Here is a 72089-nt window from a genome sequence, read left to right on the forward strand (position 1 = left end):
AGCTGAATTGCTGGGGCATATTCTAAACCTCAGGGCCAGGAAAATTAAGCTTATCTTCTTAGTTGTCTGAAGCTAGTGAGGGAGGTTTAAAAAAAAAAAAAAGAATGGTGGAGGCTTTCTGTGCTACCTGGAAGCTGACCGACAGCCACAACTTTGATGAATACATGAAGGCACTAGGTAAGTAAAACACAAGACTAAATCTTTTTGAAAACCACAGTATGTATGTGTGTGTGTGTGTGTGTGTGTGTGTGTGTGACTTTATGATTCTTTTTTCAACTGCTTGTGTAGATTAAAAAAAAAAAAAGCTTCAACTCCAGTATCCAATTATAAGATTGCTTTTTCCTGAAGATTAAAGGACCAAAATAATGTAAATACAGCCTTTATAATCTGCCCTCTTTCTTCTTAAATCTGGACTCTTCTGATTGGGTTTGATCTGTATTCCTTAAACTGCAACCATCTGAATCTAAAAAGAGCTTGAAGACATTTTGATTTTTCCTTTGTTTTCATCAGCATTCAGTTATTTTGGCAGATAAAATCATGTTACATGACTAAATATTTGATTGTGCCTTAGGATACCTTGATTTCCAATGTAAGGTTTGGGGTGGGAATGAGAGGAAATGGAAAAATAAGGAAAGGTTTTGAAAGTTGTCTGAAAGTTGCAAGCTCCATTGCAAGCCCAGTAGCTTTTAGATGGCTGAGAGTAACTTTTATCATTTCTCCCTGGTTCTTTAGGAGTGGGCTTTGCCACTAGGCAGGTGGGTAATGTGACTAAACCAACAGTGATAATCAGTCAAGAAGGGGACAAAGTGGTGATCAGGACTCAGAGCACCTTCAAGAACACAGAAATCAGCTTCCACTTGGGAGAAGAATTTGACGAAACAACTCCAGATGATAGAAACTGCAAAGTAAGTAATTTGACTTCTTTCCAGAAAGAGAAGAGCCAGGGCAAAGTTGTTAAAGAAGGGATTTTAAGCTTTAGGATATAGGGACAAAAGGAAAGCTATTCAAAAGTGGAATGGGCCACTTTGGAAGTGGGAGTTTCCCCATCATGCTTCCTAAAGAGGATGGATGACCACTAATCATTCATCTCTCTCTCTCTCTCTCTTCTCCTTCCCTCCCTGTCTCCCTCTCTTTCTCCCTCTCCCCCCTCCCTCTCTCTCTCTTTTTTTCCCTTCCTCTATCTCTCCCTCTTCTCCCTCCCTCCCCTCCCCCCTTTCCTCTCTTTCTGAAATTCTTTTTAAGGCAAGGGTAGAATTAAGTGACCACTGAACTCTCAACTTTGAAATTCTGTGTTTAAAGATTCTTCACGTATTTCTTTTCTGTGGGGGATTTCCTTCAGTTGTGAGGAGCCTAGGAAGGAATTATTTTTTACTGGGAAGACTTCCATCCCATTCATGGTTCTTGAGATACCAGATCAACTGTTCTGATTCGTGATCTATTTTGAGTTCCATCTCTAGTTCAAATTTTCCCATCCACAAGGTTTTATCCTATTATTTTCCCTCATTTTTCTATTTGAACTGTATTCCTTAAACTGCAACCTCTGAAATAAATTCTCAAAAGATGGTGGGAACATGCATTCCTCCTAAAGTCTTTGAGAAAATTAGATGAATAATATTATTTTTTTTTTCACTTCAAGGCTTCATTTAAATGCAAATGGTATAGAGATGAATGATTATTTGTTTTGGTAAGGAATTTTTAATTTCTGATACATAAAGGCATTGAATTTTGAACAAAGAAACACATTTTAATAAAAATGATTAATAATAGATTGCACAATTCATGTTTTAATGATATAATTATTATAGTTCATTGAAGTAATGCAATAGTGATTCCAGTCACAGATTGGCATCTTACCATCACACCAGTCAATTGTTCAATTTGTTTTCAAACAGTTCAAGTTCCTTCAAACAGAAGTTAAGAGCTATGTTGCTTAAATCTTAACCATTTCTATAGTTGTCTTAGTTCTCTTGTGTTTTTGTTCTTTGTAGTCTGTTGTGAGCTTGGATGGTGATAAGCTAGTTCATGTTCAAAAATGGGATGGCAAAGAGACAAACTTTGTAAGAGAAATTAAGGATGGCAAAATGGTCATGGTGAGTAAGAACAGTATATTCTGTTTAGAATTTATTTGGTGTATAATATGCAACATGAACAGCAAAAACTATATTAGTTTGTGTAAAAAGAATTCCCCTGCCCCCATAACTCTCCTGTTTGAAATACAGGAGATAAGTATACAAAAAATATCCTTTTTTTTACAACAGTAAATTTGCTCTACTTAATATACACTCTAGTTGTATATTAAGTAGAGCAAATTTACTCTTGTTGTTGGTAGTTATAGCATGTGAGAAAAAAGACTTTGGTAGAAAGAAATATCTAAATTTCAAGTGAAATAAAATTCTGCATATGAACAATAAAATATAAATAAAAATATGAAAATCAGTAATGTTTTATAATTAGAAAAATAATAAACTAGTTAAGTCTCAAAAAATTAAAGTTTACAAATCCAGTTGATGAGCAACAAGAAAGTGTTATCACTAACATATATATGTATATGTATGTATACATTTAAAATATTGATACAATTAAAATATTGATATTCAATATTTTAGTAATAAAAAAGATACAAATATATGCTAGCAAAATAAACAAAAACTAATTTTTGAATTTAATTTCCTCAACTAATTAAGTTGAACAGAAATGGCTTTATAAGTATAAAAAATATAATATTTTGACCTATATATTTTGGACAATTTAATGTATAATGTGAAGCAACGACATTTTGGTGATATATATATTTGGGGGAACTCATTCATTCTTCCAGTTTTTCTTACCTATTTTTAAAAAGAATCAGAACACACTCCTCATCCCCTATCATAGTAGCCTAGATTTATATGATGATATTTTTGCAAAGTAGAAAAAAATCTTACATACAATGGCAGGCAGTGAAATATTATCAGGCCTATTTCTTACAAGAGGAAATAAAAGTGGTTTTCTTTAATTGACTCTGTAACTTGCCCAATATGACTTGGGTAGTAAATGTTGCCTCTTTTGACTTTAATTCTAATGTATTTTCCCCACATGCCTATTTTAAATAAAAGTTCAACTGTGGTCAGTGAAGAATCATAAACGAAATTTCAATGCAAATTTCAATGCAATGTAATAATAATTACAGGAAAAAAAATTGATGGAAGACATCGACAAACTGCTCTCCTACAGATAATGTCACATGTATTTATATTTGTATATGGAATTACAAGTCCTTAAGGAAAATGAGTTTGGCAAAGCATATAAACATCAATTTTTTTAATTTAACATTTATATGCTAGAAAATAGAAGCCAATAATTTGGACTACTTTAATTATATTTGTAGCTCTGCTTCTGAATTCCACCATCAAAAACAAAGGATCACACATTCACGTGGTGAATTAGTGTCCAACTATTACAGAGACTACATCTTTGTCCAGATAATTTTTGATTGTTCAAAATCTGTCAAAAATTTAGTGATACCAAGCGTGGGAAGTTATGCTTTGCAAAACAAATCAAGAAAGTTCTATATTCAGATTCTTTTTCCTTTCTCTTTATGAAGACTGATTGTTGAACTTACCATTGCTTTCTTTGTAGACAACTGAAAAAATCATCTAGATACATCAGGTACAAAGTTTAGGTCACTTCAGTTTTCTCAATTAAGACATCATGTTAAAAGTGATATAGAAACTGAGTTGTCAACAGAGTGACCTAGTTTCAAATCTTGCTTCAGACACTTTCTTGTAAGTCAAAGAGGTAAATAGAATACCAGAAAAGTTAGATATGATAGATCTCTGGAGAAAATGTAATGGAGACAGAAAGGAATACACTTTCTTTTCAGCAGTTCATGGAACCTATACAAAAATTGACCATATATTAGGACATAAAAACCTCAAACTCAAATGCAGTAAGGCAGAAATAGCAAATGCATCCTTTTCAGACCATGATGCAATGAAAATTACATTCAACAAAAAATCAGGGGGAAGTAGACCAAAAAATAATTGGAAACTAAATAATCTCATACTAAAGAATGATTGGGTGAAACAGACACTTTCTTGTGATAATAGTCAATATTACTTTGATCATTTAAGGTATAATTAAGATACCTGATTTGACCTGGTCCCCTGCTAAGATTAATCAGTTTATTTTGTCCATAGAAACATACAATAGGTATATAAGTGAAATATTTAGAACTATCTATGATCCTTTAAAAAAAAAAGGCAGAAGAATCAATCCCTAAATGGGTCAGGGAAATTTTCAAGCATATGAGTTTTTAAGACTGCAGATAGTTTAAGCTATTTAAAATATAAGAAAATGCCTCCACTGATACCATTTTTCTTCAATTTAAAGTCTTATTTATATTTTAATATTCTAGACTCTCACCTTTGGAGATGTGGTGGCTGTTCGTCACTATGAGAAGGCATGAACAGCATCATGATGGTCCCCTGTCCAGATGAACACTTCAAGAGAAGTTTTTGGTTTTTTTCTGTCACTCTAATATGAGTACCATCGAACCATAATCCTACTGATGTGAATACCACTGATGTTGCTCTGGAAGGTGATGAGCCTTTTAAAAATGTTGCTCGAGTCAATTTTCCCACTTGGAAAACTTTGCGTGATCTTGGAACCACATTTTTTACAAAAGAAAAATAAATAATTTTTTTTATGATCTGGGGGGGAAATTCAAATCAAATAAAGATAAAATGTTAGAAATTTGTCTAGCTTTGTGAGTTAATGGAAGTTCTTTGGGAGGTAGGCATAAGGGCAGCTTATAACAAATTAGCCTTTTATAAAGACTTGTGGTTCTTAGAATCTTTTTGTGCAGAATGCCAAAAAAAAAGCATAACTACATACACTGAAACCTTGTTTTAATAATATTCTTAGAGTTGATGCCAAATTATAGATGAGAATATAATAAGGTACTTCTGAAAATTAGATCCACTTACATAGGGGCCAAGACACATCTACTCTCTTGGGTTGTTAAACTGGGCTTTAATACAGTCTAAGAAGCAGAATAGGATTGTCACATTTTATTCCTTAAAAAATAAACCAGAATAGTGGAGAAACTTTTCAGTTAAGATTTAAATTTAAAAAGTTTTTTTTTTTTCAGTTGTGTTCTTCTTTGGTTGTCTGGCAAAGCCTATTAATGTCTTCTCAGAATAATGTTTTTAAATGTATAAAATAAAATACATAGGGTTACAGAGGAAATCAATTCTATTTAAATAACATCTATCTATATCTATATCTATATATAAGAAATGCAAACACATATTAGTTCACAGACCCCAGGTTAAAAAGCTGTTTTAAAGTCAGCCCTTTAAAAGAATATTTTGTCTGACAATATCTAGAGCAAAAAATACAGATTTAATTTACTATTCTTTTGATTTCTTGGGAATCCTTTACTATGTGACCTGAAAAAAAAAAGGTAAACATTATTTTTCTGGGAAAAATATATTTCCATTGCAATGAACATAGATATTCTAACTCCACTTAAATTGTATATTTAGAAATATTTGAAAACCAAAATGTGGCTAATCTTCATAGGATGCTGAATTATATTATAGACAATGTCTAGTGGAATAATATTAAAATCCTGATAGGTATCTTGAATTAACATATGAATGAAAATAACTACATACAGTTTACTGGCTGGTGAGACAGAGACCTGTCTGGGTAAGGAATCCCTACAGCTCTTCAAATACTGTGTGAGGACTGTTACAAGGCCTGAAATGTGTCAGTGAGATGTTTGCCATACTATATCCTGACATCTGTGATTTCTAAACCCTGCCTGGAAAATAATCAACTCAGATCTGTCTTATTAATGTGCATATCTATAACATTTGTTTATGGCCTCCATTTCTATAAATGCAAATTCAGCACTTTAGTGTAATTTCCATGACAATGGACTTACTTTTGTCACGGAGTAAAGGATGAATTCTTTTCCCTGTTAGGGGCTTGCTAAATGGGATGGAAAGAAAAGCTTAACTAGAAAGGGTAGCATTGGTGACAGAATTTGAATATAAAATAGCTAATATTGGCAATCTTCCTGCCCTCTCTTCTGATGCATTCAAGCTAATTCTTAAGTATTTTCTTCCTCAAATCTTATCCTGTTGACATTGAAACAATAGCATACATTTTATATAGCCCTTAACAATTTACAAAGCACTTTCTCATAGCATCCCTGTGCATTCAATTGTGTGCATATTATCATTCCCAACAGCTGGAGTCCTGGAAACCCTTGTTTAGTTGGGCTGAGGGGCAGTGGAAGAGTTAGAGCAGCAATAGCAGTGACTGTCACATCAGATTTATCAGAAATGTTGCTCAAAACAAGATGACTCAGAGTGTTGTGTACAATCTTTGGGATTCTTCTTGGGTGGGAGGATTGGGGCCCTGATAGTGCAGGGAGGTCATTTCCTATGCTTTAGCTGTGCTCTAAGGCATTGCCTCAATTCAAGTACACCTTGGGAATAAGATAATAGAGAAAGTAGGGACTGCTAACTTTGGACCACTTTGGTCAGGGCTCCAAAATCCTTTTTTTTCCCCACTATAAAAACATAGAGAAACCTGTGCTTTTAAAACCCTATTAAACTTCTCATCAAGAAAAATAATTTAAATAATTTAAAGTTGGGAGATAATAAGGCTAAGTTAACCCACATACCTTTTTTATGTTATGGAGGGTAAGAATCAATTTGATTCACTTCATGTTATGCCCCCATTGTATGCAAAGCTATGAAAGTGTAAAGCAAAGTGGGTAGAGGACTGTTTAGGAATCAGTAAGACCTGCTTTAACTATTGTCTTTGATATGTATTGGCTGTGTATTCAAGGAAAATTTTTTTTAACTTTTTAGGGCTTCAAGTGTATTTATCAGGGTATAAATTAGAGGACATGCTAATTTAAATTGGTGAATTATCCATATCAATGCAATAATAGGTCAATACTGAAAAAATATATTCAAGGTCCTGTGTTTTGTTTTAATTCCATAGCAGTAAGCATATTCATTTTCTTAGGAATACTATAGTTTTCACCAGATGCTGAGTGTTTTATAACATATCACTAGCACATTATGATTTTCTTTCTGGCTATTGTTTTCCCAGTATTTTCCCCATCTCTTTTGTTCTTGGATCCCTTGCATGAAAGACTCTCTTAATAGGATTTATTCTTTTAAGATAAACATTTCTAGGATTCCCTGATTTTCTTGAAGCCTTTTTGAAGTTTTGTTTAGTCCAAGCCCTATGTTTTGTTCCTCTCCTAGATATTTGCCTTTTGGAAGCCCATCTTTTCTTTTCTTCCCCCTCAGATTGTCAATAATTGAATAATTGTCTTCTGAAAAGCTTCAATTTCTATTACCAAGACAAATTTAAAATTCCCTATTTCCATTAGATGGCTGATATTGCTAATGTTAGACTCAGTGCTGCCACCTGCAATCACTTTGGTTTACTTTTCTCTTGTTTTAGGTAGGTCTGTCTTTTGCCTAGGAATCTATTTTATTCAAAAATAATGGGTTTGTTTGTTTTTTTTTTTTAGTTCTTATTTTCTTTATACAACATATTTAAGAGCAGGATAAGCTATATATATTCCCTTTCCTCTAACAGAAGTCCTTGAGGCCAAAGGCACTCATTGCATCCCAGGCAATCACTAGTTATTTTGACTTTTATCTTGCCATTGGATTTTTCTGACTGGAAGAAAGAGTAAGGACTTTGGACAGCTCTGGCTTACTTAATTTAATTGCAAACCACGGCATAGCTCTTGTGATATCACTGATCCCTTTCAAGAATGAAGGATGAACAATAATATTACCTCCATTTTAAATATGAAAAAAAATATTCTCAGAAAATAGACTTACCTACAATCACAAAACCAATAAATGGAGCAGAGGTAAAGAAAGATTTTTATTCTAGTTGTTTCACCTTTACTGACTTTTCTACCATACCACATTGCCTCTAAGCATTGTCAAGAAGCTAATTCCTTTTTATGTCACTGAATGTAGGTATTTACTATAAGAATAGTAACGACAAACTCCAAAGTAAGAGCATTTTGGTATAGAAGTCATGTCTGATATAGCAAGTTCTAAAATGTAAAGGCTATACTAAAAAAATGTGAAGCAATACTCAGCTAGCATGACCCAATCACAGGCTACTGGAAGACAGGATATAGGATATCATCTCATATTTGTTTTCAGCATCAATATAGCCATTGTCGATCCAACTTTTCTTGGAAGAAATAGAGATCTACAATTAATAAATGTATATACCATAGGCACAATTAGATTAGATAGAGAAAAAGGTAATAAATTGGTGATTATGAGAGAAGTAGGAAAGAAGTCACAGAATATTTTATACTATTTAAAATATGCCTTTTATGGAAATATTTTATACTATTTAAAATGCCTTTTATGGATGGACATTCATTTTGTAATATATATTGTCTCACAGATTGTAGGCAATATTATATTGACTTGAATTTCAATTGTCAATCAATATGTACTCTCTTATTTTGCTATTCTGAAACCTGTTATTTCTTTCTTTCCTAGATTTTATTGCTCAGACATTTTCCTATACACACCTTTAATTCCAAAGCTCCTTTTTCTGAGATAAGTGTTTCCAACTGTTATTTTTGCCCTACAATGAGAAAGAAGTTTGATACTTTTTACAATTTTGAACGTTGTTTCAGCATGTCCCTGGCTGGACTTGAAACAGGACTGAGAAGCTTTGGTTTCCCTTTCAAAGCCCCATTCACAGTAACAACACCCATTAGATTACACCGGGAAAAAAAGAACCTTTTCTTTGATGAGAAATGAATGCACTTTGCCAAAGAAAAAAAAAAAGGAAGGCATTTTCTTTCCGAAAGCATTTCCTCATTCCGATAATTAAATGTAGGAGCTGGTGATCTTTAGGACTTTTCAGTCTCACCACAAAACAGTCACTAAACCGTAGGATTAAGAAATGGGAGATTCACACCCTTATTAGATTCAGTAACTAACTTGCCTCAAAGGGGTTTTAGGGAGAAAGAAAACCTAATACCCCCATTATAAACTTTTTTACGGCTCAACAGCAAAGATTCCATTCCAACCTTTTATTTAGCCAATTTGCAAAGGCCAGGAGGTGTTTTGCAAGGGTTTTTTTCTTTTAAGAAATTCAAACAATTCACAGAAGAGTTATTTGGCAGGATATATTTTTAGTAAATTTTTTTTTTTGCGCGTTGTCTCATATTGTGAACTCTATGAGAGCAAGAACTGTATTTCTCTTTCGTAGTACCCCCAGAATCTGACACAGAGCCCAGCATATAATAAAATCAAATGCTTGTGTGGTCAGAATATGATAATGAGTATTAAGAGATTCCTATGGTCCGAATTAGAAGCAGCAGCTGGGAATACTAGCTGAAGGAGAACTGGAGCTCGGAGCAAGAAAACCTGGAGTTAGCACCTATGAGGCAGGTAGCTCCCGGGTTAAAGCTGCCCCGAGTTCTCAGGTTGCACGTGACAGGCTCGCCCCGAGCCGCCAGCAAACTCCTCCTTTTCCCACCCCACCCCCAGGGCCCTGACCGGGAGCTTCCCGAGCCCAGCCTGCGAGAGCTTCCAGGGCAGCCTCCCGAGCGCCAGGCCCGGGCTATGGAGCTGAGAGGTGCCTTCTGGCGGGCATGCTGCCTGGTGAGCAGCTTGTATTTCGGCTTTGCCTTTGTTCTCCCGGTCGGGAACTCTGCCCCCGCGTCCCGAATGCAGGACCCTGCGGTGGGTAAGTGCTGTGCCATCCCTCCCTAATGACTGGCCGTGGAGAACTGCAGGGAATAAGGAGCGTGGGTGCTGTTGGAGTCTCCAGATAAATTATATATTTATTATTTTAAAAATGTTTTCTTCATTTCCTCGCCTTCATTTTAGCTGAAGAAGGTGGGGAGAAGGGGAAGCACTTTGGAGGGCAGAGAAAGAGAAGACAGGAAGGAAGGAAGGACTACAGGAGGGGAGGATTTAAAAGTATGTGGGGGGGAAGGTGGAGGGCGAAAGCATGTTCGAGGGAGGGGAAGGATGGAAGTGAGAAGAGAAAGGAAAGGAGGGTGCCCTTGTCTGCCAGCCTGCCTGCCCTAAAGGTCCGGAGGGAGATTGCCGAGCTACGTCTGTGTTGGGATCCTATCCCAACTGTCAGTCAAATGAAACTGCCTCTGGTAAGAGTGAACACCGAACACCCGAACAATCAACTCCAATTTTCCATTGTTTTTACACGTACAATCACCCTTTTACTATATTTGCTTGGAATCAGAGGTGGCCACGAACCTTTCCGGAAGTCGAAAACTAGAAAGCGCTCTCCTTACTCATCAAGTTCCCAGAGAAAGAGGAAAAATTGGTGAAAATACACACCTTCCTGTGACCTCATTTTGGGCTGGCGGGAGCGCAGGCCCGCCTTCTCTCAGTCCTGCTCTGGGTTGCGTGGAAGGCTGCGGTTTGCTTATCTTAATCTAGTTACTCCGGGACCGAGGTGTCCTGCATCCTCCCCCGCATCCCGGAGCCCTTCCAACAATCAAAGTCCCCCGGAAGGACTCGCCTTTTTCGTGGAAGTTGCTGTCCCTTAAGCAAAACACCTCCTGGCCTTTGCAAACCCTTAAGCTAACCCTTAAGTTAGCATGAAGAAAAACACTTCTATCTCTGACATGTATCTCTGAACAAGTGATTATTCTTCTGTAATGGTTTGGGGCCCCACACTTAGCCCTGTCTGCCAAGCTCCGGTGACTCAGCTCCTCCAACCAAAGCAAGTCGGTTTCTCAACTTAAGTGAATGACAGACTTAACAAGAAAGCGTCTCTGATGATGTCGCAGTTGTTAACAGCGCCTTTTGTTGCTCAAAGGTGTTATAAAAGTGTACAAGCACCTGTTGCATTCCAACCAGGTTCTAGATCTTGGGGGAGAGAACAGAGTCCAGATACCTGGGGGAGAGAACAGAATCCAGATACTTGGGGTTCCCACCTCTGAAGTTTCTGTTCTAGACTATTGAAGTAACACTCTTCTTTGAGATTTAAAGATGCAATTTGACAACATAAAAGAGCTAATCACTGATTTTAGGGATTTAGTTAACCCATGGCTCATAGTGAACCCTGCTTAAGGTGAACATTTCTTCTTTTGGGGAAAGGAAAGCTCAGTTCCACGCAGGTTTGCAGGAAGGATTAAAGAGGACAGCAAAGTGTTTGAAAGCCTAAGTGCTAATGCAGCAGTTGAGGATTCCTTTATTAATGTGTATGGTATTTACTCAAGGTGAACGTTTACAGGGGGGAAAAAAAAAAGACCAGTATTTCCTATGCTCAGTTTCATTTACTTACCCCTTTGCTCCTATTTTGTCAAGTATTGTTAGTAAATCTAGAGAAGTGCTGCCAGGTATTATGTAGGTGTGCATGTTATTGTCATATATTCAGCACCTGTATTATATATCAATCATATTATATATCAGTCACTCTTCTAGGTTAGGGGTATATAAAAACCCAACCTCTTGGAACATATTCTCCAAGAATTCATAGGTAAGTAAATTCAGGATATATGTAAAAAAAAATCCAGTGATTCAGGCTTACTGAAAAGTGGAGAAATCATGAATTTTTTTTGGAAGGAGTTGACAGTCCACTGAGCTTTAAAGGGAACCAGGAATCCCAAGTGAGGAGGGAGAATAGTGCAGGTGAGGAGGTATAGGGGACAACCTGTTCAAAGATATGGGAATGGGAGATGAACTCTCTCATTTAATGAAGAACAAGAAAACTAGTTTGGCTAGCAAGCTATCAGTTTATGAGGGGAAGCAACATGCAATAAAACCTGGAAAGGGAGGCTAGGACCAAACTTAGAAGAGTCAAGTTAGAGTTTATGTTTTAAATTAAATTAAAATTTAAATTTAAAAAAAAATTAAATTCAAAAGGTAATGAGCAATTAAAGTTTGATGAGCAAGGCTTAGATCTACGCTTATTAGTCAAAAAGTGTCAGAGCTAAGAGTCATAACTTCATAAGTTAGAATTGGAACTAATCTGAGAAGTCTTTCTATCAGAACTCCTTCATTTTATAGATGAGGAAATAGTGGTCCAGAGGTATGACTTGTTCAAGTTCACACAGGATTTGAACTTGAGTTCTCTGACTTGAAATCCAGTACTTTTTCTGTCACTAAAATTAAAGTTCAGAGCCAGAATTTGAACCCAGTTTTCTTTGCTCTCTAGGTAGTTAGGTAGCACAATGGATAAAGTGGGCCTAGAGTCAAGAATCATCTTTTTGAATTCAAATCCAACCTCTGACACTTATAATTGTGTGACCCTAAGCAAGTTACTTAACCTTTCTTCCTCATCTGTCAAATAAGATGGAGAAGGAAATGACAAACTATTTCTTTATCTTTACCAAGGAAACCCTAGTGGGGCTTTCAAAAAGTTAGACAGGATTGAACAACAATAATAACAATTCCTGACTCTAGATCATAGGGCTTCTGAATTTGAGAGCATTAGTAGGGAAATACTTGGATAGGATTGTCTCTCCCCTCAAAAATCTTTGCTGACCCACTTTTGCCTATTGAAATGGACGGGCCATCTCCATTCATCTTGATCTTGCCACTGGATCTAGATGGCTCTGGAGGGGAAAGTGAGACAGGTGACTTTGTTTAGACCTCCTTCACTTAAATCCAACTCACTTGCATATTATGGCATCTTCTCCCTGATTTCATGATCCTCTTCGAAAATGAAGGACAAATAACAGCCTCTGTGAGCAAAGCTAGGCTGAAATTAGTTATTTGGAAGACTCATTCTTTCCTTCTTTGCCTCCTTCCCTTTCTCTCTGTTGTGCCAAAGTTCCCTTTTAATGTTGTGACCCAGTTTCTCCAATTGTCTTATTTAGTTATTCTGCCTCAGGTTAAACTTTTCCCTCTTAATGTTTGATGAGATAAAGGTCTCCCTCAGTTGCTTTGCCCCCAAACCCCAGGCTATAATCATTCCCTCTTAAATGGTTCATGAGATGAAGGTTTTGTATCTTTAGGTTGTACACATTCCTTCTTGATGCTTGACGGGATAAAGGTTTATCCATTTTAGATGTCATTAAAATATCAGTAACCTCCCTCTATTGTGTCATCCTAGGGCCCCTCCCCCATTATGTCACTGTTCTTGTTATCCTATAAAAAAGCTTGCTGTCCCAATACTCGGGGCTGGACTCTTTGAGATGATAGTCTCCTCCAACCCTGGAACCAAGATCCATTTGGTCCCCGTATCTCTCTCCATTTAATAAACTATTGAATTGGTCTCTAACCTCTGTCTTGCTCAGTTTCTCCAGCATTACACTCTCCTTCCCTCCCTTCCCTTCTTTCTTCCCTCCCAATTTCCCTTCCTCTGTCCACATAAGGTATTATAACCTTACCTACAGATACTTTTAAAAGCATTTTTTTTTTTTTCCTCTTTTGCACCTCTGAAATCTTCCAAGATAGCTTGGAAGTTTACTGGCTTGATTTCTTAAGGACCTGACCTTAAACCAAAAGCAATCTGATTCTAATTGGTCACCTATAGGTCCTAAGCCAAGTCCAGTTAGGTCTTTGTTTGGGTCCTAATTGACTCAGATTGAATGTAAATAACAATCTTTTCTGTTTTGGCCAGAAACCCTGAGGGTCTTCCCTTCTTAGTTTCATTCTTTCATTCTTTCGTTTTTGTAGGATTAGATTTTTTGGGGGAGATTCTTTTCCTCAATTACTGCCTAATTTTAATCACTGAATAGGTACAGTCTCAGTCAAACTGGGTCCTGTTGAAGACCTTAGGTCAAAGTTTCCCATTTCATCCAGGGCCACTTCAGTCATTTTGATCTATATCTGGCCACTGGGCCCCTATGGCTCTGGAGTTAAAGGTGAGGCAGGTGAGCTTGCATAGCCCTCCCTCACTTAAATCCAATTCACTTGCATGTCATAGCATCACTTCCCTGATTTTGGTCCTCTTCAAAAATGAAGGACAAGCAACAGCTAAAGTAATCTTGATGCTACCTTGTCTTTTATATTAATCCTCTCCATACTCTTAAGGGATGTTAGAGTGAGTGTAGTAAATTGAGGCCTTGGGGCCAAGTAGACATGTATGCAAAACTTGGCTCGAATATGTTGACTGTACAAATAGTATTTAGCTTTGGGGAGGTGATGCTATAACATGTAAGTGATGGGTCTCCAGACTTTGTCCCCAGAATTTCTTCTTCCCAAAAGACAGAAAGTGGGGAGATTATGGGTAATAGTCCAAGATTTACTCAAAACTGCATAAATAGCTGATGAATGTGGAGAAATAAAAGCTACATACCTAGCTAAGGAATGTGGAGCAATTAAAACCTCTTATCTATTGCTCCTTATTTGTCTTCTGTGACATTCCCCATCCTAACTTATTTGTCTTTCTGTAAAAGCTGTTGTCCTTCCTTATCATTCTTTTATAGTCTTGTAGGCTTTTGACCTTACTTAGCCCCAACTTTTCGATATATAAACCCTTCCTGAACTATTTCTAATTTGCTAGACTTCTTTGGAGACTAGCCTGTCAACTATGATATAAAGAAACTCTTGTGACAAAGAGATTGTCTTTGATTATGAATTGTGACTCTCATATACTTCATAAATGAATTGGATTGTGGTGAGGGAACTGTGTGAGGTCACCTCCCTCACTTTCTCCTTCATAGGCATCTGGGTCCACTGATCAGATATAGATCTAGATAACTGGAGACTGTCATTCTTAAAAAATACTTGTTGACTCACTCAGGGCAAATCATTTTATGAATCAATACCCCTGGCCACACTTTTAAAACTCAGTTACAAAGTAGGCTTCTAATTTGAATCTATTGAATGTGTGAAGCCTATCCTTTTTACCTTCTTTTATGGCTCTCTTCTCTTCTCTCCCTGCTCTTCTTCCACTCTCCTCTCTTTTTTTTTTCTCCTCTTTCCCTTTCACATCTCTATTTTGTTATGTTACAATAAATCTTTTAAATCTAGATTAGACACCCTCCCTAATTCCTTTCTTATTTAATCTCCACAATCTGTAGTAATCATACCTCACTTTAGCTTTGCCATACTATTTTTCATGCTATCAAGTCTTATTTTATATTATTGAAGTAATGTAGTGTATTTCTATCAGGGTAAATTTGATGTTCAATCTAAACTTTGTATGTTCCCAAGAGTTTTCTTCCTCTTGACATTTTTCTCTGTTTTTGAATCCTTTGCATTTTTTTCTTATCACTAGGCCTACTTTGCCTAACTCTAGCCCTGAATTATCCCCATCAGTTACCACTATTCCACTACTAAAAAGTCCTGGAGGAAGTTACTTTGCTAAATAGATCCACTTCTAATTGATATTGTTTAATCTCAGTTGTGTGTACTCATTGCTGCCTGACAATCTTTTTTTCCCCCCTTCCCTAATGCAGATTCTATTTCATTCCTATAAAGAGATTGTTCCAAACCTTCTCTTCTCTCTTCTAACAACCCTCTTCCCACCTCCCTCTCAGCAGAGAATCTTTCATGTTTTGCTGAGAAAATAAGATCCTATTCTCTGTGAGTTCTCTCTTCTTTTTAGCAGTCTCTTTGGTTTCATTACTCATTCTCTCTTTTACACCAGTTCCTGATGCATTACTCACTAAGGCCAATCTTTCTGTTTATTCCTTGATCTCATTCCCTCCTCTGACAGATTATTCCTTCTGTGCTACCTACAAACATGCAAGATCTCTTTTCTTTTTAAAACAAAAAGAAGCAAAACCAAACAAAAAAACCTCACACTTGATTCTACCATCCACTCAAGCTATCTGTCATCTTTTATCTCTTCTTTTCACAAACTTCTATGAAAAGATGTTTACACTTCTTGCTTCTCAATTTATTATAGTCTGGCTTCCAGCTTTATTACTCAACTGAAACTGCTTTCTCCAAGTTTACTGATGGCTTCTTAATCGCTAATTCTAAAAATTTTTTTCCAGTCCATTTCCTCTGCTGCATTTGACACTGTTGATTACTCTCTTCATTGAATACTTTCACCTGTCTGAATGTTCATGTCACTGTTTTCTCTTGGTTTTTTCCTTATGTTTCTAGTCATTTTTCAGACACTTTTGCTGTATGCTATTCATATACTTATCTCATATGCTTCATGTTATTACCTCATATACTTGCCTCCAGTTGTGGGTATAACTCTCCTTATCCTTCTCTTCTCCCCCTTCTTTCTCTTAGAAACTTGAACTCTATGCATTTAGTTATTATCTCTTCAATAAGTGACTCAGATCTTAGTCTGCATGTCTCTCTTCAGCCTTAGTTTTGTCAAACCCAGAAAATAAATCAACAGAGTCACAAAGGTAATGCAACAGTTGTTAACTCTGAAAAATACTAAAGAGCTCACAGAGGTAATACTCCAACTGTTAACTTCAAAAGATAAAATAACATAAAAACAAATTTCTAACAGTAGCTACATGCAAAAAAAAGCATTCTTTATTCTGTTGGGAGTAAAAAGGGAGAATTAGATACATGCTCTATGACCCACACTATAGATGCTTAGCCTTGATAGAGTAGTGGCAAGACAAAGAAACAAGCAATGTTGTAGCCATGAATATGAAGGGATAACAGCAACAATGAAGGCACATTTGACTTAAAGCAGGATTTTAAGACTAAAATGTAGTTCTTATAAGTATTTGAGCTCAGGGGCTACCTGAGGCTGGTTTGAAACAATTCTGCAATTTTGCTGTAGCAGAGATCACTCAGAAGGTAAGAGCAAAGAACTGTTGTAATGGCAATCTTAGGACACAGCCTGTTTGCTGGGCCTTATCTCTGGAAAACAATGTCTTCTAATAGTAAAAAGAAAGCAATGAAAAGAGATATCCTAACAGTCTCTTTTCTTATTTCTCTCTAACTACATATCTGTCTGTTCCCTTCTCTTTTCTCTTACCCAATCACCACCCTAGTTCAGGCCCTCCTCATGTCTCTCTAGATTATTTTTCTTCCACTCTCTTCTTTCTACAAACTGTCTTCTATAAATAAAGCTGCCAAGTTGTTATTCTACAAGTGCAAACCTGACTTGACCATTCACTTGATGTAGAAGCTTCAGTTGCAATCTATTTCCTATGGAGTAAAACATGAAGTTTCTTTTAAGAAAATCAATATAATAGTATGAATTCATAACTTTTCAGAGTTTATACTTTGTATTTATTATTCCATTTGCTACTCTAGAAATGGCAAACACTGAATAATGTCACCACAAGTGAAATTAATTGTATTCTAACAGGCAGGCAGTCACAGTTTATGTGGGAATCATTTCAAAATCATTGACTTATTGGAAAAATTACAAAAATCAGTAGCAAATTAGAAGGTTAAAAATGAGAAAAGAGATAAGATGATGTGGAGTTGAAACAAGTACATTTTTATCCACTTAAGGTTTTACCTTGGGCTAATTTTGGGCAAATTACTTATCTTGCTTCTCCAGTTTTCTCATCTATAAAATATAAATGTTCATGCCTACACTCCTTTTCTTACAAGGTTGAAACCTCATTGCGTTTCAGTTATTTTTTGAATCTACATAGTTTTCTAGAAGTAGAATGTCATAGTCAATATATCATAGTCAATAATATAATTGCTTCCAATTATATTGGTCTTAGAAACCATCTAGTTTAACATGGTCATTTTGCAGAAAAGTAAAATAAAACTCAGAGAGCTGTCAGGTTCATACAGGGCTCTTTTATATGAAAGTGAATTTAAGTCTATACTAAAAATTCTTTCTTCCAGAAACATGGATAACAAATTAGTAACTTTATGTCAAAGTATATTATGTAATCATATATAGTAAGAATAGTAGGTATTTTATTCAGTAATGCAAAAGTAAAATGATTGAAAATTCAATTTAGTTAATGATTCCCTCTCCAACTTCTACTAACCTCTTATAAATTGTGATACCTAATATCCCAAAGATAAGCTGTCTTCAAGGTAGGTACTAAACTTTTTTCAAATTTCTGTGTGTTGGGGAATTTGTGTTAGTTTAAAAACAAGTTAACATGTAATAGTTTTGGAGTAGAGATCAATATTATGAATCAACATTCACAAAGTTGTACATAGGGAATTAACGAATTGACTAGTAAAGGTTTCTGGTGACTGTTGGTGGCCAGTCTTTGGCACTGTTATATGGTTCAACATGAAAAACTAAAAGCATTTTTGTAAAGTGGAAACATTAAAGAAGCAGGCAGGGATATCTGCTTTGGCACTGTACCCTAAGGACTATGGGAGATTTCCATCTAACTTGAAGTTGTCACCTCCATTAGAATGAGAGCTCTTTGGGAGCAGAGACTGTCCTACTTTTATAATTCTATCTCCTCAGACCTCAGAGCAGTGCTTTGCACCTAGTAAGTTCTAAATAAATATTTCATTCATTTATTCACTTTAGTTATAGATACCCCTTCTGTGCCATTTTCTTTGTAATGTTGTAAAAGGGCACTGCTTGAACTAGATTTGGTTAACTCCAATGTTGCTGTGAACTAGGCCTGTTTATATGGTTATATATCTTAGACTTTTTTTTTTCTTCCTCTGTAAAATTAGTGTGATTGCTAATATTTCATTCAACTCTAAAATTCTGTGGTTCTAGAAATAGCTAGCATTTGTTGAGTGCTTTAAACTTTTCAAAGCCCTTTTCAAATATTGTCTCATGATCACAACCCTAGCAGGTAGGTACTATTATTGACTTCCTTTTTAGATGGGGAAACTGAGGCTGAGAGAATTTAAGAGACTTGCCCATGGTTACATAGTTATTAAGTATCTGGGGCTGGATTTAAACTCTGATCTTTTTGACTTCAGATTAAGATCTCTATTCATTCTGCCAGCTACCTAAATAGGAATATGCCAGTGATAGTGATAGAGAAAAACCAAGAGCAAGAACTGACAGTGTTTAGAGTATGACATTTTGGTGTATCTCACTATATAGTCTCAGTAGGTATACACACATTATATACTTGAAACTCTTGTGTTTCATACAGTTGATTGTGGCTGGCCTGAGTGGAGTCTCTTACTATATTCCTAAATGTAATGGCTTTGACCCTTGGGATAATTCCCTGGCAGAGGATTTTGGTTAATGTGAGCATTCTGTAGCAGTTCTCAACTGCTTCATTGAAGCAGTATTGGACATTTCTCCCTTACAACTCTTTCCCTTGCTAAGTAAAATAATAGAAAAACCTAAATAATGGGCAGCTGCTAGGTAGCTTTCAAGAATCCTAAAGGGAAATTCTTACATTTAGGCTAAAAACTTCTGCTCTAAAAATTGCATTCAGTTTTTGGTAATCTTAAATATAACTCCAGATGAGAAATTAGGAGACAGAGTATATGGTCCAAGCTCTACTGTTAACTCAGTATATAATACTGGGCAAATCATATTACCTTTCCTTATAAAATTTTCTATCTGGAAAAATGCAAATAGTCATACCTAGAGAATAATTGTCAAATCATAAATCTTTCACGGAAACATGATATTAAGTTACAAAGTAGTATCTTGTTACAAGGGTGTCTCCATATATTTCATTATGCAAATCAAGTTCTTACATATTCATGATATTTCTGAACCCATCACTGTGGCCCAAGTTTATGAGTCACTAAGCCAAGTCATTTCTTCCAACTGTTCTGTTTCCTCATCTACTCATGTGGAAAGATTGCATTTAACTGTAGGGCACAGAAACATGTTGTTGACTCAGAAATTCCCCACCATTGTTTGGGGAACTGCTTTCAATTTCTTACAAAATTGTGTAAAATTGAGCTTAAAAGCAGAAGTTTCAACAATATTTCCTTTCAATCAATAGGACAGTTCTGGCATGTGACTGACTTACATCTAGACCCTACATACCACATCACGGAGGACCATACAAAAGTATGCTCATCATCCCACGGAGCAAATGCTTCCAACCCTGGTCCATTTGGAGATTTTCTCTGTGATTCTCCATACCAGCTCATTCTATCAGCATTTAATTTCATTAAGAATTCTGGACAGCAAGCATCTTTCATGATATGGACTGGGTAAGTGATCAAGCCAATAGCAGTTAGAATTTACATGGTGTCTACTTTATGAAAAGCCTCAACAGAATTAGCAAATGACTTATGAAGATGCTATATGAACTATATTTCCTTAAGTGCTTTACATATATTTGTTTCCATAACATTATATAAAATTAAGATTTTTCTTTTAGAAATGATAAGAAATATTAATAAAGCTACTCTATGTGTAAGATGAGTTAATTTACTATAGATTTTCATATTATAAAATGATATATTGTGAAATTCTAAAGATTTCTCAAAATCTTTGGAAAATACATCTTTTTGTATTAAATTCACCTTATCATTGTGTTGATAGTGCTTATAAGAAGCCATGGAATATGTTTTAAAATAATTTTCTTAGGGTCTTTCTATATCACTCCTGTCATGAATGTATGCTTAGGTGTCTTGTACCCAAAAAAAGTCAGAAATCAGGAATTTTCATGTTTTCACAATCCAAGGGTTTGAAAGGACCTTAGAAATTACCTAGACCAACCTGGACCCAATAGGGTTGTCTGCTACAATTATTCCCCACCCCCAATCCCAATTGCTTAAAGATCTTCAGTAAAGTATTCCATTGTCTATTAAGATGGTCCATTTCATTTTTGGAGAGCTCTGGTTTTTAGGAACTTTTTTTTTTTTTAAAATATTAAGTCCATTTTTTTTGGTCTGCCGTTTATTCTTTTTGATTGCTTTATTATACCCTTCAGAATTAATCAAAACAATTTCTCTTTTAGGTATTTTCTCCTCTTCAACTGATCCTTCTAAGTCCATAACCTTACAGCTTTTACCTTGTGTCTCTCCCCTATGTCTTTTGGTTTTTCTCATTTAGATGGTTTCCCTTGGTTTTTATTTCTCTGGTCCCTCTGGATTGACTTTGTTTTGAAAGAATCATTCATGACAGCTATTCATTTTTTGATCTGCTTTAAGATTAGCAAAGGACACCACATATATTATTTTATTTAATCCTTGCAAAAACCTTGTGAAATATATGTGATTGTTATTATTATTCCAATTTTACAGATGGGAAAACTCAGTATGTAAGAGAAAGAAGGGTAAAAAGAACTATTGATTGCACTAGTGAAGTAGTGAAAAATATGACTGGTACTGGTACATTTTTGGAATATTATTTGCAGCAGGTTTTCATGTTATGATTTGTAAACATTGTGTGTCTAAGGTGATTGAAAAACTTCTTTTAAAACTCCAAATTCCTTTAATTGCCATATATTTTATTAAGTAACAAACATTATCTTCTCTTCAGGGATAGCCCTCCTCATGTTCCAGTAAAGGAACTCTCTACGGATATAGTAATAAATGTCATTGGCAACATGACAACCACCATCCAAAGCCTCTTTCCCAATTTCCAGGTTTTCCCTGCTTTGGGCAATCATGACTACTGGCCTCAGGTAACTTTATCTTAAAACAATTATGATCTTGGGGGATAAAGATAGTTCTCTTAGGATTTATTTGACTATTTGATGGGAAAAGGTGTGGTGATGGGAGTAAACAAAAATAAATGAACTATTGCTTTTGTATAAAAATGTAGAGTCAGTTTCTTGATTCTTCAGAGACTGATTATTTATTTGGGAAATCACCACAGCCCCTTTTGTTACTTTTACTCTCATCTAATTTCTTTTGATTCATTTCATTTTTTTCTTTTTAAATTGCTTGTGCCTGGGGATGGGAAGGAAAGGAAAAGTGAGAAACCTGTCACTTTGTCATTATGGTTGGCACTCTTGCTCAAAGTTAGTTTTGAGAATTATCTAAGAATTCCAGTTATTCGAATATAGTTCCCAGGTATTACAAATTTAAATAAACATGACTGAATAGGCTGCTGCAGTATATGTTTAAAATTACTCTTAAATTCTAAAATGAAATTTAAGTGTCAGATGACTTGTAGATACTAAGATTTAATGCTGTGAAGGATGTTGGAGGAATTTTGGTTCAACAGAAGTAGACAATTAGCCATAGATAATGTCCAAAGACACATTTTATATCCATTGTATTTTTTTGTCTGTGCTTAAATGTGATATGGGCATTAAATAGTGTCAAAAGACACATTTTGGCCAATTTCATTGAAAATGTGTTCTTGTCTCTTCTGAATAGAATCAATCACTAACTTCACATTAATAATTCTAATTTCTGATAACATTTTGTTTGAAGTGGTAAATATTGCATGCTATTTAATAAGTCAACAAGGACTTATTAAGCACTTGAGAGTGCAAAGAAAGGCCTTCCCTTAAGAAGTTCACAGTCTAATGGAGGAAATAACATGCAAAATGACTGTGTACAAATAAGATAGAGAAAGAATTGTTTGGAGACAATCTCATAGGGAAGGCTTTAAGATTATGGAGCTCTGGGAAAAGTTTCTTGTAGTGAGACTTCAGCTAAGACTTGAAGGAAGCAAGGAGGAAGATGTGAGTTGGAAGAGTTCTTGACATGGGGCACAGACAGTGAATATGTATGTAGAGATATTCTAAAGACATCTGGATATGAATCTAAAACTCAGAAGAGAGATGAATGCTAGAGATAAAAATCTGATAGTCATAAGCATTGATTGAGGCAGTATCTGAAGCTCTAGGAATAAATAAATTTGCCAAGGGAGATCTTTGGACAAAACTTTAAGAAGCACACAGTGTGTACAATTGTACATGGGGCCATGGAAATAGACTGATACATTAACACTTAGTCAAGTAGGAAGAGAAGCAACTTGATACTGTGTCTGTGAAAGTCAAGGAGGAGAGAGGATTTTGAAACCTTCCAATATTCAGTAAAGCTTGGATAGACTAAATAGAACCTAAATCATTTAAACTTCATTTTCCTTATCATATAAAATTACATACCATATATTAACATCTATGTTGTATTGTATTTTAATTTATTTTGTTAAAACATTTTCTAATTATATTTTAATCTAGTTTCAGCAAGACACAAGAAGCCCACAAATTATGAGTTAGACATTTCTGATGCTCAGTATTCTATTAGAAATGAGTGGAGATCTTCTAGAGGCGAGCATTGTCAGCCATGGAACTGTGATGTGTAGCGATTATAAAAATAAGGCAGGATGTAGATTTATTAGACTCAAAGTGCCAGGACAAGAAAAGCTGGAAAACTTAAGAGGCATTAGTACCAAGGAGAATTTGAACATGTGGCAAATGCCAAAATGGTACTTATACCTTTCTGAATATACCTCTCTTCCCATATAACAGATAATTGGAAAGACAAGAAAAACAATAAAAATAATCAACATTTCATTTTGTTTGACAATATGTGCAATGGTCCATACTTATAAACTCACTTCCTCATTTGGTAATTTTATTAAAATGGTTTTTATCCTCCCATCATTATCAGAAATACAAATTGCATCATGAAAAGCACATATTCAACTTCTTCCCGAGTTGTCTATAAATAATTATAGCTGATAATTAGGCAATGATGCCTGAGAAAGATGCTACTGAATTAGAAGCATAATGTATATTGAAAGCATGCAGATGTTTCCCATAGATACAGAAACACATACACATATTCACATCTCCACCCATTACACAGAAGAGGTAGGTATTTGCTTGGCAACTTTTGAGATTCCTTTTTGCTCCCACCCAAGGCAGCCTGGCTCAGAGTCCTTAATTAGTTTTTAGATTTTTCCCACTCCCCTCTACTAGTAGTAATCCTGGGTGAGCCTAATGCTATTGCTTCTAAATTCCTTTATTCTTGGCTATAGATTTAACACACCTAGAAGGCTATATGGTGAACTAGATGAAACATGATACTAGAAGAGATCTTTAATTCTGGTTGCAGAAATCCTCTTGTAGTCATCTTGAGCAAATTTTTTTCTCATATTCATAAAATGAGGGGGTTGACTTACATGATGTCTGAGTTCCTGTAATTTTCTAAAAATTCTATAATGATAAGTGACCTAGCGTACTGTAATCTCCACTTAATTGCCATAAATAAGGTCTAAGAAAGTTTTAAGGTTCTTAAGTCATGGATTTTTAGTGAAGTTGTTTGATATGTCATTGTATAACATTCTGTTAAGTGACCCTGACCTCTGATACAGAACAAAACAAGGTAATTAATTTCAGTTAAAACAAGATGTTTGGTTATTACTTAACCTGACTATATGAGTTACCATCATGTATTTGGCAATTAGGAAAAATCATATTTAGCTAATGATTTGGGTCACATTGGGCAATGACTAGGATGCTGTATTGGTTCTGATATGTAGATCTATATCTTGGAAGAGTAATATAGTAATATTACATAATATATTACCATATATTACATCAGTAATATAGGGGTGGGCAGTCATGGTGAAAAAGCTTGTTTTTTTTTTTTAAGCTTAATGTCACAAAATATGAGTATATTACAATGATTACCTGATTCTGAAAGTGGCTATAGAGTTTTAATTTACATTTCCATTCTTTAAAATTAAGGTGTGGAAGCAGCTAGGTGGTGCAGTGTATAGAGCACCAGCCCTAAATTCAGGAGGATCTGAGTTCAAATCTTGTCTTAGACACTTAACACGTCTAGCTATGTGACCCTGGGCAAGTCACTTAACTCCAATTGCTTCAGCCTTCCACCCCCTTTCTCCCCTCCCCCACTCAATAAAATAAATAAATAAATAAAAATTAGGGTGGTATGTTTTAAAATTATTTATGCTATTGTGACAACTGTCTTTTCTCCATGAATATAAAAGTAATATCATGCATTTGTCAAGGATTCTTTTAGAAGCTCAAGCCATTTTGAAAGGTAAAATGAAAACAAATGTAAAGAGTCTTCAGATGAAGAGACAATATTGAAATAATAATAATAGCTAACATTTAGATAGTGCTTACGGTATGTCCCACATTGTGTTCAGTACTTTACATTTATTTCATTTGAGAAGATTGATTATCCCCATTTTATTTTTTCAACATAGAGAATTCCCATGTTTGTAACTTCTCTACCTGATATAGGTCCTTCATAATCTGTCTAAAACTTTGTAAAGTCTTAGAAAAATATATTCTAGAATATTCATTTATGATGGCAGTGTGACAGTAGAAGGAGCACCTTCTACTCAGCTCAACCTGATGCTTCCTATCTCAATGATATTGGACAGATCATTCAGTTTCCCTCGATCTCAATTTCCTCAACTGCAAAATGAGACATTTGGACTAGTCTTTGAAGTCCTTCCTAGCTCTAAATGTTTTGATTCTGAGACATATGAAAGAAATTGTGGTTTGCTCTGGATCATACAGTTTAATATGTGTTAACAAGTAACATTTGAATCCAGGTCTTCCTAATTTAAGTCCAACACCTCACTTGTTCCGTCCACATTGCCTTAGATAAAGAACATGCTAGAGTAAGTTGTGGAAGGGGATATGTTGTGGATAAATTACAGAAACAAAGGGAATCAAATTAGCATTGCTAATTAAATTATTAGAAGATTTTGTATGAGTTAGAGTTCTTATGGCCATAAGAATATGATCCTTATGTTTAGGTCATTCATTTTAAAAATAGTTCTACCATAATATTTTTCATCCATGTACCTTAATCGAAAATTTAATGATACCTTATGTTGTTATATTTGGTCAGGATCAACTACCTGTGTCTACCAGCAAAGTATATGAAGCTGTAGCAAACTTCTGGAAACCATGGTTAACGGAGGAAGCCATCAATACTTTGAGGAGAGGTAAATTTCAAGAACTTTAGATGCCTTTTTGCCATGCTTTGAAACCATGTGTTCATACTTGGTCCTTAATTAATTGCATTGGTTGGGTGTGTCATACCAGTCCCAGAGAGCTCCAGCACCTGTTTTACTGCAAGTCTATGAGTTGTTAACATTGCTTTAGTACAGTTGCTACAAACCAGTTTATCTTGTAGGTAATTCTGTCTCCTGCCTCCCTCTTCTCAATTTATGATTGTCTGGAGAAAAAAATGAGCTTGTGATACATGAAACAAAAGTTGACATATGGATTTGAATATGAATTAAAAATAGCTCTGAAACCAGTGCAGTAGCCAAATCAATTAAAAAGTGTAAACAAGTGCAAGTGTCAACTTTAACCAATCAGCTACAACTTTGCAAGAATAACAGCCATGTACAATTAATGGATTCGTGAGATGTTACACTTTTAAAAATGGACATGCAGGAAGTATTTTACTGTACCTGTAAGGATGAGTATACCATAGTATAGATATAGTATACCATAGTATACCATAATACCCATTCTGATAAATGCCCATCAATTTTATTTTTATGTTTGTGTGTGTGTGTGTGTGTGTATGCTTGTGTGTACATAGACTCATAGATATAAGTGTCTATTTTTACACACACACACACATATTCACACACATACATATGAAAAATAATACCATAATCTGCATTTTAGACTCAAGCCTGCTCAAAACAATATTTAATTTCTCATTAATCTTTAGGCAAGCCATTTCTAACTTGGAGGGATGTTCAACAGTAATAGTACTAGTAAAACAGTAATCATCTTTACTCTCCTCACCTTTACTTAATCTCAGCCACAACCAAAGATGGTAATATTCTTGATATTATTTTATTGTCACTACAAATGTATTACCTTCACAATCCTAAATTCAGGCTTCCTTGTGAGCATAACTGCATGTCTTTCCTATCTCTGCTTACTGCTGATCCAGTTGCTCCATGTTTTTCTAACCTATCAACCCATCAACCCATCTCATTTTTCTTTTTTGATCCCTTTCAACTTTATGTTGTTGTTTACCTCGCTTTATTATTTTTTTAAAGTTTATCCCTAAAATTTTCTACGCTTCCTCAAGTGATAGGAAACTCTGCTAATGGAAAGTGACAGAACCTTGCTGACTAGTTCTACTAAAAATTTATGTCACTAAATCTTAAAAGACCTTTACAACTGCATGACAGTTCCTTTTTTTGTTGTTTGTTTGATGTTTTTGATTGACCATTTTGTTTCCCGCATTGTGTTCCCAGTGGCTATTTTCTTTTCAAGTTACCTACACTTTCTTCTCCTTCTTTTCTTTCATCAGAAGACCATGATTCTTACTTCATTGAAACAATTGAGACTGTATTAATTTTTGATTTTCCGCAGTTTTAAATGATTTCACGATTATCTCATACTTTTTCTTCAGTATGGGAGGATGAAGTGGACCTTCTATAATTTCAATCTCTTTGTGCTCCTGCTCTCTCTTTGTCTCTTATCCTATGGCATCCCTTGGTCATTTCTCCATATTTTTACACTTTTTCTTCTGCCTTCATAAATGTCTGGTCTGTCATCATTAACATCATTATTAGCATCATTAACAGTCAATGGTTATAACTAGTTCAAGCAAAGATATTTATTAAGATGGCATAGTTAAAAATAGTAGCTCTAAAGCTCCTTTCACCCCATAAATATGAAGCATATGCTCCCACAAATACAGTTTCCATGAGAAAATTAGGCACAGACTTACCACACAGTAGTAACAAACCAAGTTTGTTGGGAACACATGACTAAGGCAACATAACCTCATGATCTTTTTCTCTCCTTATAGAGTCCTCAAGTAGCTCGTGCCTTGATTACCAGGGCTAGTTCTTTTTAAAATCCCATGTCTTATTTTCTTCTCTATTGCAAGATGTCATATTCTTTGAAACTACTTCTTTGTATTCGAATCTGCCTTTGCTCTCTTACCTATGCTTTAACTCTTATTGTCTATAGGGATTTATCTTCTGGGGAACATCAGGAATTAATACAGAGGTTTTTGGTTTGTTTGGTTTTAGTTCTGTGTGGCAATGGTAATAAGTATTTGCCCAGGGTCACATAGCTAGTAAGTTTCTGAAGTCAGATTTGAACTCAGATCGTCCTGACTCTAAGGATCTGTCCATTGTACTACCTTTGGAGAAGCTTGTTTTTTACTGGGCCAGAACTCTGCTGCTAGATTCCATGGCTAATGGCGGATGAGGAGGAGAGAAATAACCTTCCTTCTCATGCTGTAGGCACAAGGGTCTCTTTCCCAAAGCTGCTCCTGGGTTGGACTCTCCTTAAACTATCCAAAAGCATCACCAATTTTCACTGGGCCAGTGGGTGTTCCCCTTTCTGACTCTTTGGGGTTATTTTATTCAACATAAATCAAAGGATTTTTGTCCTTTTGTTAACATATAGTTAAAGCATTAGCTTTTTTTCCTGTGGCTTTATCAGATGAACTGTAGGAGGAAAACTAAACCAGCACTCTCTTATATTCTAATTAATTTTCCTACATTGGATTTTTCCCTGTCCAATCAATCCCTTACACAGTGGCCAAATTGATAATATTAAATGATGCGCTTGACTAGGTTGTTCTCTTGCTCAAGGAACTTTATTGCTTCCCTATTTATCAGGAGGATTAATAGGTGAGGTTTGCTTAGTCCATTTTAGGACCTCTAATCCCCTTTGGTGTTCACCTGATTCATCTAACTCTCATCCATGGCTCCAAGAAGCTGTAGCATGTGCAATGGCCCCCTAGTAAACTGTCTTGGCAGATGGCTAAACTAGTTTGGGGGTAACTATCAGGCCCCAAATCTTTAAGGGAAGAAGGAAGATATCCTCTTCCAAGCTTGTCAAGACTTCCTGGTGGCATGGATGGATGAGAACAATTTATTCCAACATAGCCATGAAAGCAGCTGAAGCAGATGCTGTGGAGTTCTGAGGGCTTGGCCATTCCTCAAAGGCACCAAGATCATCCACTGCATCCTGGACCATCACAAGTCATCTTGACTTTTTTTTTCCTGTCAACATGCCCCAAATAGAACTCCTTATCTCTTCCCTCAAATCAGCTCTATTTACATATTTTTTTGAGATTGTCATCATCTTTTTAATTATCCTAGTCTTATTTTAGCTTTATCTTGGATTTTTCAATTACCATCACTGACATATCCAGTCATTTGACAAATCTTGCTATTTTATCTTTATAACATCTTTCAATTATGATTGTCTGTCTTTGTTTATATAGCTATTATTTAGTTCAGGCCCTTATCACTTGTTATCTATATTAGTGGTGTCAAACTCAAATACAGTTTTAATAGTACTAAAATGTGGATTAAAATAATGTTCATGTCTCAGGGTTGTGAGGATAAAATGAGAAATTACTAATAAGGCATTTCATAAACCTTATAGTAGTACATAAATGTAAGCTAATTATTGTTAAACCCAAAGCCCAAACCAGAATTCAGTAGTTTCAAAACTTAGACTGGATCAATGATTTCATTGGCTTGGTGAACTCCAATGAGGAAACACCATCTATCCCAATGCAGGTCAGAATCTGATCTGCTCCCTGGAATCGTGAGAATTCTACTTGATTCATTTTAGAGATTTAAAAAAATTAGTCTCATTTGAAATACCATTATGGTATGTAAATATTCCTCTTTTATAGCCTTCTAATTGCAAACCATGGCTTTGTTTGATGGACAAATAGAAGGATCAAGACTCCCTTTCTAACTAGAACTGATGCGTCTCAGTTAAGGATTTGCTTGGGTATTTGTATGTGTGTATGGGTGCTTGTTAGGTGTATTTTCCTGTAATGTATGTTAAATTTATTTTCACAGGTGGCTTTTACTCACAAACTGTTCCATCCCATTTGAGCAGTCAATCCCTCAGAATCATCAGCCTAAACACAAACTTGTACTATGGCCCCAATGATGTCACTTTGAACAAGACTGATCCAGCAAATCAATTTGAGTGGCTGGAGAACACGCTAAAAAGCTCTCGGCAAAATAAAGAAAAGGTTGGAGACCATGCTTTCTTAAAGCCTCAGGAGTAATCAAGAGATTTTATTGGGTGATGAGTTAGGTAGAAAATAATTTAAAATTATTTTCATAAAGAACTTCCCTATAGACTGAGTGTTAGAGAAGGAACAACGTTGTCTCTAGAATCAAAAAGTCTCAGTTCCAGTCTTGCCTTTGACTCTTACTACCTTTGAAACAGTGAACAGGCTACTCTGTGCATAAATTTCCTCATGCCTAAAATGAATAGGATGCACCCAATTGCCTCTGAAGCTTCTTCTAGCTTTAGATTTGGGATTCTATGATTCTATGCTCCTGAGAAGAGTTCATAGTACAACCATTGCCAGACATCTATGTGATTTAAATGGGAAAACAGCTTACTCTAGTGCTTATATAATTTTTCAAGGATATGTTCAGAGGAATGGCTTATTATCACATTTCTCTCCTCTCCCTTCACCCCAAATGTTATTAGAATACCTGGGATTCAATACATTTTAAATAACTTTCTTATTAGTTATTTTACAATGAATGCAACTTATTTAATATGTCTCAAATACAAAATTCAATACTATTGGGTGGCAGTCTTAGCATGTAAGGTTGATGAGAGTTCTAGATTATCACTTAGAAATACGCTATTATGCTTTACTGTATTTAGTTTTCTTTTTTTTTTTTCCAGGTGTATGTGATAGGACATGTACCAGTGGGCTATCTACCAAATTCAAGAAATACAACTGCTATGAGAGAATGTTACAATGAGAAACTGATTGGTATTTTCCATAAATACAGCGATATTATTGTAGGACAATTTTATGGACACACTCACAGGGATAGTATTATGGTCCTTGCAGATAAAAAAGGTAATGTTGAATGAGATGTTTGCAAATTGATGCTTCAGCAGAGTGTCTGTCTGACCAGCTAACATGATACAGAAGATTACAATATTAAGCGGTTAAAAGTTATGTATACAGAAAAGTATGTGATTCATATCCCCAAATCCCACCTTTTTCTCTAACCTTTTGAGTTTTATCCTAGAAGCAGAAATTATTCTATCTACTCTAATAGGTTATGATAGTGTGATTTTTTTTTTAAGCTTGTACACAATATTTTCCCTAGTCTGTATCTGTTCAACATTACTTGATTGGCCTCAGCAAGAAAGCCTCTTAAGCTAATTTTGTTTTAGAATAAATATTATCCTTGATTTTAGAGGTAATCGTCTGATAGTTATTTCCATTGTTCTTAGTTTGATTTGATTTATTTTAAAGCTCAAGGAATCTAGAGGACAAAGCTTTTTTTTAATCAGTCGTTTAGAAATTTAAAAATTCAGCTTTTGATTATCAGTGGTTAATCTACAATGAATTTCTCATTCAAGTACTTCCTTATATTGTCACTTGCTCTGCTTATATCAAAACCTTTCCTGATACAAAATAAGATCTTGTTTAATTTACCGTAAGAGAAGCAGGAAACAAGGCACTCAAGGAAAGATGTGCTACACTCTGCAACTTAATTTTGAGAAATCAGCTTTGTACCCACCTGGGGCTTTTTATTAGTCCAAGGGATGATGCTGTTTTCCTTGGCAGTGGCATGAAGAGCTTGTAAAAGGGGCAGAAAAGGAAAATAATGGCAACTTTGTAGGACGTCTTGAGTCATATCATCAGACTGAAAAACCAATCATATGCCTAAGATATTGGTAATTCTTGGAATATCTAAAACATTCATATTATATATAAAAGAAAACATCTATTCTTAAGGCAATTGCAATGTAGATTCTCTACGTTTTGATTACATATTTACTCCTCTCTGTTTTGCAGATAAGTGAGAACTGAATCAACATTTGTACTAGTTTACAATTACAAAATAATTTGTTTTATATGTACACACACAGATATATACACAGAATTATGTAGCTGTATATGTATAGATATAATAATACACATATTAGCAGTCAACAAAAATAGCTAATGTATATGTTTTTTCCCCATAGAAATTTGGAAATATTTCTCTTGTAGGAATAAAAAAGTATCATTCTCTTTTCAACTAAATCTTTTTTTAAAATTTGTATTTTTTTTTCTGTTTTATTCTGATAATTAAGAAGCTTGAGAAAAATGGCTGTTTTCTCTAGGATATTATGATTTATTTTCCTTTTGAAAGAGATTCAGAATGATGAAAGGTGCTTACATGACATTTGAACAAAATTCTTAATGTTATCTATTAGAACAAATTAGGGAAGAAAGGCTAGATAAATCACATGTATTTTCAAACATTTGTTTAATATAGTTTGCATTTGTATGTGTATTTTAAATAGGAAATCCAGTCAGTTCCTTGTTTGTGGCTCCTGCTGTGACACCAGTGAAGAGTGTTCTTGAAAATCAAAGCAACAACCCTGGAGTCAGATTGTTTCAGTATGATCTTGATGATTACCGATTGCTGGTAAGTTGACATTATTCAATTAGAGACATTAATATATGTTTTGTTATGTTTTTAAAAATTACATAGGACTTAAAAAATTCTAAGCCTGTGATTTCATTGGAATAAGGAACTATTCTTGTTGAATCTTATTCAGCTACTATCTTTAGTTTATGTGATAGAGAATTGCCAAGGGTCACTGAGAGATTAAGTGATTTATCTAAAATCAGGTAACAACTATGAGTCAGAGGTAAGGTCTCAAATTATTGCTTCCTAATTCCAAGGTAGCTCCCTTACTAGCTCTATTATATTGTCTCTTTAACATATCCCTATAACACAAAATAATGTGGTGTAGATGTCCTGGAATTAAAGCATATCTCTATCTATCTATATAGATGTATCTATCTATAGTATTGTCTCCTATATTCTGTTTGTGTGTGTAACATTTATAATTTTTCACGGACATTTATTGTTTTTTCAATTTAGGAAACATTTATTAAACACTTCCTTAGGCAAGACCTTGTGTTATGCATTAGGAATTCACAGGCAAGTTAGAAAATAGTTCTTGTCCTCAAGAAACTTATATTCTATTGAGGGATATCATATCTAAAAAGATAAATAAGTTGAAGATAATTTGAAGAGGAAAAAAATACTAATAACCCAGAGTAAGCAGAAGCACCTGATCTGAGTTTTGAAGGAACTAAGGATTTTAGGAGATGGAAGAGGAAGTATTTTAAGCCTCAGCAAAGACATGGAGATGAGAAATGAGATGTTTACTCTAGGGAACAAACCTGTGCTTAAAGAAGCATATTTTGGCAGCTATTATTTTGAAGCATAGATTGGAGGATGAAGGGAATTAGGAGACAAATTAGGGACCCTAGATTTTGAACTGGAAAGTACCTTAGATGTCATTTAGTCCAGAGGTGTCAAACATTCCTGTGAGCTAGTTAAGGGATCCACAGCATTCCAGATGTTGAAACCTGTTTAAAATTTAATTAGCAAATGTTTAACAAAATGAATAAAAACACAATGCATCAGAGATAGTTAATTTGAAGTTTTCTAAATCAACATGCAAAGTTTATGTCTCTAAGCACTTGAATCAATAAAAAGCTAGATCAGTAATTTGTCCAAGCAAGTTTAAAAAATTGCCAATTTTCAGAGATCACTGGACATTGAGAACTACTGCTATAAACCCTAGGCAAATTCCAGTAGACTTGGGATGGAAAATGCCATCCACATCCAGAGAGAGAACTATGGAGACTAAATGTGGATCAAAGCACAGTACTGGTCTTTGCCTTTCTGTTGTTGTTTGCTTTGTTTTTTTTCCTTTCGCTCATGGTTCTTTTCCTTTTGATCTGAACTCACCTGTACAACATGACAAATATGGAAATGTCTGAAAGAATTACACATATTCAACCTACTTCATAATGCTTGCTGTTCTGGGGAGGAGGGAGGTAAGAGAGGGAGGGAAACATTCCTCTTCCTTAGCCTGAAATTGATAGGATTCTCCAGCAAGTTTTAGCCTCTGTCTATTCAGAGCTTCTTCCACCCAAAACAGAAAAGAATTTCATAGCCACATTACTAATTTATTCCAAGATTTTCTGAGTCACTTAGCTGGGTATCATCATTGACTTAATATTCACATTCATTCTTCTCTTTAAAGCTATTATAAACAAGTTTAGATACTTTTATTTTCTAAGGTAGCCTAATATTTTTTTAAAAGCTACAATTTACAAATTCTAAATTCATGCCCTAGAACGGTTAAAAACATATTTAAACAGAACTTTAAATAAGGATTTTGTACAGAGAACGTTTATTCTCAGTAGTATTTGAAAAATGATCTTGGGAGATATCCTAAGAAATAGTCACAGGATTCTGGATGCTATTTTTGGTAGCAATTTCATTCCCCACCCCCCTTATGATATTGAGAGTGCTGAAGGGCTTTATTTTGATATTTCTCTTGGTAAAACATTTTCATGCAAGAAGACCTGAAGTATGAGATTCTATCTGTATCTATCCCACCAAGTGAAGTGGAGAATTAAAATAACTAGTTAGTATTCTGGGCTAGTGTAACCTTTTTGGCCTCAATTATCTGGCTTTTTCTAATAGAAGTATTTTTTTGACCTGAATCATCCCATAAATTTTATCAGTCCAACAGTTCACTTTTCCCATACAGATTCAGTATCTGTGAATGGAAAACTAATAATGTGACTTCTCAGATTGAAATAAACCAATAACTAAGGAGGAAAATAGAGAATTTTTGGAATTATGCTACTTTATACTTTATAAATATAAATAAATATTTATAAATATGATATATCCTCCATTATAATAAGTTTTTGTAAGTAAGGATTTTGTTTCTTATCAATAAACTGACATATTTATTATACTTTGTTATACCTTAAAGTGCTACATAAATGTTAGTTGTTGTTATCTCTCTTTTTAATATACGTACCCCCAGCATCTCGCATAGTTCCTGGCATATGTTGGGTTCTAAGTAATGCTTTTTTATTCGTTGCTTGATGGTACTTAAACATTTGGTTGAAGAAAAGAAAAGAAAGGGTTTTTAATAGTGCATAAGTTCTTTCTGACATTCCCTTTCTTTGTTCAGATGTGAGCTACAAACTTCCAATTTGATTTTATAAACTAGCAATAACTTATACAACGCTTAATCGGTGTTCTCATTTTATAATAAGAGGCCATATTCAAGCAACATCTCATGGCTTACAAATTGCTTTTTTTTTCCCCCCAATTCCATAAAGTAAATATCCCATTTAAAAGATAAGGGAAATAGATATCTGAAAAGGTAAGTGTCTTGCCCATGATTATTTGGAGTTAACAGAGCAGGGTCTAAATCCAGGATTTCTGAAATTAAGTCGTTTTCTTTTCATTTTGTCATACTGTTCTCCTTCTAATCCATAATCAATGTTGAGATTTGTATACATATATTTTTTAAATTTTAGGACGCTTGGCAGTATTATTTAAACCTTACAGAAGCTAACATGAAAGAAGAACCTAGCTGGAAGTTGGAATACATCCTGACAAAGGCTTATGACATTGAAGATTTGCAGCCAAAAAATTTATATGGTTTGGCTAAGCAATTTGCCGCCTTAGATAGTAAACAGTTCTTAACATACTACAAGTATTTCTTTGTAAGTTATGATAGCAGTATAATTTGCGATAAAGAATGCAAGATTGATCAGATTTGTGCAATTATGAATCTTGACCAGGCAGCCTATATAGACTGCCTCAAACAATATGGCCTCTAGCACAGGCAATAGTTATTTCTTCATTACATTTTGTTTTAAGTGTTCTTTTTCTTATTGATTAATTTGTGGGAATTTATGTAAATTCTGTGAATTACTGTGTCACTTAAATGGAGGTCTTTCCCTCTTTAATCATGTCCAACTTTACATATTTGCTTAACATTTTGATTTTTCAATATTGTTGGAACAATATCTATATTGGCCATTATTCAATGACTTTTGGATATGAGTTTTTCATTTCCTTAGTTGTATAATTATTTCCAAAGTAGTGGAACTTGTCATTTACACAGCAAAGCAAATGACTACTTGAGCAAAGCAAATGAGCATTTGAGCGAAGCCACATTACCAATTTTATTGTCTTTTGATTCAATCATAAACAGTTTTATATGGAAAAAAAATAAACTATATAATATAGGTTTTGCTTTTGATAAAGTTGTATAAGCCAGATTCTAAACTAACTAGGTGAAAAATGGAAAAGTGAAATTTATTTTCATCTTTACAATTAGGTAAAGCCATTGAATCTATTTATGCCAGTTTCTGCTTTTGCAACTTTTCGTATAGTAATTGGGTATATAATCCAATTCACCTTATCCTCTATGGGAAATAGAGCCCTATATAGCATTTTTGTGGTTAGGGATTGAAGGAAAAGAATGTAATCCATACTTTTCCACCCCCATTGTATCCCTAGTACACTAACTCTATGCATGTGTTAGATTTTTGGGGAAAGAAAGGGTCTCAAAGTGATTGTGTTAGGAACATAAATGAGAAGAGAGGAAAAAAAGGTATTCTTATTGTAGGTAGGGATATATTTTACCATAAAAGTCTTTATTCTTTTAACTAGACTACAAGTTATTGCCTCATGTAATGTTTTCTTTTCCAAGGGAATGAGAATTGGAAAAACTGGATAATTTATTTGCAGTGCTATGAAGGCTATGTCAGTGTCTTTATTACAAACCAAAGAGAAGAATTATGTTTAAGCATTTTTAAAGTCTTAACTTCATGGAATAATAAGTTCAATAAACACAAGATGTTCTTAGAGTAAAATAAAGTTATCATGATTTCTATAGGACTGAGAAAAGAAAGAAAAGAAAATATCCTAAACTGGATAGAGTGAATATAGAAAATATTGCACTTGCTACTCATTAGGTAACATGTTTTTTGATGTGTTTTTTTAAAAGGTGAAATTTATTATGCTTTGAAATGAAAATGCTGAAAAAATATTTCATTTTAATAATTTGTATATATGCTATGGGTAAATCACTTTATACATACCTCCAACTGTAAAAAATGGCTGTAAGGTACTGTGCAATATTGTTTTTATTACTGGATGATAGTATTCTGATATTATGAATGTACCAACCACTTTATAAATTATTTTTATTTCTACTGAGAAAATTGGAACATGCAATTTAAATAAACTGGAAAATCTAGGACCATTTTGATAGGTACTTACATAATTTCTGCATTCTTCAGAAGCAGTAGGCAATTTTAATGTCTGTTTTTATTGTCCATTTCAGGTTGTGTCCAAATATACAATAAATTATAATATGTCTATAGTAATGACTCTGTCTTAACTTTTTCCTTTTCATTTACAGATCTTTGAGACTTTATTAGCTTAATTCCTTGTTTGAGTTTAAAGTCACAGTCAGCTTCAGACTTCAAATAATCAATTCAATTTAAAGCCAAATTTGAAAGAAACTTATTTTCACTGATTAACCATTTGCTTAAATTGACTTGTCTAGGTGGTTATAGAGATAAGCACACATGTCATACTATTTCTAGCTATAACTACATAAAGCTACTGTCATTATTCTAATTTTAAAAACCGATTAATACTATTCTGACATGTTGTAGATTTTAGTACCCAGTAACTACAGTTACTCATTTGCATAAATATCGAAGCCACTGGGGTACAATGGAGATTTAATTTTGTTAGCATTATTAATTACTCTTCTAAAATACTAGTGATGCTGTATTCTAGGATGGAGATGAATTCTAGGTTCTTGAAGACAAGGAGCAAAAGAACTGGCCAAGTTGAAAAAGCTTCAATTATAGAGCAAAGTAATTGTGTGTGTGTGTGTGTGTGTGTGTGTGTGTGTGTGTGTGTGTGTGTGTGTGTGTATGTATGTATGTATGTATGTATGTTGTCTGAAGACCAGCCTAAGTGTTTAAAATAAGTTATTTTTATTCTGAACTAAAATACAATGCAAAATGAACATTTTCATATTTATATAGTTGAATAGGAAAAGAGGATTATACATGGAAAATATAGATTCTTACCTACAGATTGCTTTTCTTTTTAAATGTAAAATAAGTTCAGCATAGAGCTTTCAGAGTTGTTCTTTTTGCACTTTTTTTCTGGTCTTCCTTGTGTTTTCTTCCATGCATTAAAAATGTCTGAAAAACTCTTTCTTTTCTTTCTTCTCTCCTTTCCTCTTTCCTTCTATCCACATGGGGAATCATACCCTTACCTATGAGTACCCTACTGATAGGCATATAAATTTTGTTTGCTGAAATCTCACAAGATATCTTGGAGTTTATATGGTAGATATTTTTCCTCTTCTTTACGTATTTATTTTATTATTAAACACACACACACACACACACACACACACACAGAAACCCAAACTGGGACAATTAACTGCTGCATGTAGATTCATTTATGATTTCTTGAAATACATCAGTGAAAAACTAGACTTTGATAAAACCCCTTTAGGATAAAGCTCCCTCAGGGAGCTTCTTGACCATTCCTTAAACCCCAATTCCTGGCTCTCACTGGTTGGATAACAATATTTGGATAATAATTGGATAATAGCCCAAGCCTTGTCATTGTTCCTATTTTGCTTTTGTTCTGGTCAAGAACCTTGAGATACTTTCCTTTCCAGATTGGTTTTTATTTTCAGTAAGTAAAAGAGGCCATTTTTTTTGCCTCATTTCCTACCTTTCATCATTGTTGAATGATGAACCCATCAGTGTTTCCTCAGACAAATGGAGACTTTAGTTTAAGATCAATTGTCCTGATCTATGACTTACCACTGGACTCAGATGGTTCGGGAAGAGAGAATGAGGTTAGTGACTTTGCACAGCTCTGTGCAATTCACTCGAAAATCCAATTCATTTGAAAGTCAAGAAATCATCTTCCTGATGTCATTGGGCCTTTTTGAGAATGAAGGACAACAACTTTCTTTCTCCCTCTTTCTCTCCTTCCATTTCTTCCTTCCTTTCCCCTAACACTGGAGAAAAGGAAAAAAAGCCCTCATAACAAATAAGAAATGTGTTGAATAAAGCAAAAAAAAATGTTCCACTGACTCTGTCTGAAAATCTATCTTAAATCCCTCACCTCTCTTAAGAGGTTAAGTAACATGTTTTATCATCAGCTTTCTAGAATTACAACGCTGATGATTATTGTATAAATTGCTCACCTGGTTCTGTTCACTTTTCTCTTCATCAGTTTATATAGATCATCCCACATTTCTCTGAATTTCTCGATTTTGCAATTACAGTGCAATAATATTCTATTACATTTATATAGCAAATTTGTTTAGTTATTCAGCAATAAATAGATAACTCCCTTAATTCCTAATTATTTGCCACAAAAAAGTTGCCATAAATATTTTTTGTATGTAGAGATTATTTTCTTTTTTTTGTAAAAAAAGTTTATCCTTTTAATAAATAATTTTGTTACTATTTTGTTTTTATACTACTTATTCCTCCCCTCAGTTGCTCCTCAAGAATTATTCTACATAGAAAATATTTTTAAAGAGAAAAATTTATCAAAAATGATGAGTGCATTAAAAAAAAAGAACCTGAAAATAAATGTTGCATGCCTATGGACCTCTCACTTCACTATCCTTTTGACACTTTGCTGACTTAAGAGGTATTGACTTCATAATAGTATATCTAAGTCAAAATGTACATGATTTAGTGATTGTTATTAGGACCTTGTCCCCAAATTGCTTTCCAGAATGGCTGGAATGGACCAGTTCATAGATACCTCCATTTATTATCTTCCTTTATTATTATTATTTTTGCCAATATCGTGGTGTTCTTTATTAGCATTTTCCTAATTATTAATGATAGAAATAAATTTTTTCTCCATAAGAATGTTGATAACTTTAGATTTCTTTGAAAACTACTCATATCCTTTAATGCTATCAATTTTAAATGTTTCTCATTCTTATAAATTTTGATCTATTTTTCATCAATAAACAAACGTTAAATACCTTCTATGAATCAGGCACTGTGGGGTTCTGAGTACACAAGTACAAATAATGAAACAATCTCTACTCTCAGTAGAGTAGACAAATATGTATAAAATATGAGGTATAAAATAAATTAAAATATATACAAAATAAATACAAGATAGTTTGGGGAGGGGAGGCTTTAGCAATTGGGGGATGGTGGTAGTAGTTATCAAGAAAGGCTTCTTGCATAAGATAATGCCTTATTTGCCTCTTAAAAGAAGATGCAGACTGAGGCAGAGGTAAGGAAAGGATATATTCCGGATGAAGGGAATGTATGACCAATGCAAAAGGAACAGACTGGAGATGGAGAGCTGTGAGAATAATAGAAGGCCACTTTTGAGATAGAGTTGGGGAAAAAGAGTAACATCCAATGAGATTAGAAAAATAGGCTGAGGTCAGTTTTGTAAGCTTTAAAAGCCAAATAGAGGGGTTTATAGTTTGTCATAGAGGGAGAAGGAAGAAATTAGATTGAAAGGAAGAGTCACAGGCTCAGATTTATACTTAAGAAAGACTTTTTCCCCCAAGTTTAAATTTATTTGTTTTTAATACACATTGTTTTATGAATCATGTTGAAAGAGAAAAGACAGAGCAAAAGGGAAAAACCATGAGAGAGAAAAACAAAAAAGAAGTTAGCAGAGCATGTGTTGATTTATAATCTCCATACTTTTTTTTCTGGATGCAGATGGCATTTTCTATCCAAAGTCAATTGGGATTGCTTTGGATCACTAAATCACTGAGAAGAACCAAGTCTTTCACAGTTGATCATTACACATTTTTGCTGTCGTTGTGAACAAAGTATTCCTGATTCTACTTATTTCACTCAACATCAGTTTGTGTAAATTTTTCCAGGCCTTTCTAAAATCAGCTTATTTATCATTTTTATAGAACAATAATATTCCATTATCTTCATATACCACAACTTATTCAACCATTCCCCAACTGATGAGCATCTACTCCTTTTCCAATTCTTTGCTACCACAAAAAGAGCTGCTACAAACATTTTTGCACATGTGGGTCCTTTTCCCTCCTTTATGATTTCCTTGGGATACAGATTCAGTAATGGCATTGCTGGATCAGAGTATGCATAGTTTTATTGCCCTTTGGACATAGTTCCAAATTGCTCTCCAGCATGGTTGGATCATTTCACAATTCCACCAACAATGCATTAGTGTTCCAATTTTCCCCACATTTTCTAGTTCTTTGGTCATGAATTCCTCCCTTCAAAAATCTGCTAGGTAAATTATCTCTTGCTCTCAATTTATTTATGCCTAAATTGTGTACCCATTTTGATCTTATTTCTATGCCAAGTTTCTGACATTTTTTCAGTTTTCCCAGAAATTTTTGTCAGATAGTGAGTTCTTATTCTAAAAGCTGGAGTTTGGCTGTAATGACCGTGTATTTAAAATCAGCCGGAGTCAGGAATTCAGGTTAAGGGAAAAATCTTCAATATTTATTGAAGTGAAGAGGTGAATAAAGATTGCGATAGCAAATATAGGCAAGAAAGATTGCGATAGCAATATGGGCAGTTGCGACAGGAAGCCAGCTAACAGAGAGAGATGTGAGCTGAGCCAACCGTGGCAATGGCAATCCCAAAAGTCTCTCTCTCCCCTTCCTTTTCCACTCCCCTTCCTCCACCCACCAGAATCATCATTTCCTATACAACACATCAGGACTTGCACAAAGAGTGGGCGGGGGCCATTCTTTCTCCAAGCTTATATATTAATAGAGTATGGTCCAATTACTATTTAGCATCATGTGCTTGGGACCTCAGTGCATCAACTCAAGCCTCAGCCCCTTACATTTGGCGGTTTATCAAATAGTAGATTACTACAGACCTTGGTTATTGTGTCATGTAAGAAAAACTACTTTTGTCAGCAATGTATTGGATGAACTGGATTGGGCAGAAAATAATCTAGGAGAGTCATGAAAGCATAAAAGTGGCATGAATGAAAGAAGATACAAGAGTGGTGAAAGTAGAAGTGGGAAGATATGCATAGATTATGAACTTAAGACATAAAGATAGTGGTCCCTTTGTCAGATATATGGAAGCTTGGAAAAAGAGGATTTATAGGAAAATCTATGGTTATCCCTTCCACATCATAGAGGTTAAGGGCATGGAGCTCCCATGGTCCAGAAAATCCACATATAATTTTTTGGGCCTTTGTACTAGAGAAGTCTGAATTATTAGGATATTAAAAGATAAAATATGTTGATATTATGCAATTCTTTGCATATATTTTATGTGTTTGTGAATTCCTAAACTTTTTCTGTGTCATCTGCAGGTCTTTAAATGTTTACAATTTCTACAAAATTCAAAAATTCCCATTTAATTTCTTATGTCAACACATAATATACCACAACCACAATGGGGAAAGTAGCAGTGTGGCAGAGAAAACTTTTATGAGTTCCATTTTAGACAGGTTGAATTTAAGATGTCTGTGGACTAACTAGTTTGTAATGTTTAAGAGGCAATTGGTAATCTGGGTTTGAAGCTTAATGGGATGGATATGTTGAACTGGGAATTATCTGCATAGAGGTTATAATTAAACCCAAAGTTGTCTATGAGGTTGCTAAGAGTGGAGAAGTAGAGAAGAGAATCTAGGACAAAACCTTAGGGACACGATAAACTGGAAGAAGAAACAGAAAAGTGGGAGGTAAGCCAGGAGAGAACAGTGTCAAAATCTAGAGGAAAATGTATACATGGATACTGAGGAAGAGGAGGAGGGAGAGAAGTCAACAAATTTAAAAGCTGAAAATCTGGGAGAGGGGAGTATTACAAGGTAGAGTAATAGTTATGGGGTGATCCAGGCATGAAATATGAAGGGTATGAATACTTGTTCAAATTGAAGTTCCCGGCAATGGACAAAGGTTGAGAAGTAGTCTTGGGTATCTTGAGCTGAGTCAGTTTTAAAAAGAACATACTTGTGAGGGTACTATATTGTAAGGCTAGGAGTGGAGGAGACAAAGAAGATGGCAATTCAGCTTCTGAAATCCTTAAGAAGGAAGGAAGAATAAACCGATAATAAGTTACCTTATTTTTGATAGTTTGAATTGTGTGGACTTCAAAGGAGGAAAGGGTACTGAATAAAGGAGATAGAGAAATTTAGAAGAGAACAAGTTGTATTATGACTCCTACTTGAGGACCAATGCATGAGAGTGTGAGAATGTGTCTGTGTATTCATGAGAGGGAGAGAGGAGGGAAAAAGAGAAGAAGAGAGGGAGGAGGGAGAAAGGAAAAAAGGAAGGGAAAATGGTTAATGCTGGAGATAATAGGTGTGCAGTGTCATCAGAGTTCATCCAGATTTTGTGAGGGTTATGGAAAGAATGTCAGAGAAAGTAGAGGTTCAGGATAAAGGGAATTTGTTCTCTATGCAAAAGGAATTCCAGTGAACACAGTGAAAAGGGTGGACAGGGTAGGATTGGGAAATGAGTGGGGTTGGGTTAAGAGGTATGGAGATGAAAGATATGAGGAGGAGAAAGGGGACAGTTTTCTTCTAAATGGCTGCTGATTTTTACAGAGCTAGGGAGACAAGAAGGAGAAACCATAGTGATCAGAGGGAGATCCTAATCTCATTGGGGTTTGTCTTCAGCCTCCACAACAGAAATAGTATATGGCATAAAAGGAGGGAAGTTCAAAATATTCAAATAGCACTGCAGAGAGAGCCAAGGTAGGTTTGGATTAGTTCTTTATGTGTATGTATATGTACATCTATATGCATTATTCATGTCATAAGGACTATGATAGTTAAATGAATAAAAGAATTACAACGTACCTGTGTGGAGATGAGGAGCCAGTCAGGACAATTGCAATTTCTTCTGCAGCCTTCAGATGCTTGAGAATACTTTTGAAGACAAATGGTAAATGTATTACCCATCTGGAAAAAAGCAGGCAGGAAAAGTGAGCCAACAAATTCAATAAAAATGGAAAGTGCCTTGCTAAATGATTGTAACATAAAGATTAAGGGCAGAGAGAAGTAAAAGGGCAAAGACATGGGAAAGGCAAAGATTGTGCTCAGAATCAGAAGTAGAATGATATTGCTGCAGTCTAAAGTGTGGCCAATCTATTTTTGGTTGAGATAGAGTAAAAGTCAGAAATTGTAGATGGTGATGAATTGGAAATCAGTCTATTAGAAGAGGTATCATTGTGAATACTCAAGTCACCAAAGATAATTATTTGGGTAGAAAGAAAGATTGTGAGTTATGTGCTGAAGTCATTAAGGAAGGTGAAAGAAATTTTGACAGTGTTAGGTTTTTCAAATGAATAATGAGGTCTTCTTGAGGTCTAGCAAGGTCACCCCTGAGAAGAAATAATAAAAATATAAAAAGGTTATACATATAGTATTGAATATCTATCTTTGTGTGTATGTATTATATATATATATGTGTACATATTCATATGGACATATGCATTTTTAAAAAAGGATAACTAAGGTGATACATTTAAAATATTGTGTATAAAACCTCCCTCCCTCCACACATACAATTCTGGGACAAGTACATCAAGTACATACATAATACCAGGGAAAGTGAGCACAAATTTAGAGAATAAGTATGGCCAAAAGGTAACTTGGCAGCTCCTAGGTACTAGAAGTATTTAACTCCCATTTGTGGAATACTAGATTCCCCTTAGATCTTCCTACCTACATTCTGAAGACAGAACACTTGTGGTCTAAATTTAGTAAAATATTTGTGCTTTGTTATAAATTAAGTACACGATAGGCAAGATTTTCAACAACACCATTTATTTTGCAATCTGATTTGGATATGGAAATCTATGACTTTATGACCAAAAACACTAAAAGGAGAGAGATAAATTACCCCACCTAGTGGATTCTCACGGAATTCTAAAAATGTTCAGATCAAACAGAATCTGTATTTGTGATATAATGAATTAGGAGGGTTAGTATATTTTAATCCTTATCCTTTTTGGATATATCTTCATTTGCTCTTTTGACCTTCTTTTGGGCTAAGGGTGGAAGGACTTGAATATCAGATATAAGACTGCATAGGGATATTGAAGGTGAAATGGATAGGGAGTAAGACTGATGGCTAAGACTTGCCTGTCCACTTGTACTGTCAGATTTGCCACAGATGTCACTACATTGGCTTTAGGTTACACAGAATTCTGTTTCAATAATAAGGTTGCAAGGGCAAACAGGCACAGGCAGCTTCTGAAATGAACTTATGAAACACCTTCCCTTATATTCCTGGGAAAGTAATTCTGTGTTATTGATCGTGCATGAATCTGTGACTATGAACATCTCCAGAGTTTCTTGGTGTTGTCTTATCTAGACTCTAAACTAAGTTAACTGCTTGTATTTAGCTTTCATTACAGAGTGAAGTAGAAAGTTTGTTATATGATACTGACTTCTAATTGTCCTGTAATTCAGACTTCAGCTGGGCTTGGGGGAGAGGTAAAAAATTATGAACGGTTGCAAAACTGGTGACTGGGGCTTTCTACTGCCTTTGGAGGATTGGATCTGAGATAAGTATGGAAAATTGAGCACTATAATATATAATCTGTAGCTTTGCATTTTATTAGTTTTACTTAATCTAATTAAACTGCTTGCTAAAATAATGGAAGTTTGCAGAGATTTGATTGAAGCATCATGCTGGGAAAGGAATAAAAAGGCACAGCAATAATATGAGGGCATGAACAATAGAATGAATCATACTCTGGGATAAAAGATTGGAGGTGGATAGCCATGTTTGGCAAGGTCTTGGTTTATTTACAGACATTTCTGTCCTTGGTCCTGACTGCTCATAGAGAACCACACATAATTTACCTTAGTATACTTATTACCTGTGGGAGCATTATCTGAGAAAGATTTCTTTGTGAGAGTTTTGTGATTTATTTTACAAACTATTTAAGTATTTTGCCTTACTTCTCACTGCATACAAACCAGCCCATGTCTTCTACATTTTTTTTGTTTTTTACATTCTTAAAGAAAACTTTCATTTGACCTTGGCATCTCTTCAAAGTATTATCTTTTCTCTCTGCTTCATTTCACTGCAGAACATTAATTAATTTTATATGCATTGTTATTCCTTTTTAAAATTAATTACAAAAAGAAATACAGGTGGCAGGTAGTCCAATATATGTTAAATATGTTAAAATGTATGTTAAATCCAATATATGTATACATGTTTATATCGTTATTTTGCTGCACAAGAAAAATCAGATCTAGAAAGAAAGAAAAAAACCTGAGAAGGAAAACAAAAATGCAAGCAAACAATAACAGAAAGAGTAAAAATGCTATGTTGTGGTCCACACTCATTTCTCATAGTCTTCTCTCTAGTTGTACATAACTCTCTTTATTACTGAACATTTGGAACTGGTTTGAATCATCTCATGGTTGAAGAGAGCCACATCCATCAAAATTGATCATCGTATAATCTTGTTGTTACCGGGTATAATGGTTTTCTGATTCTGCTTATTTCACTTAGCATCAATTCATGTAAGTCTCTCCAGGCCTTTCTAAAATCATCCTGCTGGTCATTTCTTACAGAACAATAATATTCCATAACATTCATATACCATAATTTATTCAGCCATTTTCCAATTGATGAGCATTCAGTTAACAGTTTCTAGCCACTACAAAAAGGGCTGCCACAAACATTTTTGCAATGTGGGTCCCTTTCCCTCCTTTAGGATCTTTTTGGGATATAAGCTCAGTAGTAACATGGCTGGGTCAAAGGATACGCACAGTTTGATAACTTTTTGATCATAGTTCCAAATTGTTCTCCAGAATGGTTGGATCTGTTCACAACTTCACTAATAAAGTATCAGTGTCCCAGTTTTTCCACATCCTCTCCAACATTTGTCATTATCTTTTTCTGTCATCTTAGCCAATCTGAGAGGTGTGTAGGGGTATCTTAGAGTTGTCTTAATTTGTATTTCTCTGATCAATAGTGATTTGGAGCACTTTTTCATATGACAAAAATTAGTTTCAATTTCTTCATCTGAAAATTGTCTGTTCATATCCTTTGATCATTTTTATCAATTGGAGAATGGCTTGATTTCTTATAAGTTTGAGTCAGTTCTCTATATATTTTGGAGATGAGGTATCAGAACCTTTGAATGTAAAAATGTTTTCCCAGTTGATTGCTTCTCCTCTAATCTTATCTGCATTAGTTTTGTTTATACAAAAACTTTTTAACTTAATATAATCAAAATTATCTATTTTGTGATCAATAATGATCTTTAGTTCTTCTTTGATCACAAATTTCATCCTCCTCCACAGAGGTAAACTCTCCTATGTTTTTCTAATTTATTTATAATGTAATTCTTCATGTCTAGGTCACATTCATTAATATTTCACTTAATTCACTACTCACATACTTCTCAGCATTTGCAATTTGGCTCCTGATTCTGCCATTCTACAGAAATTTACTTTTCAAAAGTTAACAATTATTTCTTAAAAACAATAACAACAGTGCCTTTATTTTACATTATCATCAGTTTCCAGTGATTCTCCCCGCCACCAATAAAACCTTCTTTTGTAATAAAGAAACACTGTTTTGCAAAAACAAACTTATTCTTTGTCACTACACATACATACAAAATGTTTTTTCCAAACAGTAACTTTTTTATTTTTTAAAAACAAAGTGCTATTGGTGGTGATGGTGGTGGTGGTGGAGTTATTGAGAAGTAACAACAATGCAAAATTATGGTCTTTTCCTTGAGATTATTGAATTTTTATTCCTCCAGATTAATTTTTCTATTTTGTCTTATTCTGTAGAGTTACTTCTATATAGTTTCTCGTAATTTCTTAATTGTTAAATCCAGTGACTCTTTCTCTGTCTTCTAACCATGCTCTCTTCCTCCAATCTGAGCTTCCTATTAGATACCCTGGCTTGTGCTCTGAAGTCTTGGGATTCTGATGGCTGAGAGTTTCTGCATCTAGCTTGATCCTCATTTGCATGCAATAATCTGACTATCTCCACTCTATACCAATTTATTCTGCACTTTCTACCATGCAGCACTCCATCTTCTACCCTGAAGTCCTATCCCTTCCTACTTTAATCCTAGCTATATAGTAATAAAATAAACCATATCATTCATGGAAAGGATCTGTCAATAAATTATCTATTGCTACACTTTTATTCTTATGACTTCCTAACCTAAAAGCAATCTACCTGGCCAGTACCTCTATGTGTCAACCTCTTTTCTCAGACTACAATTTCCTTGAAAACATCTTGCTTTTTATGTTTGTGTCCCCAGGATTTAGTACATAGTGAATACTTAAAATCGAATGCTCCTCAATCTCTCTGTAGCTTTTATATTATTCAGTAAACTACCCACCCTTCCAGATATTCTGTCCTTTTTTACACTACTTTCTCCTGTTTATACTACTAGTACAATCACTTCTCAATCTCCTTTGCTAGATCAAGTATGATTTTATCATTGAATCCCGAGTGTCAGGCAGAGGCAGGTATATGTTGGAAACTTAGTAACTTCATACTCATTGATTAAACTCTCACCTCTTAAGTGTAGGTATCTTTTAGTGGTAAAGCCAAGGTTATCCTTCTCTCCTTATACTCTGTTCAGTGGAAAACTTAACTACTCTCATGTATTATATAACCATTCTATGAAAATACCATATAAATCAGTTTTCTAGTCCAACTTTATATCCTGATCTTCTGTTTCATATTGTCAGGTGTCTGGTGGACATCTCTACTTTTAACAACTTCACTTTATCATTTATGTTGACTGTCCCTTCAGTTTCAAGAATTCAAACTTCCTACACTTAATGCTTTTCCTATTTCTATTGAGGCTGCCACTATGTTCCCCACTAGCCCATTATCACCAAGGATAACCACCTCAGAATCATCCTTGACTCTTCTCTCTTCATAATTTTGACACTTCCTACCCAACCAGTTCAAAAGTCCCATAGATTATATGTTAAAGACTTTTATCTTCACCTTATTTTTTTCATTCTTGTGACTGTAACTCCACTAGAGGACTTTATCTTCTTTGCTTCTCTTCTTCCACTTTCTCCTATCCAGTACACCTTCCACGTAGCTGACAAAATAATTGTAAGGCATGGAGATGACTATAACACTCTCTTTTTTGGGGCGGAGGGAAATTAGGATGAGCTACTCTAGATGCTGATACTTGAACTGAGTTTTAAGCTTAGAATAGGGATTCCAAGAGATGAAGAGGAGATAAGCATGGGACAGCCTAATCAAAGGGTAGGCAATAGGAAGACTTGAAGATTTGGGACAGGAAAGTAACATGGTATGACCTTGATTTTAGGAATATTAATTTGATGACTATGTGGAGTAATAAGTGACCTGAAAAGGGGAGAGTAGAAGATTATTTTTACAGTCCAGACAAGATATGATACAAGCTTGAATTAGGGTAGTAGTCATAGGAGAATGAAGAAATCAGGATGAGAGGGCTTGGAAAAATATATTCACATGACTTCATGGATATGAAATTTGAAGGAGAAAGAATAGTCAAGAATGAGTTTAAAAATTTGGGTTACTAGAAGATGACAATACTCTCAAATAAAGAGGTTTAGATAGAGGGGTGGATTTAGAGTAAAGATCATTACTTCAATTCAGTAGGTAATGACTTTGAAATCAAACAGGTGGGTATATCTAGCAGGTAGTTAACATGTGGGAAATAGGCTAGAGATACAAATTTAAGAAATATCTACCTAAAAGATAATAATTGAGCCTATGGGAATAGACAAAATCCCGTAGAAGGAAAATGTAGCTAGGAAAGAGAACCTAAATCAAAGTCTTGGGGGATACTCACATTTCAGAGTCTTAACATTTTTTCTTTTTAAAATTTAATTTTTGCTTTACCCAAAACCTATTTTCTTTTTCTTCCCCTCCTTTCATTAAAAACAACAACACAATACTGGCCAACCAAACACTCCACCCCCACCCTCCAAAAAAAAGAAAAGAAAAGTCTTTGTAACAAATTGACATAATCAAGACAAACAAATTTCCACATTGGCCATGATAAAAAAATATGTTTTAACCTGCACTCTGAGACCATCAATTATAAAGATATTTCATCATCGGTTCTCTGGAATTACTTTTGGTCATTATGATGATGACAGTATTAAGTCTTTCAAAGCTTTTAAAGATATAGAAATTATGTAACTTTCTTTTTCCTCTTCCTTCTTCTCAACTTACAGATGCTACCATTAGACAGAAGTCTACATCTCTTGTATCTGTGTATATGTAAAGTTCCCATGTCTTGCACCAATTAATATCAGCTAGATCAAACTGGTCTCCAACCTGTGAATGGCAGGGGCCAAACAGCAGGTTTGAGAAGTTTTGAAACATGTTCAACATATATCAGATTGCTTGTTGTCTTGGGGGAGGGAAGATAAAGGAGGGGAAAAAATTTGGAACAATCTTATAAAAAACAAATGTTGGTAGAATACCAGCCCTGAAGTCAGGAAGACCTAAGTTCAAATCTTGCCTCAGACACTTAACACTTTCTAGCTATGACATGGGCAAGTCACTTAACCCCACTTGCCTCAGAAAAAACAACAACAACAACAACAACAAAATACCCACCCTCAAAAAAAACAACAAAAACGAATGTTGAAAACTATATGTGTATTTGGAAAAATAAAATGATATTGAGAAAAAAAGAAAAAAAAAAGAAAATACCTGTTTATATGCTGTGCAGCCAGAAAATTGACTCATTTCTTTAAATTCAATTAAGTACAAATGATTGCCATGATTATTTTGTAATTCATTCAATAAAGGTTTATCTACTAAAAAGAAAAGAAAAAAAGTGTTCAGATAGCAAGAGAACTAGGAATTAACAGTATGATGGAAAAAAAAAAAGTAGTATCTGAAGGGAGAGAGCAGTCAGGAATGTCAAAAGCTTAAGTGAAGTTAAAGAGAATAAGAAATAAAAAAAAAAGATCTTTAGATCATCATTAAAAAAAATCAGTTGCAAGCTTTGAGAAAGCTATTTCAATCATTTCTAGGTTTAGAGATAAGATTTCAACAAGACAAAAACATTGAGTCTTTTAGTGTAGACAATTACTTAAAAGAATTTGTAGTATTGAATGATAACTTGAAGAAGTGGCAGGATCAAATGAAAAAGTTTAATTATGGAAAAATCAGACAATATTTGTAGTCAGTGGGGAAAGAACCAGTGATTAAAGAAAGATTGAAAATGAAAAAAGAGAGAAAATGATTAAGGTTCTGACTTCCTCGAGATTGCAAGGGGCATGCAATCAAGGGTACATAGATATATTTATCCTGGCAAAGAGAAAAATCAGTTCTTCAGCAAAGACTGAAGTAAAAGAGGAAAGGATAGAATATGATATAGAGGGATTTTGAGATAAGATAACATTCATGGTAGATGCCCTTTAAATTCTCAATAAAGTAGGAGTTAATGCCCTTTGCTAAAATAGACGTGTTATTTAGGGAGAGATGTGAAAGGTATACTGGCAAAAGAATAGACTAGAAGAAAAAAGACCGTTAGGGAATATTTACACAGATTATATGGAAAAGGGTCAGGAAATCTAGACTACAGTGGAGATGGAAAAAAGGGAACAGAAAATTATTGCTCAAGTAGAATCCCTGAGATTTAGGAATTAAGTGGATGTTTAGTCTGGGTGAATGAGTGGATGACTGACATCACATGAAAGAGAATTATGGAACTAATTTTTGAAGGGATTTCAGAGACCATCTGGTTCAACCTCCTGATTTTAAATATGAGAAAAATGAGATTCAGAGAGTTCAAGTGACTTCCATATAGTCACAGAGAAAGTAGAATACTTTGATTTGAATCAAGGTTTCATGACACTAAGTTCAACAATCTTTTCACTGTAAAATACTACTTTAAGCATGTATCACCTAGTATTCTCAGATGATCTGTAATCTAAAAATTAACTACATCTGACTCTGATAAACTTCTGAAGGCATATTACATCAGATTTGTAGAATAAATAGAAAGATCTTTTTTTGGAAGGGATGAAGGAAGAAGATGAGTTCTACATGACCTCTGAGATTCCCTTCTACTTAATTTCTTCAAGAAGGTGGAATGTTAGCATTTGTCCTAAAATATTTTCAGATTTTTATTTCTTATGTACTGAAAGCTATTTCCCATATAAAACATTCGGTATAAGTCACCAACTAGTAGCCTAGTTTTCCAGACAAAACTCTTATCTGGGAATCAGTGTTACTATCCTCTCTTTATCTTGAATTTCCATCACATTTATTTTAAGGAAATTTGAAGATAGCATATTTTATAAACAACAGCAGAGAACAATTAGTAAATATGGTCCTGAATAAACAAGTCTGTAGTTGATAGAACCATATTTTAAGTGAAAGTTCAAATTCTCAAGTATAAAATATTTATATATAAATGATGATTTGGTAACATCTATTTTTCTTTTAATTTTTTTTCTTTTTAGTTATCTTGATGGAAATTGTGTCTTCAATAGTTTCTTATTCTAATGTTTCATCATTCCATAGAGGTCACCCTGAATTCTTGAGGCCTATGCCAATGAAATGTAAGCTCTAGCTGTTTCTACTCTGTTGGAAAAAATTTTTTTCCTAGTATTTTTTCAACAAAAAAAGATGCACCTCCTTTCTTAGGAATAGTCTAGCTAAGAGAAAGTGATTACCAGTATAGTGGCAACGAGGTGATATATGATATGGCCTTGGCAATACATAAAACAGAAAAGTTTTTTTTTTTTTAAACCGGCGACCTGTGGCCGTCTTTTATTTCCACAATGGTCACAGAATGACATCTGGAAGGAACCATAGAGATCATTGAATCAAACGTTCTCATTTTATAAATGAGAAAACAGGTTAGAGAAAATAAACAATTGGTGTAAGGGTTACTCAGCTAGTATGTGCTGGAGGCAGTATATGAACTTCAATACAAAGGTGACCATGGAGAGAATTTTAAGAAAACTATTTTGGAAAATAAGTTTCAGGAATAAGAAAGACAAGAAATCAAAGACTGCCCAGAGATCTTTTGCCTATTTTATCTGTAATATTTTCTTCAAGAAGCAGCACTTGACATGGCAAATACTTATAAAATTTCATGAAAATAAAATTGATTATATCTTAGCAAATAGTAAAATGATCTTCAGTGATATGGAAGTAATTTCTGTATCAGTTTTATGTCTGCATAATCTGGCCATTAACCTGTTGAATCAAAGTTAAAATAAATATTAAATTCAAAAAATAAAGAATACAAATGAGCTGTATTATGTAACAAACAATTCCAACAGTCTCTTTAAACAAGTTATTTATGTTAAAAATCAGGTCAAATCAACAAGTATTTCATTAAGCATCTATTATGTGCCAAGCACTATTTTCTCCACTGCATGTGGAAAGGCAAAAAAAGAGTTCTTTCCCTCAGAGTTCATCGTCTAATGGGGAAGATATCCTGCAGCAACTATTTATGAACTAGACACATAAAAGATAAATTATCAGTACTGCATAAATTGGAGATCTTGGTGGGATGGCACTTAAGAGTAAGGATACTAAGGAGGAACAGAAAAGGCTTCTTACAGAAGGTGAAATTGTAGCTGAATATTAAAGGTAGCAACAGAAGCCAGAAGATGAACATGAGGGGGGGTATAGTTCCAGGCATAGAGATAGCCATTGAAAATATCTAGAATCAGGATAGACCGTGTATTGTGTGAGGATTAGCAAAGAAGCCAGTTTAAATGAATCACAGACTATGTTGGAAGCAGGATATAAAAGCTTTGGAAAGGTATAGGAAAAGATTATTTTGTGAAGTGCTTTAAAAGCTAAATGGAGGATGTTATCTTTGATCTAAAATATATTAGGGAGCCATGGGAGTCTAATGCATAGGAAAGGCAATATGGTCAAAGCTGTGCCCTTAGGAAGCACATTTAACAGGTAAGAAGAGAATCAATGAGAGGAGTGAGAAACTTGAAGAATGCATCTCCCCTCTCCCAGACAGCAAGTAATCCAATAAAAACTAAACATGTGAAATTCTTCTAAACATATATCCACGCTTATGTTGAGCAAGAAAAATTAGATCAAAAGGCAAAAAATGAGAAAGAAAAAAAAACCAAGCAAATAACAACAAAAAGGTGAAAATACCATGTTGTGATCCACATTCAGTCCTTATACTTTTTTCTCTGGATGCAGATGGCTCTATCACAAGTCTATTAGAATTGATCAGAATTAAAGTATTTGTTCTAAAGACATCCAAAAGAGGAAAGGATGTCAAAAAGTTGGATAAAAATAACAGACCTAATTATTGCAAAAAACAACAATAACAAACAAAGATTAAAAAATGTCAATAACCACCAACTGGCAAGTCTATTTTGCTATCTTTATAAATTATGAGAATAATACACACAATAATTCAGTGCATCATTGATGAAGGTATGAGCTAGGAATAATTAGACTTTCATAAATGCCTTTCTAAAGAAGACTTTATCTTTAATTACAAAACAATGTAAGATCCCACCATACTTATTGCTTGATGAGCATAAAAAATGATTAACTTAGATTTAATATATATACATATATATATAGATAGATAGATAGATAGATATACAAACTATGAAAGAATGAAGGATAATTAATGAAGAAGAATATAAAAGGCACATTATGATCTATAACACTAGTTTCAGGATTACTGAATATTCAAATCAACTAAGATTGTAAAGGAAATATAAAGACAACTTCAAAAAAGGGTTATTTGAGATATATTGTGAAAGGAGGAGTGAAGAAAGAAAGGAAAGGAAGGAAAAAAAAGAAGAAAGAAAAGAGGGAAGAAGGAGACAAGTATTTATCAAGTGTCTACTATATTTCAGGTACAAGTCTAAATATTTTATAAATGTTATCTGATTTGGTCCTTACAAAAACCCTGAGAGATAAATTCTAGAAGGAAGCTGAAGCTGGTAAAGTAATGGATAGAACTCTGTATCTGGAATCAGGAAAATTTGAGTTCCAAGTCCTACCTCAGACAATCATCTATAAATAGATACTCCATTAAATTTTTTCCTTTTAGACTACTATTGAGTCATTAACATTTGAGTTACAATCACTTACTTCAATTGAAACCTTGATCTCCCTGGAGGATTCCACATCTTGTTCCATTAGAGGCCACTCTTTCTTCGATTTCTCCTGTCTTTTAAGCCAAAAGGCATTGCATATCTGCTTTCCAATGCCAAGTCCAATCTGTACCACCATTTCACCATTATCCAATTAAATTTCATTCAACAAATTTTAAGGAGTTTATATGTGCAGAGCATATAATTTTTCAGTTTTCAAATTCTTGACATCTGTTATCCTTTTTCTTTTTCTTTTTTGTAATCTATTGACCTTCAGGTTATTCTTCTAAATTCTTAAATTACCAATACTTGGCTCATCATTTTTTCTTCCAACTATCTTCTGTCATACTTCATTATATTCATTTCATTGACCCCTCTAACAGTCTGACCACACATTTACAATTCCTCAGTCTTCTCAGTTTCCTTTTTCACTTCTATTTTAAATGGCATTTATTATCACTTGTATAGACCATTGGAATATATTCCTAATAGATCATCTTGCTTTTGTACTTTCTCCTTCCTTCAATGCATCTTTCATTTTAAGGCAAGTATAATCATCCTTATGCACATGATCATCCCTTTGCAGAAAAATTACCAGTGCTTATGTATTACAAAATTAGTAGATTTTAAATTTTTTTGCTTTTCATATAAAATCTTGCACAGACCAGTGCATTTTGGATCTTAATTTTTACTGTTCTGAATCAAAGCTCAAAGAAACTAGTGATTTTATCTGATTTAAGGTGAACAATGCCCACTGCACAAAGAAATAATTGAAATCTGGTCTCACATTATTTTTTATTGTTGTTCTTGTGTTACAGACATATACCACTGAGTCTTTAAAATCTATGGAGACAATAATGTTGAAAGGCTATTTGAGAGATTGAAATCTGGTAAAGCTTCATAGCTATGGAAACAGATACTATAGTTACATAAATTTGTCAAGGACCTGTGATTTCATCAATGTGGGAACTCCTTTTATCCACACATATTGTAACCTGTCTATGACTTTTGGTCTTAGAAAATAACACACTCAGAGAGGTAAGTGAATTGCCTATAGTTACAAAACTTAGTAAATACCAGATATAGGATTTAAACCTAGATCTTTTTATGATGGTGATAAAATCTAGGGCCTTATTCATTGCATAGTTCATTGATAACCATAAAAAATTTGAAGTATTTTTTTTGTCCTTAAAATCTTTTGTGTGTGTTAAATTCATTGAAAAAATTTATTCTAGACATGATTTTCCAAATTGTACCACAGTTGTTCTGGGAACAATCCTTAGTGTATCATGGAAGCTTTTTCTCTGGTATTCATTTGTCTTCTCTCTTGTTAATCTAGCAAATTGCTGTCAAGAAGTGTCAAAATGCCATAGCAACAGACCTATGCAGCTTCAGTTCAGCTGAGGCTCCATTAATCACCCTTTCCCTAGAAATCTAGCATGTTTCTTAGCCAAAATCTGCTGCTAAACATGTGTTCTCATTATATGCCTTTTTGTTTGGGAAGGTAGACACAATTGCCAACAGAACATATTACATATTAAAAATCTTTGAAGTCTTTGAAAGAAGGTTATGTTACAAATCAAGGCAATTATTATTATGCCACTTAGTTCTTTAGGAATTTATGGTTTATGCTTTTTTTTTCTCTTCACTGTAAATGAATGTTTTTGGAGATAGGAATCCCAATAAAAGACAACCTCTTTAGTAAAAGAATTCTTTTTTAAAAAAGTGGCATATGGTATCTTTTAAATTAATTTTGTTAAATCTTTCCAAATTGCACTTTAATTTGGTTTAGGTCATACTAGGGATCCATTTTGACACCTCTACTATAGCATATTATTAAGGATTATTTGCTTATAAGAATGATTATAATAGATATCCAGAATGTATATGATTAGAAATGAGTTTCACATTTATAAGTATACACAGAATAAACATAAAAATCACAATAGTTAAATGTAATGTAGTTTGAGAAGGAAGACACTAGCTGTTGGTAGTGATGAGGATCAAGGAACGTGTGTGTGTGTGTGTGTGTGTGTGTGTGTGTGTGTGTGTGTGTGTATCTTTCAAGCAGTCTGGAAAAACTTAAATTTAAGCTATTGTGGTTTGCTGCCTACTCCCATAAATGAAAGAAAAGCTAACTTTTAATTAGAAGTTAATAAAAATAAAGATGTATTTTTTCCTCCAGCCAACTTCAGAGACCTCTTGACAGCTATCCATAGACCACTGGTTCTCAACAGTTTTGATCTCAGAACCAATTTATATTTTTAAAAATTATCAAGGACCCCTCAAAGAGCTTTTGTTTATTCTGGATTATATCTATCAATATATTAGAATTTAAAATATCTTATGAAAATTATGTTGAATATTCAGTTTTTATTTAGGAGGGATATTTGTATCAACAAATTAGCAATTAAAATATATTATGAAAATGTTGCTAAAACTTTCATGAAAATAGTTTTGGCCTCAAGTTTCCTTAAAGGAGATTTTGGGGATTCTAAAATATTTCCCAGAACATACTTTAGAAGTGAAGTTCTAGATGTTTTGATTCTAGGAGTATTGGAGTAATTTGGAATACTGGGGAGAATTCAGGATTTGGGATCCAGGAGACTTGAGTGTAAATCCTATCCCCCATACTGATGTGGTTCGAACAACAAAAGTTGGGGTTAGTCATGTGAAGAATTTTCAATGGCCATTTTCTTTGCAAAAGGTAGATTTATTTAGGGGAATGGAGTATAGACAAAATGAAGGGATACATAGACACCAGAAGTGGTAAATATGAAACAGAGTTAGAAGAGCACATAAAAGACAACTTCCTCATGGAATTCCAGTTACCCAGTGAAAAGGGAACACCCCATGAGGTTGGGGCATGTTCTTAGCTAACTGGCTACATCCTGAAAGGGACTTAGTACCCTAAAAGAATTAATTAGCTGTAAGGAGGAGAAGTGGGGTTGGGAAGTATAGTAGAGTTAGAAGAGATACCACACAGCATGGGGGAACAGGAAGGGAAAGACACCACAAAGGTAGAGTGCTGTGGCAGGTTGACCCAAAGGAAGGCAGAAGCCATGGGATGGCCCATAAGAAGATTGTATAGGGAAAATTTAATGTTAAGGACATGCCTGGGATTTTTGACAGGACATGGCAAGGCAAGACTGCTTGAGACCCCTACAGAGGGTGGGTCTCTGGGGTTTGATATAACTTGGATTTCAGACTGGATGACCTCTCTAGCTAAAATGATCTCTATCAGAGCCTTCTTCCTGTCTGCCTCAGGGATTATCATTTCCTCTTCTAATCATACCTAACACTGAAGTCCTCATCAATACTAATAGAATGACTTTGGACAAGTCATTTAATCTCTCCAAGCTTCAATTTCTTCTTTATAAGATAGAAATAATACTTGTATTACCTAAAGTATGGGGTTATTGTGAGGAAAGTATTTTATAGACTTAAAGTATTAATAAAAATGTGAGCTATTATTTTCTTGATTTAACTATATTTATTTGTGTAGTCTTAAGACCCTCAGATCACATTGCTTAGTTGGAGAAGATCTGTCTCTCTCTCTCTCCCTTCCTCTTTTCTACCCCTCCCCCCCAATTTATTTTCCAAATACATGCAAAGATAATTTTCAACACTGACCTTTGCAAAACCATGTGTTGCAAATGCTTTTTCCTCCCTTCCTTATCTTCCCCCTCCCCAAGATAGGAAGCAATCTGATATAGGTTAAACACACACAATTTTTCTATATGTATTTTCATATTTGTCAGGCTGTACAAAAAAACCAGACCAAAAGGGAAAAAACACAAGAAAAGAAGGAAAAAATAATCAATCAAAGGACAAAAAGGTGAAAATACTATACTTCGAACTACATTCAATCTCCATAGTTCTCTCTCTGGCTGTTGATGGCATTTTCCATCACAAGTTTATTAGAGAATCACCTCACTGTTGAAGAAAGCCAAGTGACTATATTTCTTGAATCTCTGTGTTGGGAAAGGTATTCTTCTACTCTAGCAACTAAATCTAGTAGAAAATGTCCCTAAATTCAGTCCATTTTCATATTAATGAAACAAAGAAACAAAAAGGTGAACAGGACAATGAAAAATTCATTTTCAGATACATTAACACAAAGAGCTTTTTACTTTTTAACCTCCACATTGTTGTTGCTTGTTGTCCTTTGTTTACTAAGAGGACAATGACATCACAGTTCATGTCTTGTTTTTATGCAACTCTGCCTCATTTAAATCCAATAAATGAGCCCTAACATTAAACTTAGTTGCCAAATATTACCTTGTTTTTGCTTAAGCTTGGAGTAATTTGTCAGCCACTCTCACCTTTGTACCTTTACCTATGCTGTCCCTATCATATTACTTCCTCATCTCTGCTTTTCTTTTAGTCTTAATTCAAGTGTCATTTCCTAGAAAAAACTGATCCTGATCTCCCTTCATTCCCACACCCATTCCTAGTGCCCTTCTCTGGAAATTATATGATATATATTTTTGTATTTGAGGGGATTCTCTCTCTCACCTTAGTTAATTTAGTCACACCTAATGAGATTTTAATGTATAAACAAGAGATATTTACGCCCCTTTATAATATGTGAACATCTTTCTCTGTTGAGCCAACAAATTAGCCACACACCTGGTGCCTTTAAGGAGCTAAACCCTGGAGAAGGGAAAACAGTTAAAGCTCAATGTAGTTTACATTTGAGAGCTGAGACAGTTGTGAAAGAGATGCTTCTCCCTGATTCATTTGATCATGTAATCAGAATTACAAGACATAAGAGGCACTCTATTTACTGGAGAATAGAATCAGAGAAATCCAGACACTGATTCAAAGCAGATTTAAAGAGCTTGACTGCTTGGTAATCAAGAGTCAGGCTGTGGAGAACAGTAGGCCTTGGAAACTCATTAGTTTCTTTATGAAAACTTTATGAAAAGACAAATACTTCCAAACTCTGATGTAACTGTAATTGTAAGTTGCCTTTACTACATATGTATCTTAAATGTTATGTTGCACTACCATTTTCTTCTTAAATTTGAGTCCACATTTCCCATGGGCACTATGTAGGAATGCATGATTCAGGTTTATTAGGCCAGGGAATGTTTTGTAGTAGTTGTGATCATTACCACAACTCTAATGACTTAACACTTTGTAAGGATTCCAACAATATGTAAAATAATTTTTTTACATTTTTAAAAAACTTTAATTCCAGATTCTCTCTCTTCTTTCTCTCCAATTAAGGAAGGCATATGTGTGAAGTTAGAAAAAACATTTCTGCAAAAGTCATGTTGTGAAAGGAAACATAGATTTCCTTCCTCCCTCCCCCTAAAAAAAAACTTTAAGAAAAATAAAGTTTAAAAAAGTATGCTTCAATCTGTTTTCAGACATAATCAGTTCTTTCTCTGTATATAGATAGCATTTTTCATCATAAATCCTTCAGAGTAGTCTTGGATCATTGTTACTGAGAATAGTAAAATCATCAGCTGATCCTCCCACAACATTGTTATTTTATACAGAGTACATTTCATTATGTATGAGCTTTTGGAGGACTTTCCAGGTTTTACTGAGAGCATCCAGTTTATCATTTCTTTTAGAAAAAATAATATTCCTTCATAATCACATACCACAATTTATGGGTGTGTGAGTCAGAAATCATTTAATAAAAAAGACTGGAGAGATCTCTAGAAGCAAAGCAAAGTTTATTATACGTTCTCACGAGAATCAGGCATCCCACCCATCGGAGCAAACAATGGAAGGGAGGAAGCACAGTAGGGGGCAGGGTCAATGCTTTTAATCCCTAACGCAAATTCCCCCTCCCACCACTGACCCCCATCCTTATTGGCTGAGGATTTTACAATCTAAACGAGGGAACTACCCAAGAAATTGAACTTGACCAATAAGTACATAGTTGCCCATATTTGGCTGAAATAGGGAGGATAAAAAGAAGGGGGCTTAAGTATGCTCTTAGGGGGATAACAGGGAGGAGATTTTAAGTATGCCCTTAGGAGAATAGCAGGGAGGAGACACTTTAAGTATGCCCTTGACTTAATCCTTAAAGTCCTTCAGGCCTATTCAAACTTTGAAATAGATGAAGCCTTACTTGATTTTCACAACTGTCTTGAAAGATCTCACCTTATCTCGTTTATGGGCATTCCCTCCATTTCCAATTCTTTGCCTTGAAAAAAGAGCTGTTATAAAAATATTTGTACATATAGGTCCTTTTCCTTTAAAAAAAAAACATCTTTTTGAGGATTCATGCCTAGTAGTGGTATTGTTAGGTCAAAAGATAGGCATGATTTTATAGCCTTTGGACATAGTTCATATCTTTTGGTCATTTATCAGTTGGGAAGGGGTTTCTTATAAAAGTTTTATAAATTTGATTCACTACACATTTGAGAAAAGAGATCCTTCATCAGTGAAACTTGATTCAAAATTCTTTTCACAATTACTATGTAATGCTGGAGAAACTGAGGCAGGAGAGAGATTAGAGAGTTTTTAATATTTTATTAATTGGAGAGTAAGATTGACTGGACAGGACTCTCGTCTCAGATTATCCAGTCAGACAGAGATAAGTATACTGGGACCAAGGAATCCATATTGGTCCCAGGGCTGGAGGACCCAAAGAATCCAGCGTCTAGCATACAGCTGCCAGACACCATTCTCCAGCAATGAATGGAAGAACCCCAACTTCTTAAATACCTTTTTGGAGACAAAGAAGAGGAAGGGAGGGAAAGTTTTTATCAGGGAGGGGGAAGCCATAAAACCCTAAAAAATCGGGAGACAAAGAAGTAAAGATATCATGGGTTATCTTGGAATATTCTAAAGGAATATTGTAAATTCTTGAAGACACAAAACAGTCAGGAATCTACTCTCTTGTTTACCTTGCTAATTTATAAGAGATTGAGACAGAACAGTTAAGGAAACTGAGAAACTGAGACAGGGAAACTGAGTCAGGACAGTTAAAGAGAATTGTGGCATAACAACTATTGCTAACTGTTTTCACCTCCCCATTTGTTCTATTCTCTCTTTTCTTTTGCCCTCTCTCTTCTCAAAAGTATTTTGCTTCTGATCACCCTATCCCATTGTTGAGGAGTGAGAAATGTTAAGGAGTGAGAGGTACCCTAATAGCAATGGGACTCCCCAGGCCAGTGTCATGGGTTTTGCAAAAGAATTCACAGTCCCAGTCTGCAAATAGGATTTGTTTGTTTGTTTGTTGGCAAAAATGGGTTTATTTCAGTGAGAAACCTTTTCTCTTAGCCAGCTGCTTCCTGATTAGGAAGATAGCAAAGATTTGCATACAGTCTTGGTTTTTATTTAGCCCTCTGTGATTTGGGGCTAGGGAGTGACTAGGGGCTAATTTCCAAATCAATAAGGGTGGTGATTATTTCCCAGACCAAAGTGATTCCCAGATCAGTTAGGAAATGGAAGTTTCTCTTGGGAACCAGGTAACTTTCCCAAGGGAGATTCAGGTGGGTGGGGATCATTTTTAGGCATTTCCCCAGGACAGGTGGCCCACCCTCCACAAAGATCAGGAAGACACAAGAGTCCTATTACATCATTCCCCCTCAAGCAGTCACCCCAAATCCATTTGGGGCAAAGGGATGGAGGTCTCATCTTCTGAAGCTGCTTCAAGCTGACAAGGGCAGTAGAGCTGTCCCTATGTTAAACGAGGGTTCAAGTCAGGAGGGAAAGTACGAGATCTGAAGGTGGCAGCTAGGGGATGTTGAGTGTCCAAGTCAGTTGTCCCAGGATCTTCAGACTGAATGAGTAGCTGCAAGTTCGTAGCTTGGAGCCTGAAGGAAACAAATTTCACAAGCAGGTTAAAAGTTGGGTGGCATCCAGGGTGCAGATGATGACATTTAGGAATGGGGCCTTTGCAAAAAATGCATTGGGTCCCATCTATGGGCTGCTTTGAGGATGCTGATGGCCCCTCCTCCAAAGGTCCTGAATTCTCTCATTGCCCACAGAGCTCCCTAGCTGAAAGGCTAAGAAGGAGTTTACCACCCTACTGGCAGAGACCATAGAATGATTTAAAAAAGTCAGAGAGAAAATGCTAGGAAAGTTCTCAATGTTGGAGTAGGAAAAAGCAAGGAAGAAGACTAGAGTGAGAGAAAGGACACAGACAATTTCATCCTTCTTTCTCCAAAGTGTTTTCAGGGGTCCTGTGGAAGAGTAGCTTGAGATCCTATGGTTCACAGGAATATTCTGAAATATCTGAAGAGGAGGTAACAGAAGTAGCATTTTTAATCCTAGAAATATGAGTCCAGCTGGGGGACCCTTCCAGTTTAAATGATATTGGAGTAGTCAGAATGACCTTATGTGGTCCTTTCCATTTTATACCTAGAGAGTCAGCACCCTGAGGTTTCCAAGATTTCAAGTATACCATATCCCTTGGATTTACAGAGGTGGCAGTCTGAGTATGAGCATCTCTAAGTTTAGGGAGATGCTCGTTTGCGTATTCATCCCTTTCTGGACTGCACCAAGCTTTGTGACAAACTGAGTGACCAGATGCTGTTCTGGATCTACAAGAATGTCAGTGGTTAAGAAGGGCCTCCCATACAGAAGTTCAAAGGGGCTCAGCTTAATGTTCTCCCAAGGTGAAATTAGGACTCTAAGAAGCCCTGAAGGGAGATTCTTTACCCATTATCTTGAGTCTCTAAGCACAGGAAGGACTCACTTGAGGGTGTGATTCATTTTCTTCACCTTCCCAGAAACCTAAGGAGACCAAGCAGAGTGGAGGTGGTAAGTGATTTTTAAGTAGCTTGGCCACATTTTGAGTTACTGCAGAAGTGAAGGCCGGGTCATTATCACTGCACGGAGCTGGGCAGGCCAAAGAGAGGTATGATCTCTTTTAGCAAGCACTTTGATATCTCCTGAGCTTTCTCAGTCCTGCAGGGAAAAGCTTCTACCCAATTAGTAAAGTTGTCAGCAAATACCAAAAGCAACTTGAAACCTCTGCAAGGGGGCATATGCGTAAAGTCTATTTGCCAGTTTTCCCCTGAGTATGTGCCCCTTTTCTGAACAAGCTTCAGGAGAGGGGGAGATTTAACAGTTCCTTCAGGCTTCGCAGACCTGCCTGATCATTTCTCCCAGCTTGTGACCAGTAAAAATATGTTTCACAAGGGATTGAAGAGCATTTCTTCCCAAGTGGGTAGCTTGGTGAAGTCCCAAAATAAGTTTCTACTGACTTGCCTCTGGGATTAAAAGTTGTCTTGAGAATGTTTGAAACCAACCAGAAGGAGAAAGGATGTACCCCCTTTCTTCTGCAAGGGCTTGTTCCTGTGAGCTATATGAAGGAGTGTAAGAATTAGGGAGCTGGGAATTAAAGGTGCCTTAGTCAGGGGTAAATGGGCAGCAGCTTGAGCAGCTGAACCTGCAAACCTATTCCCCTTGACCTGAAGTGAATCTCCTTTCTGATGTCCTTTATAAAATATGACTGAAACTTCTCTGGGTTCGTAGACAAAATGCAATAGCTGTAGAATTTCTCCTGCATATTTAATAGGAGAATTCTTTGCTGTCAAAAGTCCCTTTTATTTCCATATAGCCTCATGAGCATACAAAATATGAAAAGCATGTTTGGAGTCTGTATAGATGTTCACTCTCATTCCCTTCTCCAGTTCCAAAGCTCTGGTTAAGGCAATAAATACAGCTTTCTGGGCAGAAGTTCCAGAAGACAATGGCTTAGCTTCCAGGGTGCTACTGAGGGTCACCACAGAATAACCTGCCTTTTTGTCTATATACAGAGTGAAAGGCTTTTCTAAATTAGGTAGAGCCAGGTTAGGGCAGAGCTCAGTTTGGCTTTCAGGGTCTTAAAAGCCTTGGCCTGATTGGGGCTCCAATCAAAGGGAAAGTTATTAGGGCCTTGAATAGAATAGAATCATAAAGGGGGTTGGCCATAATCCCAAAATTAAGTATCTAAATTCTGCAGAAACCAGCTATGCCCAGCAAAATGCATAGTTGTTTCTTTGAAGCAGGGTCTGGAAGGCATAAAACGGTCTGTTTCAGAGAGTGAGAGGTGGGATTAAGGTGGAAGTAAGGTTATGGCCCAAATATTTGACAGACTGGCAGGTGATGTGGGCTTTGGTTAAGGAGAACCTGTGGCCTCCAGAGGCCAAAAAACTAAGAATTTTTATGGCTGCATCTAGAGAAGCCTCTCTGGTGGGGCTGTAGATCAAGATATCAGTCATATACGGCTTGAGACTGTTGTTAAGCAACTCCAAATCCCTTAAATCTTTAGCCAATGTTAAAAGTTTGTGCTTAAGAGATTTCTCAATCAGGGGTTACAATCCCTCCCCAGCCTCTGCCTTTATTGAGTATTGATGTTTATGGAGGAATACATTGGGATCCACAGCCTGATTAAGGCTGGGCTGGTGTGAGTGGCTCACCCAGGGATTCCTTGGTCCCAGACAGAGGAATTTTATTTTCTCCCAGATTTCAGAGAGAATTATGGCTTTGAAAGGAGCACAAAAAGATCACCTGGAGTTCTTAGAAGAGAAAATTGGATCCCCAATATCCCCATTAAATCACGTTCCAATTAGGGAGCAAGATAGGAGGGAAAATAAGAAAGGAATGTTTAAATAACAGGTCACAAACTGTCAAGGCAGAGGGAAGATCTCAAAACAGTTCTTAAAAATTTCCCTTCAATCCCTATTCTATAAGGACAGGGATAGATAAGACCAGAGTGTTGACTCCAGATGGAAAGAGAGGAACCCGTGGCTAAAAGAGATACCCAGGTTTCAGCTGTGTGGAAGAACGAGGGGAGCCTGACCAAGCCCTAAAATCCTGCCAAAGGGCAGGACATTGGGCAGGGGGAGCTTGTCTCTTATGAACAGTCTCTATTCCAGTGCCCCTCCTGATTGCACTGGGGGCAAAGGCTAGGGGGTTTATATTTGCAATCCTGATGGCCCTGTCCATTGGATGGACCTGAAACATAAACTCCTATGGTTCCCGGATATGGCAGCAGCTGAAATTTGGGCCTGTTCTCCATTTCTCACTTTAACTCTGTGGTCTTCCTTCTCTACTGTTGTTTGGTCCCTATTATTAAAGGCTCCAAAAGCTGTTTCTAACAGCTGAGTCGGGGAAGTTTAAGGGCCCAGATTTAACTTCTGAAGCTTCCTCCAAATATCTGGGGCAGATTGTGTAATATTAACATCTCCCCAGGAAAAATCCTTAATTTGGGAAATATTTGTCATTGAAAAAGGCACCTGTACCCTGAGTGTCTCTCCCTGAGAGTCTGTTGCTTCTCTCAGGGGGCCGAAATTAGAAGGGGTTGCTGAATCAGGGTCCTGAGGAGGAGAAAAAGGGGTCCCATTCCTTGTATGAGAAGGAGAATGGGGGCTGGGAAGCTTCAGAATCTGGTTCAGGAGGTGAGGAAGATCAGGTTGAAGCAATATGGTTGGACCCAAGACCTTGTCTTTGATAAGGGAGTGGTTATGGAAGGGATTCACAGACTTTCTGATAAGGACTGTATGGGGGTACAGAGGAGGGATCCTGTGTCCCTAGGGGAGTGGAAAGGAGAGGGTCATCCAAAAGATCAGTATGTATTTTCAATTCCTTTCAGTGAATTTTACCAGCAGCATCCTGCAGGGCTGTCTTAATTTAGGATCTTGAAACAAGGCCATGAAGACTTGGACACAGAGAACTTCAGTTCACTTGCCTTCAGCAAAACAAATCAAGCTGCTGGATAGTGCTGTAGTTAGTTGAGCCATTAAGGGGCCATTTTTCCTGGTTCCCCAAAATATATTGAGGCCAGGCAGTGTTGCAAAAAATAAAGAGTTTCTTTCAAACCAAATTTGTCTTCTGCTTCTTTTGACCTTATTTTGGTATAAGGTGTGAGATGTTGCTTTATGAGTTTCTGCCATACTATATTTTCCAGTTTTCCTAGCAATTTCAAATAGTGAGTTTTTACCTCAGGAGCTGGGGTCTTTGGATATACCAAACAACAGGTTATCATAGTTATTGACTATTGTGTCTTATGTATCTAATCCATTCCACTGATCTACCACTCTGTTTATTAATCAGTACCAAATGGCTTTGATGATTGCTACTTTATAATATAGTTTTAGATCTGGTAGAGCTAAGTCACCTTCCTTTGCATTTCCCCCATTAATTTCCTTGATATTCTTGATCTTTTGTTTTACCATGTGCATTTTATTATTTTTTCTAGGTCTATAAAATAATTTTTTTGGCAGTTTGATTGGTGTAGCACTATATAAGTAGATTAATTTAGATAGAATTGTCTTTTTTATTATATGTATTCATATAATTCATGAGCAACTGGTATTTTTCCATTTGTTTACATCTGATTTTATTTGTGTGAAAAGTGTTTTATAATTATGTTCATAAAGTTCCTGGGTTTGTCTTGGCAGATAGGCTCCCAAATATTTTATCTTGTCTACAGTTATGTTGTTTTATTAATTAAAAATATTTCAATACTATATATTTTTTTCTAATTACAAGGAAAAATGGTTTTCAACATTCACTTTTGTCAGATTTTGAATTCCAACTTTTTTCTTTCTCCCTCCTTTATCTCCCTCCTCCCTAAGGCAGTATGCGAATTGTAGATAGGTTATACATCAATCAGTTTTTAACATATTTCTATATAAATCATGTTGAAAAAGAAAAATCACAACAAAAGGGAAAAAACATGAGAAACAACAATAACAACAAAAAGGTGAAAATACTATGCTTAATAGTTCTCTCTATGGATGTAGATGGCATTTTCCCATCTAATGTCTATTGGAATTTACTTGGATCACTGTATTGCTAAGAAGAGTTAATTCTAAAGTGATCATCACACAATATTGTTGACTATATATATATATGTATATATATGTATATACATATATATACATATATATATATATATATATATTTGATTCTGCTCACTTGACTCAGCATCAGTTCATCCTACAGTTATTTTAAATGGAATTTATTTATCTCTTGCTGCTGTGCTTTGTTAGCAATATATATAAATATATTGAATATAGAAATGCCAATGATTTTTGTGGGTCTATTTTATACCCTTCAACTTTACTAAAGTTATTACTTGTTTCAAGTAGTGTTTAAGTTCATTTTCTAAATATACCATGATATCATCTGCAAAGAATGATAGTCTTGTTTCCTCATTGCCTACTCTAATTCCTTCAATTTCTTTTTCTTCTCTTATTGCTAAAAGCTAACATTTCTAGAACAATATTGAATAATAGTGGTGATAATGGGCATGCTTGTTTGTGCAGTTTGTATTTTAAAATAAGTGTAAGCTTTCTGAGGGGAGGTTCTCATTTATTTTCATCTTTATAGTCTTAATTAGTATAATATCTGGTGCATAATGGGTGCTTAATAATGGCTTGTTGAATTGATGTTCACAAATTTTCTGTGTTACTGGTTCTTTTTATGCTTATTTGTGTGAAGACACGAATATTAGGAGAGTAGAGTGCAGGTCTTTTCTGGTTCTTCTCACTTCTAATCTTTTCTCTCAGATTTCCTTCCATTTATATTCTATCCATCTTGCATGTATATAGTTATTTCCATGTTGTATTCATTAAAATGTGAGCTCTTTGAGAGGAGAAGCTGTAGTTTTGCTTTTTAAAGAATTGTATCTCCCAATAATTAGCACAATGCCTGACTGATTGACCAAAGTCAATAAATCTGTCTTTAACAATTAGAAGCTAGGTTACCATGGACAAGTCACTGAATCGTTCAGTCTTGGTTTCTTCATCTACAAAACTGGAATAATATCTGTAATACCTATCTCATAGGATTGTGGTGAGCCTCAAATGAAATAAAGGCCTTTAAATAACATTAAATTTTCTATAGAGTATAAAAATGCTATATAGTATTATGAATAAAAGAAAATATTGAACAGTTGATGAAAATAGTTTTCAGTTTTTTCCAATGTGAATTTTCAATATCAGGAATTATGTCAACAGCACAAGTGCATTCCACTTATCTCTAGGGTGGCTGATGACAACCTGTTTTAAAAAGGTAATATTACCTGAGTCTATGTAGCATTAATCCGACTTCCTGAATTGAGCATAGATTGTTTTCAGTATTTGATGCAAGCATTTGAAAACACCATGTTTGGATAGTGAAAAATCTTGCTCTTTGCCATAATAACCTATGAAAATTTTCCTACCTTGAATTTTAGAAGACTTTTTCCCTTAATCTCCCATCACATCTTTTGGGAAGTCTTCCAAGGTAACTCTTTTAGTCACCTTTGCAAAATTTCAAAAAGAACAATCATTCAAGCTGGACTATATACTTTTTGCCTTATCTCCATAAAGTTTTAAATCCCTTTGCTTTCTCCTGACCAAGAAGAAATTTAGAAGCAAAAGAAGAGAGAGTCTTGGCTCTGGCCTGGAGATAAGAGTGTATAAAATATACGAACAGGAAATTCAGTAAATCATTCTAGATTTTTTTTTTTTCCCTATACATCTGGTATTTTAAAGACCAATAGAAACCAAATACCTGATTGTCATGATTTTTCTGAGATCTTCATTTTTTCAAATGTCCTATTATAAGTAATCTTCACTTCTGGAATGATTATCATCCAAGAGATAAACCAGGAACACAGATTCCATGCATATATGAGGGTTCCATTTCTTTATATGCCTGATCACTTTAGGTTATGGCTGAAAATTTTTTTTTTTGATTTCTTCTTATTATTCTATTCATTCTTTTATCTATCTACCATTAATTTAATTCATATGTTTGCTCATTCTTTCAGTTCTTTGCTTGTTTTGGGTCTGGATTATATGTTTCAGGAGTATAGGGAATTGTTGTTATGGAAAGCCTTTCCCATTGAAAAAGATATACTTATCTTTTGTAACATAGGTAGATTCCTTCTTTCTTAGGATACTGAGGAGCAAAGTGACTTGACCATAGTCACATACCTAGTGTCTATCTGAGATAGGAACTGAATGTAGGTCTTCATTATTCCATGATGGGCCCTAAGTCAATTCATTTAAATTAATCCAATATTTAGTAAGTATTTACTTAATGTACCTGATGTTGGTACACATGAGTTCTTGATTCCATCCTTTGCTGTTTTCTTCAGCAGACTATATCTTCAATTATTCTACTCCTTCTATATTTAAATTTCTCCCTACCTATTGGTTCCTTCTCTACTGCCTTCAAACATCCCTCAGTCTGCCTCTTCCTTAAAAACAAAAAAACAAAAAAACAAAAAACTTTTCAATTTACTATTCAAGACCTTAATTTCAGGAAGTGTGCAGGCCATACATGTTCACTTTGTTTCAGGCTCTGTACCTTAGTGGACCATTTCAACTCTTCCTCCACTTCTAGATTTTTTTAAAAATTAAATTGTACTTTTAAAAAAGATCTACCTTTCCTCCTTCCCATTCATTTCTCCTCATTTTTAAAATAAGAAAAAAAAATTCCCTGTTATAAATGTGTAGCCCAGTAGTTCTCAAACTTTTGTTTTCAATATCTTTATCCTATTAAAAATTATTGAGGATCTCTCCAAAGCGTTTTTGTTTATCTGTATTATATTTATAGACATTTACCATATTGGAAATAAAAACTATTTTTGAATTTGTAGACCCTCTAAAAGGGTTTCAGAGATCCCCAGGATTCTCTCTAGACCATACTTTGAGAACCACTGGTGTAGGCAAACAAAATAAATTCCTTCATTGGCCATGACCAAACAAACAAACAAAATATGACTCAATTTGAATTCATTATCTTTCTACCAAGAGGCAGGAAGCCCATTTTATTCCCAAGACTTTCAAAGTTGATTGGCTTTACAATATTGTTTTCCTGATTCTGTTCACAGATCTTTGAATCAGTTCAAACAAATCTTTCATAATTTTTTCCCAAATCACCTCTCTCATAATTTCTTATAGTATTCCATTGCATTCACATACTATTACTTGTTCAGCTATTACTCAATTGATGGGCTTCCCTTAGTCTCTATTTCTCTACTAATGCAAAAAGAGCTGCTCTCAATATTTTTGTATATATGAGTACTTTTCTCTTTCTGTGATCTTTTGGGTATACACCTAGTATTGGTTTCACAGGATAAAAGAGTTTCTATCTTGAATGTAATTCCAAATTATTGTCTAGAACAGGCAGATCAGTTTGAAATATTACCAATAATGAATTAACATACCATTTTCCCACAAATCCTTCAACATTTGTCATTTTTCTTTTTTGGTCATTTTGCTTTTTGGATGGGTGTGACATGGAACCTAAGAGTTGTTTTAATTTTTGTTTCTCTAATAATTAGTGAATTAGAACATTTCTCCCATATTGCTCTTGTTAGCTTGTATTTCCTTCTCTGAAAATTGCCTGTTTATCGTCTTTTACCATTTATCAATTGGAACATTATTTTCATTCTCATAAATTTGAATAAATTCCCTATATATCTTAGAAATGACCACTTTGTCAGAAATGTAATATGATTTCCTTCATTTGTCTGCTTCTCACCTAATTTTTAGTTTCATTAGATTTGTTTGTACAACCCCTTTTTGATTTCATCTCCTTTTTATGCATATTCTTGTCTTCATTAGAATGTAAATTCCTTTAAAATAAGGATTATCTTAAAAAAAAAACAAAAAAGTAAACAACAACTTGTGTTTCTATTCTTACTGCTTATCCTAGTGGCTCAGATACAGTTAGCACCCAATGAAAGTTTTATCTAACCATCTATCTACCTAATAGATATATCTAATCTTCATCATGATCATCTACTATTTATTATCTATCTATCCACAAAAGCTTATCATTTCTTCAAACTGTCATCTGATATCTCTCATTTTATCAGACTTCTTATTGCTTCTAGTCTCTCTTTACTTACATACTCATTGACTCTTTGCAATGTGACTTCTGATCATATCATTAATTGTCAAATTTAATTTCTTTTTTTTTTTTAATCTTCTGACTACTTGATTTTTTTTTTAAAACTATATTTGACCCTGTTGACCACCCTTTTTCCCTGAAAGGGTGTTTTTGTTTTGTTTTGTGATGTTAATCTCTTCTCTTGTTTTTTGTGATACTCATTTCTTCTGGCTTGCTTCCTACTTGTCTGACCATTCCTTTTCAGTCTCCTTTGCTGCTTTGTTATCCCTACTATACCACAAACTGTGGGAGTTCCTTAAAGTCCTGTCCTGAGCCCTCTTCCTCCCCAACCCCTTTCCCCTCTTTGCTTTCTCCCTTCCTTTGTGTGTATATGTTTGTGTGTGTCTCTTTCTATCTCCCCTGTATAGATGACTCAGTTCTATAAATCTAGTCTCAATCTCTTTCTTGAACTATCATTACTAATTGCTTATAGGACACTTCAAAATGGACATCTTGGAGATTTTTCAAACAGCCCATTCAAAACTCAACCTATTATCATTTCCCCAGTGTTTCTTTCCACACTTTCCTAGTTTATTGATTCAATATAATATTGAAACTCTATCTGCTTTCAA

At 34.9% G+C, this 72089-nt stretch overlaps 2 protein-coding genes across 2 annotated transcripts in view; both read left to right on the forward strand.

Moving 5' to 3' along the window:
- FABP7 (fatty acid binding protein 7) overlaps positions 1–4734 on the forward strand; it is a 5104-nt gene extending 370 nt beyond the window's left edge. Inside the window, exons 1-4 of the mRNA XM_051997679.1 lie at positions 1–177; positions 733–905; positions 1989–2090; positions 4397–4734. The exon at positions 1–177 is cut by the window's left edge and continues 370 nt beyond it. Coding sequence (XP_051853639.1) covers positions 105–177; positions 733–905; positions 1989–2090; positions 4397–4447 — 399 coding nt within the window. The 5' untranslated portion in view covers positions 1–104 and the 3' untranslated portion in view covers positions 4448–4734. The remainder of the gene's footprint in view (positions 178–732; positions 906–1988; positions 2091–4396) is intronic.
- Positions 4735–9176: 4442 nt separating this feature from the next.
- SMPDL3A (sphingomyelin phosphodiesterase acid like 3A) lies at positions 9177–36940 on the forward strand. The gene is made up of 8 exons (XM_051997677.1): positions 9177–9753; positions 19772–19985; positions 21262–21406; positions 25575–25671; positions 29539–29717; positions 30392–30572; positions 32018–32142; positions 35082–36940. Exons 1-8 carry the CDS (start codon positions 9447–9449, stop codon positions 35385–35387), a joined length of 1554 nt encoding a protein of 517 aa, XP_051853637.1. The 5' UTR covers positions 9177–9446; the 3' UTR covers positions 35388–36940.
- The last annotated feature ends 35149 nt before the right edge of the window (positions 36941–72089 follow it).

Source organism: Antechinus flavipes, chromosome 4 (assembly GCF_016432865.1).
Source record: "Antechinus flavipes isolate AdamAnt ecotype Samford, QLD, Australia chromosome 4, AdamAnt_v2, whole genome shotgun sequence".
Taxonomy (NCBI): domain Eukaryota; kingdom Metazoa; phylum Chordata; class Mammalia; order Dasyuromorphia; family Dasyuridae; genus Antechinus; species Antechinus flavipes.

Excerpts from the sequence above, each read along its gene's own strand:
- SMPDL3A (XM_051997677.1), top strand. The coding sequence starts at position 9,447 with ATGAGGCAGGTAGCTCCCGGGTTAAAGCTGCCCCGAGTTCTCAGGTTG. Across the intron at positions 9,754-19,771 it reads AATGCAGGACCCTGCGGTGG|GACAGTTCTGGCATGTGACT; the intron begins GTAAGTGCTGTG and ends TTCAATCAATAG. Across the intron at positions 30,573-32,017 it reads GGTCCTTGCAGATAAAAAAG|GAAATCCAGTCAGTTCCTTG; the intron begins GTAATGTTGAAT and ends TATTTTAAATAG.